Source organism: Phodopus roborovskii, unplaced genomic scaffold (genome assembly GCF_943737965.1).
Source record: "Phodopus roborovskii unplaced genomic scaffold, PHOROB, whole genome shotgun sequence".
NCBI lineage: Eukaryota > Metazoa > Chordata > Mammalia > Rodentia > Cricetidae > Phodopus > Phodopus roborovskii.
This window is the reverse complement of record NW_026126449.1, coordinates 1-72,089: the sequence shown is the minus strand read 5'-3', so window position 1 is coordinate 72,089 and position 72,089 is coordinate 1. Positions and strand designations below refer to the sequence as shown.

Here is a 72,089-nt window from a genome sequence, read left to right as displayed (position 1 = left end):
TGGACCGCTGAGAGCCTCTTCCCATGCAGAGTCTGCACCAGGGTTTTCCACGGACGGTTGCCTGCGGCGCATGGTTACCTCCAAGGAGACAGTGCAGTGGAGGTGACAGAGATGGCCCATACAGAAACGGGCTGGAGCTGCTACTACTGTGTGAGTCTGGATCAGAGACAGCAGGAAAACCCGATGCTCTTTCCAGAGGCCCAGTCTTAAAAATTACTATTTCTAAGCAGTGACTTGTGAGTTTCCTAATAGCGCAAGCAAGGGTCCTAGAACTGCATAATCAGTTCTTTGCTATGAAATGCACATGGCACTTAAAAACAATATGCCAGTAGCAATAGGCCCAGTTAACCCACAGACCTTTGCCAGGTGTGTTCCAGAGGGAGCAAACCAGCCAGCTAAGAGTCATGGAAAGAAAAGACTAACTAATGAAAAGTAATTCTGCAGAGGGCAGTGCTGGATTCTCTGGAAAGTCTATAGTTGCCACTCCTGTGGGACTCACCTGAAGAGCCAACCGGGTGTCTGAACAGTGCTCCCAGCAGAGGTAGATCATACAGAAAAATGTTTGTCTTGATGTCCTCACTTGACCTGCTGCCTGGTAGGAGCTTTTGTTCTCATCGCTGAAGTGATCATTATGTGAATTAAATAGCAAAGCTGTATTGATTCAGAACTCTGCAACTATATATAAATGCCTCCCAGCTCTTAATGGCAGAAAGAATCTGAGGTTTCCACTGAAAGCCAGATTCATAGCCACTTATCACCATGCCTGAGTAGAATCCCAGCCTTTGCCTCCTGCTGTGCTGTCCTGCAGATATTCACACTACCCTGTGATTGAGTATATGAGCAGATTAGTATACACTACCCTGTGATTGGAGTATAAAGAGTAGCCCCCAGGCATGGGCTACTTTCTGACTCTCCCCTGCAGCTGGAAGTCAGTTTGCAAGTTACTTCCAGCTACCGAATACCTCCCCTCCAGAATACACCACAGAAACCTGGGCTCTACTGTCCACGCCGTCCTTTGCCCAAAACACACGTACACACTGCTACCCAGCTCCATCCAGCCTTTTCACTTATGGCAACCTGACTGCCAGGTGCTGCTAGCATGGGCCTGGGTTAGTACATCTCTTTGCTCTCTCTCTGGGAATGCTCTGCTTTCTCCCAGCTCTGCGAGGGTCCTGCCATCACCAATACCATCTCAATGTCTTCTTTACAAAGACTTCTAAGTTCATCCCTTTTCTTCCATCACAATGGTCTTAGAAAACAGCTCACTATCTCCTGACGCCCCTCAAGCCTGACCTCTGCAGTCAGCACCTTGCTGAATTGGCTTGTAACAGGTCATCAATAATTTCCCAATTGTCAAGTCCAGTGACCTCTTCTTGGGTGTCTTCTTAGTCAGTTTTTCTGAATAAAGTGTTTAGTCTCTTCCTTATTTCCTTATCATCTTTCTCTTGGCATTTATTTTCTATATTTTATACAATATATGAAAACTAAGGAATACCACAAATAATAAAATCCCAATTGAATGATATTACTACCTCATTGTTAATGCCACACTATTTGCTTGGCAACCAGTACTCAAGGCTCCTTCCGTCTTCTTTGATGGTCTTTTCTCAACTTCCTTGGTTTGTTTCTGTTCTAGGTGCTGTACCTTCAGGACTTTATTGTCTTTCTCACTTACTTGCTGTCTTTGAGTTGACTCCATCCTATAACCCACTATCTAAACATTAATGATTCCCAAGCATTCAGTCCATAGACTTAAATCTCCTGTGGGGGAGGGGTCTCCATCTTGATGTTTCACCAGAATGCTCAGAATGCTCTAGCGAACTCATCTTTCTGCCTCAACCTGCTTTTTCTCCATTCTTTTACCCTGAAGAGTAAAGTCATTTTCCAGTTCCCCATTCATGTTTTCTCAAGTCTCTCATCCTAGCCCGTAGGTCACCAGGTTCTGTTGACTGGCTGTTGACATCTGTCACCTCTTCCCTCCCTGTTTCCATGTTCAAGCTTACTAACACTGGTTTTCTCTTGCCTGTACCCATGGCGATAGCCACCCAACTGCTCTCCAACCAGCAGATTTGGCCCCTTTAATCCATTTCTACGGTGTCAGAGATCTGACGGTGACAGCCATCCTTCTGTGTCTACCCACTGCCCTTGGAATAAAGGCCTAATAAAAGGGCCTTGTGCTGCCTTCACACTTACAGCAGCAGCCACACCAAATACCAAATACTACAGTGTTATGACATACCACTGTGCCCAGCACATACCGGATGCTCAATAGGTGTTTACTGAAAGAGTCATGAATTTTTTGCAGAACTCATAGATGAGTACTTGTGAGATGTCTGCATCTGCTCTCAGCTGATATTTTAGGAGAAAGGTTAAACTTTAAATCATTACAAAGAATTTTTTCCTCTTAAATCTTTTTTTAAGTTTTATTTACTGATTATTTATTTGTTTGTTTTTTTCAAGACAGGGTTCTCTTTGCATAGCTGTCCAAACTGCTCTGTAGACCAGATGGCCTCACATTCACAGAGATCTGCCTGCCTCTGCCTCCAATGCTGGGATTAGGTTACACCACCACCACCTCTACAAAGGGACTTAAACTCAACAGTTTAAGACTGCATAATAATGCTACCAGAATAAGGGCTCACTGCTTCTGTGGTTAAACTTCTGTGACACCATGTACCATTCATTTTGTTTAGGAACATTTCAAACCATCTGAGAACCACTTAAAGCTGTGCAGCCTTACTAGAAGCAGGGTTTTTTTTTTATGACTAAAATGTGCTCTATAAGCTAATGCTTATAAAGTAAATACACATACTGAGTGTGGCCTGATGGATGAGGCCAGGATTGACAGCACCAGTGCACTAGGTCTCTTTACACCTAGGAACAGCTTTAGTAGATATTTCTAACATCCTGGGTTTGCTCACGGTGAATTCAGAAAGTTGGTATTTTGCCAGGTGGTGATGGCACACACCTTTAATCCCAGCACTCAGGAGGGAGGCAGATCTTCTGTGAGTTTGAGGCCAGCCTGGTCTATAAAGCAAGAGAAACCTGACTCAAAAAAAAAAAAAAACAGTATTTTAACAAAGGAGTCAGCCAGAATCAGTATCTGGGTTCCCCAAGTTCAGACAACTGGACAACTCAGAACAAACCTTCCCCCTCTCTCTGGGGTCTTAGTCTCCTTGACTGTGTAGAGGGGCTGGGACCAGCTGATTCAATCCCTCTACCCCAGTCATTTGTCACTGGCTCATGGGCCACTAACTCCTCTTTGTATTTTCTTCCAGACAACCTTAACCTGCTGCTTACAGAGAGAGGATGCACAGCTCATGGAGACTCTTCACCTGGTGTGGGTCATTTCCTCCCTGGTAAGGACCACAGCTGCTGAGAAGGAGGGGCAGCTACACTCCTTTCACCCTTTCTGGGATAAACAGAGGTGAAAGAGTGTTCAGGATTTGGGGAGTAGGTATGAATGAGTCCTTGTTCCCCTCCGTTGTGGCTCTCAGAGGCCGCCGCCTCCACCACTCCCGAGCCCTCCTGCCTGGCTTGGAGGCATGACTCCCCAAGAACCGGGACTGGGATACTGAGGTGTTTCCTTGGAGGTGAGTGAACTTGTCCAAGGTTGAGGGAAGGTGGGCATAGCCAGTAAGGATGCTCTCCCACAGACGCTCCCTGACACTGTAGATCCCGTGTGGCTACCGCCACCAAGAAAAGCGAGGATAGCAACAGGGCCCTGAGGATGAGCAAGAGGAGCAGGCAGCCCCGCCAGTTTGCAGCCTTGGACCCTGGAACTGTCGAGGGCCAGCGTAGAATGGTCGGACTTCTTGGTCCATGAATTTCCCACACTGCAGCTGGGTGTCTCCTAGGTGAGGAGCAGCGGTAATCGTGGGTAGTGACAGAGGCCTCAGTGCACAGGGGGTACATTAGGGAGCAACTGGCAATGATCAAAACGCACAGCACACTTCAGCAAGGGTTCCAGGCCGCCCAGTGATGCGTGACCAGTGTCCAGAGCTGACAGAGACTACCGAAGAAGGTTTGTTTCACTGGACTCCCTAAAAATGTCAGCAGTCGAAAAGCTCTGGGAACGTTCATAAAAGCATTGTTAGGGTCAAGTAACCGCAATTCTCTGTAGTTTTCAAGACATTTTCACCTCCAAGACCTTATCTCTTCTTTCCCAGAACTCTCTACCGAGGCTTCTCACCGTCAAGGAGAGGGGAACGAGCCTGAGCCACCTTCCTGGTACGGCAGCGGGAACACCATCAGTGAGTGAGTGCCATCAGGCCCGGCAATTTCCGTTCAGTAAACTGCCGAGAGGCGTTCTGGCAGGTAGGTCCGCCCCTCACCAGCCCTGCCCTCTTAGCCCTCTTCTCTTCCTTTGCCATTGTCCGTCCGTAGTGTCCCGTGGTATAGTGTGTACTTCTTCTTCTTTGTGGGCAGGTATTCCTTGTGAACTAGGTCGAGGACCGCGACCCTACTGACTGTGTAGGGGCAGCTCCTGTCCTAGACTGTGCCCCATGTCTGGGTCCATAGTTTCCCCGAGTTTGGGAGGGATGGGTCAGGCCTCTTGTTGTTCTGCTCCTAACATACAAGTTTGGTGACTGGCAGCATCAGCCATGTGGGTCCCATAGCAGACAGCAGCCTAGCCGGCAGCAGTAGCAGGAGAGTGGAAGACAAGGTCCCACTGTCCACAGAGTATGAGAGAGTCCAGGTGGCAGACCCTCTTGGCTGTATATAGCCTCACCATTGCCAACACTTCTTATAATAAAAAGGGTATTACCATCACCTCCAAAATAGAAGATTTGACCTAGATACATATGACCCCAGACAGCTGATCTCCTTAGCTTTGGTTTCAGCCGCACCCTAACCATGCTAGTCACGAGGCAAGCGTCCCCAGTTTCACTAGCCTGTGGCAGCCCTGCCCTGGATTGGGGCTTGTGGACCTTCAGGCTCTGCACTCAGCCTAGCAAACCTGTTCTCTCCCTCTGCAGATATGGACTGGGTCACCTTCCAGAGAATGGCCATCTACATCTGGGCTGTATTGCCTCTAAGCAGTGGGGCTACTCCACCTGAAACTCTAGGATAGTGTGGGCAGAGAAGCTCAGTGCTGTATGGCATCCCCTCCCTCCTCTCCCTTGTCTGTCCTTAACCAATCTCTGGCACTGAGACCCAAGGAATGGGCATGCAGCACCCTGACTCTGTCATTAAGTTTTTATGGCACTGAAGCCACCGTCTCCCCCCAAAATAGAGTATGCAAGTCTCGCCATACTGAGAAGCCCGGCAGAGCTATGGGCATCACCTGCTACTGGACCACCTCCCTGCCCTCACATTGTAAAACTACCTGCCACCACATGCATACATATGTGCACAAGCACATACAGCCACATACATGCCTAGACATCCGCTGCCTCTCAACTCTGGTTCTTTGTTTGTTTGTTTGTTTGTTTTGTTGTTTTGTTTTTTCTGGATGAAAAAAGACCAGAATCGCTTTGTGAAACTCCTGGTGTAGGATATATTTTGTCCTTGCTCTTTCTTGGCTGGGTCATTGTTCTGACTTCCTGCATAGAAAGAAAGGCAGGTCAGTTCCCACTCCCCCCAGGAGATGTGCCAAGAGGCCCCTGCCCACATTGAAATCCTCCGTGATGAGCTCCTGTTGCTCGTAAGTGTCTGTGTGTCTCTCAGGTATGCTGTGGTGGGAGAACAGTTGGGGAAATCATCTCAAGGTTGTGTTTAACTCTCAATTCCTCGTGACAGAAAAGGAAACCAGCTTGTGGATTTCTGACTGGAAAAAGTGGAGACAGCCTCTCCCAGAATCTGTGACTCCAGGAACTTTTCAACCAGGTCATCCAGCTTTCCCACAAGCCCTTAGCAGACCAGGAAAACCAAGGTGATTTGGCCCTATTTGTTGAATGGTATAGTGTGATCCAAAGCTCTAGGGACCTGAGTGGAACAAATACACTGGCAGGAATCACACCCTCTGTGGGAGATGCTTCAACCTGGCTGCCAATAGAGGTCAGTGAGGATACAGTCTCATGGTCGAGAAGAATAGAGGCGAGGGCTTCCTCCTGCTTCCCAGCCCAACACCACCACTGACATAGAAATGTGGTGTTATACGAGAGCAGGCCAGCCAGATGGAGTGAGCTCTACAGAATCCCTAACAGTCACACAACAGAAAAGAGACACAACCAAGGCTTGGGAAGATTTGTATCTCAACCATCAAGATGTCCTAGCTCAGCGCCCCAAGAAGGAAGTCTGTCCTTCTCCCCACTCATGGGATAACGCTGCTGCTTCTCCCACACCATTCATGTCTTCCTCCACAATAGGAAGCTGGAGCTTCAGGCTGAGAGGCATGTGGTCATAGCTGCACCAAGCCTGCCTGCAGCTTGGCTCAACCCCACCACCCTGTTCTGAAGCTCTCCAAGCTGTACGTGATGTGGTTCAGCCTGGACCTCAGGTCTAGGTTCTGGGATTTCTATTTTCAACCTGATGACTTAGCAAGGCCAGTTCTGACAAGGGAGGGGTTCTTCAAGCTAAGCAGAAGCTATATTCCCACTGCTCAAAGCACTTGTTCTGGAGTGGAGATACAAAAGAAGGGGCAAGCATATCTCTGTGTTGATACCAGGTGGAGCAGGATCTGCAACCAAAGCTTGCCTAGAGCCTCTGTGATGGTCTCTTTCTGCAGGAACTGCCTGACCTAAAGCAGGGTGGTACACTGCTGGAGACAGATTATTTAGGGCTGAGATGCCACAGACAGAGATACATGTGGGTTCATTTTGAAACCCACAGCTTTTAAAATCCAGCATTTGAAGCTGGGCATGATGGTATATAAATTCCTTGGCTCCCAGCACCCGAGAGACATGTGGTCTCTAAGTGAGTTGAAGCCAGCTTGTTCTAAATAGTAAGTTACACAAGGGAGACTTGGTAACTACAATGAAAACTACTCAGTAACATTCACAGGACTGACCAGGAAGAGGCTCCATTATGTGATCTAGTCAAAAAGGAAAACAACAACAAAAACAAAGCACAAAGCTCCTAGGCTTAGAGGACTGTGTTTGTAGCAGCCAGCCCTGGGTTTTCCATTGAGAAGATTAAAGCATGTTAAATACAAGGTCTCTTGCTCACTCTCCCGGTGAGTCACCATCTGTCCCTGAGGCTGTGAGCTGCTAAACCTCACAAGACATTTTGAACAGAGATCATCTCTGGGCTTTGGAAATTGAACAGCGCTTTTCCTACCACTCCCCAGTCATGGGTACTGGGAGTCCATCATGCTCCATGGTCCTTACAGATCAAGAAGATGCTTGCTACCTGGAGCTGCAGTGTGTGTGGGGGGGTTGCTTGTTTGTTTTGAGTTTTTGACCTACAGGTGAATGCAAAAGACCACAGGCCACATCAAGATGGTTGGGTCCTAAAACTTGCAAAGCCAGCCCCACAGCTCATCCACAATAGGACCATTTGGGATTACCCTCCTATCCAGTTCAGTAGTTTCCCTGTAGGTTCCTGATGCAAAGGGCCCAAGGGACTCTACCCCAAGCAAAGGGATGGCAGTCCCAATCCATAAATGAATCCTGGAGAAACAAAACAGCCCACACAACAGCTGGCCTCTTTCCCATATGCACCTAGTGTTGTACCAAAGCAAGGGTCCATTGCTCACTAGTCTGTTGTTACAGAAGGCACCCCAACCCCAGTGTCTACAGTCTCTCTTGAGGTATTTCTGGAGCCCCATGCAGGTAAACAGAGGTGTACGTCCATCAGTGCAGGACTCAGCCCTTTTCAAGCCTTCCTATCACTGTGACTGTCTGAAATCCTGCCAAGTGCAAAAATTAATGTCTGGCTCTGATGAGGGTATGAGAAAATGTTTCAGTCTCTTCTGTCTTGGCTGCCAACAATTAAGATCAATGTTCTTCCCAAATGGGAGACTTGGGCTACACATATGCCTCTCTGAAGACTGCTTGCACCAAGCCTGGTTTTTCTCCAGCACTTCTCATCTACGTACCTCAGAATTAAACGAAGGGGCTCTGGGGCGACACAGCAGAACTGCAGGACCAGAGTCCCTGAGAGTGGTTGAGCCTGCACAACCTCTCCACGGTCAGTCCCCACCCTCCTCCTGAGGCAGTGACCCCAGGCTATCCCAGGGGATGGAGCACTGTCCTCATTCCTAGGTACCATCCAACTCAAGTGCTCTTCTCCTTCGAGGATAGCCGCAGCAGAAGCCATGAATACATTGCCTCTTTCCTACCCCCCAGCCCAGGCAATGGGCTGGCAGGGTAGACACTTGCCTTTCGCCCTAGTGCTCCCTATGGGAGGTCACCTGGACCTTGCTTAAGTGGCCAAGTCTTGGAGTACCCCATTCCTATCACCAAAATAGAGGCACAGAATTCAACCTGCCTGGGAAGAGGGCACTCACAGGGAAATGAGAATACCAAGGTCGCCCATGCCTTAGTCCAAAGCACAACAATTACTGTAGGCATCACAGCTTCTGACAGTGCAGAGAACACTCTAGCTATGAGAAGGCTCTGCCCATCCAGCCATGACTACCCAAGAGGCACAAAACTTGAACTGGCACAGGCTCTGGTATTGGTATTCCACGTCTCTTTCCAACCAGCAGAGTAAAGGTACACATGCAGTCATGCACTACATATGCATATAGAGAGACACATGCATGTAGAGTCACCAGTGAGCACAGAGCATGGAGAATAAGGCCAGGTCTTGTCTGGACCAGTCACTAAGAAACCCAATTCCATTCTGGAAGCTCATTCTGAGAGCTGAGTCATTGGAGTGTCTTTACACAAACCAAGACAGCTACCACATCACCAGGCAACATAACCTAAGGGACCACCACTGGACATGCCATTTGTTGTTGGTTGAAATGTCACTATGTGGCACATGACTATCTCTGTACTTGGCACTAAAAGGCAAACAACCTTGATGCCAGAATTTCAGAACACCCTGGCAGCATCTGTAACTACTAGCCTCTTAAGCTGCCATTTACAGTGGCATCAAATCACTACATTCTCCTTGCATTTGGGTTTAATTTGTTCACAGTATCTCCCCTGGTCCTTGCTATGGCCCAGACAATGGAGATCTCAAGTGAACATGATCAGTATATGGCCTGTTCCCACAGATCAGCCCTGGAATACAGTGAGCCGAGTGTTCCCTCCTGGTGTTGCTTGCTTTTTGCCACACTATTTTTAAGCAACCTTGAAAAGAAACAATAGATTACAAAACTCTCACTAGTCCAACACTAAAGAAAAGCTGTTCCCTCTGGGCTGCATGCACTAATAACCCGGAGCACAGAGAAGAGGGTCAGGTCTTATCTGGACCACTGAATAAAAGCCCAATTCCAGTACAGTTTGGAATGAAAAGGGCTGGCCTCTCCACATATCTGTAATCAGCAAAGGCCATCAAATTTAGCCTCCAACCATTAAGGGATATTGTGATCTGTTTCCAGCCAAACAGGCTGGGAGGGAGGACCCGAGCCCTTCCAGAATCTCTGAGGACCCAAGGCCCTCTGGTTCCTCATGTCCTTCTTATGTACTTTTCTGCTGAAGGTAACTTGACAGTAATCAGAAGGGACCGACCCCAAGCCCTTGTCTTCCTGTCTACAGCTGCATGCTCCTCCCTGAGACTCAGCCTTCACAGTACTCCGGGCAGGAGCTCCCAGAGGCTGGGCACCGCAGAAACCATAATAAAGACATTGTGATATTGTTTCTGCTGCATGTTTCCCCTGTTGTTTGGAATCATCCCATTTCTCTGTTATTTCCTATCATTGACCAATTCCAGGCCTGAGTATAAAACCAGACACCTTGTACTTTGTCTTTTGTCTGTGTGTGTGTGTGTGTGTGTGTGTGTGTGTGTGTGTGTGTGCTGCTTGTCAAAGCACTTCCAAGGGGGACCTATTGCAAGCCTAGTCTAGCACCTCCTCGTCTCTCCCACTCCTCAAAATAGACCCAGACAGGAAACCAGGACTCGCAGCTTCACTACAGAAGTTTCACCACCGGCACAACTCTTTTTTGCTTACACCCTGCTTCCATACCTCTGCCCTCTAGGCTTTTCCCATAGGGCAGGGAGTGTCTCACCTGACTTGGGGAGGTTTGGTGACATCACCAGGAGTTCCTTCTAATCTCCAGACTCTGGAAGCTGAGCATCACGGTAGCAAAAGGTATAAAAACTAGATTTTTGGCTGTAAGATTGTTTCAAAGAGCAAAGGCACTTGCTGCCTCAGGCTTAATGATCTGGAATTTGATCCCCATGGCAGATGGAGAGAACTAACTTCTCAGATTGCCTTTCTGCTTGCCTCGTGTCATGGAATGCCTGCACAACAAAATAAACAAATACGTAATAAAAAAAAATTAAAACCGCGCCTACTCTGTGAACAAGGAGGCTTCCCCTTCCCTCCATTCAGCAGTCTTAGCTGGAAGTTTAATCCCTTGTTAGAACCCTGACTTTCACCAGCTATTCATGCACAAAAAATATACAAATATGAAATAAAAATTAAAACCTTGTATCTCTGTGAACAAGGAAGCTTCCCTTCCCTCCATTCAGCAGTCCTAGCTGGAAGTTTAATCCCTTGCTAGGACCCTGACCTCACCAGCTGCCACTTGCTCCCAGGGCTTGCTGGGACTCCACCTCCAAACAAACTTTCACCTTTCCCTGCTCTGTATGTTCCCTCTGTCTCCCAAGAAAGTCATCCCCCCCCAAAGAAAAAACAGTGCTACTCAATTCTCTAAACATCAAGTTAAACCCAGTATTCTCCCCAACCCCACTTTTCCCCTGAGTTCCGGTGGATCTGACTTTATGAACCTATTTCCTCGTCTGTAAAATCTAGAGAACAGTCCCTGTCATGTCTGCCCTCTGGGCTGATAGAAGAAGCAGAATGAGGCTGGCAAGAGGAAAGGCGCTGAGTGAGCAGCTAGATTCTGGTTCCCTCTGAAGCTGTGTCATCACCCCGCCCCGCCCCCCACTCCCCTGCGGTCCCAGGCATAGCAGGAGTTACCGCCAGTGGTCTCTGTCCACAGTGCTGAAGTCAGCCAGATACAGACTGTCGGCCCTTTGTTTCCACTTTAAGTAAACATCAAATGTAGAAATTTCCAGGCTCAAAGACTGTCCTCAAATTCAGAAAAGTACCATCAAAATGGTTTTATTCAACTTATTTCAAGTTTTTTTTTTTCTCAAAACCATAATAGACCAGAGATGAATCAGCAGCTCGGGCAAAAAAAGACTTTGTGGTTTTAACTTGGTATGAGTGATCTATATGAGTTAGCTACCAAAAAAGAAAAAAAAAATTAAATAAATTAATGTAACCTAAGGTTATATGGAAAGAAGTCTAGGCAAGTGAGGGAGGCAGGCCATGTTGTTCAAGCCTTGGTATGTCCAGCACTCCTGGCACAAGCACAGACTGAAAGCCTTGAATGGCTGGAATGAAACAAGGCAGATGAGATGGAAAAAAAAAAAATGAAAGGGGCAGTGGTGGTGCACGCCTTGAATCCCAGCACACAGGAAGGCAGAAGCAGGCAGATCTCCAAGTGTCTAGCCCAGCCTGGTCTACAGAGTGAATTCCAGCACATGCTCCAAAGCTACTCAGAGAAACCCTGTCTCAAAAAAACAAAAACAAACAACAAAAACCCTGAAGGCCTGAATCCTGTAGAGGGCAGATGTGAGTGGTAGAGATGGAGAGAGTGGACGTGAGCAATGCAGATGTGAGCAGTGCAGATGGAGAAGACAGAGGTGAGCTGTGCAGATGGAGAGGACAGAGGTGAGCGGTGCAGATGGAGAGGACAGATGTGAGTGATGCAGATGGAGAGGACAGATGTGAGCAGTGCAGATGGAGAGGACAGATGTGAGTGGTGCAGATGGAGAGGACAGAGGTGAGCAGTGCAGATGGAGAGGACAGATGTGAGTGGTGCAGATGGAGAGGGCAGATGTGAGTGATGCAGATGGAGAGGACAGATGTGAGCAGTGCAGATGGAGAAGACAGAGGTGAGTGATGCAGATGGAGAAGACAGAGGTGAGTGATGCAGATGGAGAAGACAGATGTTAGTGATGCAGATGGAGAGGACAGAGGTGAGTGGTGCAGATGGAGAAGACAGATGTGAGTGGTGCAGATGGAGAGGACAGATGTGAGTGGTGCAGATGGAGAGGACAGAGGTGAGTGGTGCAGATGGAAAGGGCAGATGTGAGTGGTGCAGATGGAGAAGACAGAGGTGAGTGATGCAGATTGAGAGGACAGATGTGAGTGGTGCAGATGGAAAGGGCAGATGTGAGTGGTGCAGATGGAGAAGACAGAGGTGAGCCATGCAGATGGAGAGGACAGATGTGAGTGATGCAGATGGAGAAGACAGATGTGAGTGGTGCAGATGGAGAGGACAGATGTGGGGCAGTGCAGATGGAGAAGACAGAGGTGAGCAGTGCAGATGGAGAGGACAGAGGTGAGTGGTAGATGGAGATGACAGAGGTGAGCGATGCAGATGGAGAGGACAGAGGTGCGTGGTACAGATGGAGAGGACAGATGTGAGTGGTGCAGATGGAGAGGACAGAGGTGAGTGGTGCAGATGGAGAGGACAGAGGTGAGCGATGCAGATGGAGAAGACAGATGTGAGCAGTGCAGATGGAGAGGACAGAGGTGAGTGGTGCAGATTGAGAGGACAGAGGTGAGCGATGCAGATGGAGAGGACAGATGTGAGTGGTGCAGATTTCTGATTTTGCAGTGGAGCATATACAGCTGGAGGGATCTCAAATACAACATAGATGAAAGGTGAAACATATCACAAAAGTTTTGAGTCTGAAAGTGTGAAAACTGGTAAGGTCCTGAGTCCTCTTGACAATACCAGTCCACATTGGGGGGAAAGGGTGTCAGACACATTAAGCACCTTTCTGCACCTTCCCAGCCCTTATCCCAGCTGGTCTGAAGATAGTTCTGTATGCTCTGCAGTCACATGACTTTAAAGTTTAGGTAGCAAAACTAAATCCTTAGCTTTAGTTCACTGGTTGGCTCTTGAAAGTTTGCCTTGAGAATCTTATGCTACGCACCCTCTGCTGGCCATCACTAGAACTGCCATCTCCGTCCAAAGTGAGAAACTACATATGATGATCACTTTTCTGCTTAGTTCAAGGTGCCAGGAAGTACCAGGAAGTTAAATCACTGGTCAGTGCTCAGTCAGTGAAAAGAAACAATGAGTTCACATGTCTAGCATTAAAATTAGGGCTTAACTATATCTAGGAAATAAAAGCTGAAGCTGAGGCTGAGGCTGGATTCAAGGGATTCCTTTGGCCAAAATTATAACCAGAGTCAGTGTCTCAAGCAGATGCCAAAGCTGGAAATCTGTGTGGGACTAGCCCTATGCTCATATGTCAGCACAAAGCATGTACCAAATGAGAAGTTAACAATTTGGCCACAGTCTGCATTCAAAGCAGCATTCCTAGGTCCCAGTGAAACATCACATGATGAGTAGCCAGTCACTGACTGGAGAACTCAAACATGGATTCCACTCAGGGGACCAGTAGGGGAGATAAGAAAGAGAATAAGATGGCCTCTAGTTTCTCAGAAACTCTCTTTAAAAGTGGTCATGGGGGGCAGACTAAGGACCCTTTTCTCCTCAGAAGGTATTGAAGTCCCAGCTCCATATTAAACCCTCCTCACACATCACACTGCCAATACAAATCATAGGTTCAGCTTGGGAGGGGGTAGCCCAAGAGCCAGAGCTGTCTCTGCATAGAGCCGGCAGCCATGGGGGTAGTCTTCCTTGCCTCCAGATTCTGTTTCACTAGCAACAGGGCCTGGCATCCTCCCACACCCAGATCTTAGCAACCATGGGAGCCCTGGCAACTGCTGCCATGGTGACAAGACAGGGAACTAGGAACAGGCAGAGGGGGGGAAGCACTTCCTCTGGAGGATTTGTGATGTACAAGATCGGGCCTCCCCCTCCCATATACAGTCTGGGAGGGAACATGAGGCTCCTGCTTAAACACCTCCTCACTGGTACCTACCCCCACTCCCCTGCCTACAGGTTCCGGTTCCCTTGGGGTGAGGAAATGAGGGGGCACCTAGGGCTATGACGTCTCCATGAGGGAGGGAGGACAAGCGGGGGTGTTTGGAGCCAACATGATCACAGATGCATACATACACTGGTAGAAATGTTGTCAATAGCCACATCCCTCACTATTCGTGATGTAGTCACATGCCTATACAGCCATTTATTTAAGCATACATGTGTGCTGATACAAAATCACATATCTATAGCAAGTACAGAATCAGGCATACTACACACAAAAATAATTGGCAGATACACCCTTACAAACGGAATCCTGATTACAACAGTAAATAACTCCCAATCAGACACATGCATGTGTAGTTTCACTCACACACCCAGCTAGCCCTGAATACACAGTAAGAGTTCATTTGATTGACTGATAGTCACAGAATGAAGACCATTACATGTGTCACCTTAGTTAACCCTCAAAACAGCCCTGTGAGCTGCCGCTGTTGCTTGGCCCGTTTGCCGTGAACAAGTGAGGCACAGATGTGGCAGTGGCCCCTCAAGGTCAACAGGCTGCCTGACCCCCAGCCCTCACATTCTTACAGTCTATACTGTGCTCTGGGCGCCCTGGATAGTAGGACAGAAGGCAGCAGCAGTGATCCAGGAAGACAATGGAGTTTGGGCCCCACTTCTAAGGACACAAGCCTAGAGTCCCTGAAGCCCATGCCCACAGTTTAGCATTGGCAGAACCAGGTAAAGGCCTGTGACTAAACTCGACCTCTGTGATAGCATGGACAAGGCCGGGAGCAGCAAGAGCAGATTTGGAATTAGAAAAAAGCTTGGCTAGCCACTGACAACTGGGGCCCCTCAAATCAGGAGAAAGGATAGTGAGAGCCCGCAAATCACAGGAGCCAGTACCACTCCCAGGCCCCCTCTTCCCACACTACCCATATCCATGCCACCCTGCTCCATTCCCTCATCCCTTCCTCCCCGTCCTTCCTCCTCTGGTCTCTCTGTCCCATTTTGTTGCTCCTACAATCTCCACCCTAGCCCATCTCACCCCCTCACTTCCTCTTGCCTCCCACCCTACCTTCTGGGCCCTTTCCTGTTCCCAACCCACCTCCTTCAGCCAGATACCTGTTAGTTCCCATACTGATCACGCTATGCCCCCCCCCTTCATCACTCCTCTACCCCACTTCCCTCTCTTCACCCTAATTCCTCTTCTTACTCTAAGCTCAAATTCCTTTACATGTGGCACATCAGGAAGGGGCAGGGAGTTTAGAATATGTAGTTTTTTCTCCAAATTCCAGGCCCCTCTCCTGCCCTAATCTGGGACCTAGGTACTCCAAGCCTCAGTTCACAGTTCTATCCAGCTTGCACGGCCTCGTAGGTATCTAAATCTGTCTCTTGAAACTGGCAAAGAATGGGGCGAGAGCATTTTCTAAGGCCTTTTCTTTGTCATCAAATCTCCCAAGAACCCCCTCCCCCTCTTCACCCCCAGATTACCCCCTCCCACCCCCGCTCCCTCCAGCACAGATGGGCCTGGGAGACAGTAACGTGGGCGCCAAGCTCGGTGTCTGCTGGAGCGGCGGCTTCCGCTGGCGACCGCCTCCGCAGCCCCTCCTGCTCTGAATATCGGGGACACTGGGGCTGAGATTTAATGATTTACTGGGGGTTGGGGGCAGAGATGACAGTGTATGAGGGTGTTAAGAAAGAGGACCGTAAGAAGCTGAGGTAGGGGGTTGAAGGGAGAGCTATGAGCTGTGATATTGCAGACCACGTAAATAGGGAGAATTACGAGTAAGACAATAGAAAAAAGAGAAAGAGAAAAGAAAAATACAGAACAAGACTGAATCCTGGGGTGAGGAAAGGCTGGATTTCATGGGGCTAAGGAAAAAGGATTTACAAAAAAAGATGAAAGGTTGGTAGTAAGGGGTCTCAACTGGGCTCTGTGAACCCCCAAGTGGCTGAGAAACGGCTGCTCCCAAGCCAGCCAGCAGCCATCGTGAAAGGACTACGCAAAAAATGGAGAGGAGTTGGACGGAATCGGAAAGGTGTCACTCCTGTAGTTACCAGTTACTAGTGAAGAGTGGAGATGGCAAGGACACGTCTCAGGTCTATCCCGGTCTGTTTTGTGTAACAGTTAAGCCATGACAGGTCAACCCCAGATCAAGATACGGTAAAGCTAAACCAGGTCAGGTCAGGTTGGCTCACACTTTGATAAAAGACAGGTAAGAAGAGGGGACATTTTGGCAATGGTCCTGAGGCTACACCTCCCCCGGTGCACTATTTTCTACCTACTTGACTCTCCTAAATGAAGAAAAGAAGAATTCCTGGTGTCACCGCCAACTGGTGAGCGCAGTTTTTCCTATTAGGTTGTCTTTGAGGTTCACTTTTTTCCAGAAGGTTCTTCCTGGACTCAAGCGGCGGCCAGCATGTCTCATCTCCATTCTGGAGATTGGGCTAATGTAGTTGCCCAAAGGCTTGGGTCGAAGTCACAGGGACGAGCCAATAAAATCAAAGGGCGCCTGGAGTTGCCTCCCTCTGTCCTTTTCACCAATGACACGACGAGATGGAGAAGAGGTGTGGTTGATTGATCCTGGAGGGGCACCAATCACACCCACACCAATCACTGCCCCGAATGTGTGCGCGTGTGGCCGGGTGACAGGGGCGGAGAAAGGGGTGGCTATCACCCGGACGCTCGTTGAGAGGTGTCCAATCACAGCAGAGTCTGAGCTGAGTGACGGCAGACAGTACAATGGGAAGCGCGGAGGCGGAGCCGTGGGGGCGGCTCCCTGTCCCGCTGTCTGCGGCCGGCGGGCAGGCGACTCTCGTCCCGAGTGGAGGCGGCGGAACCGGAGCCGGGGGAGGGGGCAGCGGCTGATTGAAGGACCGCGGCGGCGTCCGCAGCTCCTCACCGGTGAGGGCGCTGAGCGAGGACTCGGGGGTCCCGGGAGTGGGGCGTCGAGAAGACAGGTCCTGGTGTGGGGGGTGGGACACCGAGGGTCCATAGCCTCCGCTTCATAGGTGCGGGGCCTGGAAGCCCGGGGTCTGCCAGGTGCTGGGTGTCTGCGACCAGGGTCGGGTTGGGTCGGGTCGGATTGGGTTGCGCCGGGCAGGCGTTTCTGAGCAGGCCAGGGCCAGCCAGCTGGGGTGACATCACCGACCCCCCTCCCCCGCGCGAACCCCCCTCTTTCCTCTCCCTGCCGCGCCTTTGTCCCGGCCAGGCTCGGCTCTGCCCCGCCCCTCCCCGCCCATCTGCGGAGGGAGGAGGTTCCCCGTCAGTGACTTCATTGAGTAGCTTCTTGGGGATTGGGTTTGGGTCCTCCCCAGAGAGGCGCAGAGGGAGCTCACAGCCTCTCGCAGGGCCCTCACTATCATACCTGTCACAGGTACACACGCTGCCACTCAGCAAGCACATACTGTCACTTCCATCCTCACTGTCACACAGACATACAGCCACTCGCATTCAGCCAGACACTGCTGTACCTGAGAGCAGGTGGCCGCTGGACCTCTCCCCTTCACTCCGCACCGGGGATCAGGTCCAGCCTCTGCACGAGACGGGCCTTGCTGGGCAAGGGCCTCTGAGAATCTGAGGAGGTGGCTTCCAGAGCTACAGCGTCCCAAGCAGGCTCCGGTGGAGCGATCAGAGGTGAGGGCTTGGCTGGGCATGTTTAAGCGCACAGTGCTCTCCTGCCCACCCCCAGCAGCACCCCCACTACAGGCTCGAGGAGCTCCCGGAGCTTCCCACACTTCTGGGGAGAAGACTTCTTAGCCAGCTTGATGTTTAAAATTCAGCTGGAACCCTTAAAACTTCGAGCTGGACGCTGAATGGGTTTTTGTACAGTTGCGTTAAGTCCCTCCGGAGCAGGGGCACTCCCTAGCCATGCCGAGTCAAATCCTCCACATCAGCCATTCCCTGCACTGTCCCCCTCCTCCCTGGCACCCCCTCATCTCATCCGTTCACTTCACCTGTATGTTTGAATGAATTGTACCCCATACCATTCATCTCCCACAAACTCTGTTTCCACAAACATCTCCAGTATTCCAGTCCTTCGGTTCTCCCTCTCAAGCCATCAGTCACCTGCTTTCCACTTCAGCCGTTTGCTTTTGTCATTTCTTACACCCCACTGTCAGTACCCTCTCTCCTCCCTGTCCTCCACAGTCCCTTTTGCTATTTATCCTCATTTCTTCTTCTCCTTTTTTTTATTTAATTCTTAGCTCTCCCTTAACACATTCCTCATTCCTCATCAAAGGCAGAGCCATGCCATGGGGCTCCTTTGTCACTCTGCCACGTGGCTTGTGGGGAGGGAGAGGGAAGGAGGGTAGAGAGGTGGGAAAGGAGGCAGGTCCTGAGAGTTCACCCTGTGTCTATGGAGGCAAGAGAATTGTGGGTGGAGAATAGCTAGGCAGGTGGGTGCCAGAGAGGAAGGTGGCAGGTGGGTAAAGAGTTAATGAAGGGACCACAACAAGGTGGGTGGGCTGGTAAGCCATGCCACTTGCCCTCTGTCCTCTGCTGGAGTTCCCTGTCGCCCCTGTTGCTGTCCTAGGGTTTCCTTCAATCCTGGGGTAAAGAAAGTGTGGGCTGAGGCAAAGATGGCAGACCACCCCATCTCCCTCTCAAACTGCTTTTAATGCCGCTTCCGAAAATGGCTGCCCTCCCCAGATGCTCTTTCTTCTCTGCCTCCCCCAACGCCAGTCTCCCCCACAGACGTGACATGCTGGTGTGGGGGAAATGGGGGAGTACCCGCCTTTATGGTGGTGCCTTCTCTTTGTCAGAAGGAGGTGACTCCCAGTACCATGAGTCAACCTAGCCACCTGCAGCAGGCTCTGTAGGGGCAGGGCTAAGGTCATTCTCTTTGCCTACCTGGGACACCAGAGCTTTTCCTAACTGTCACAGCTCTTCTGCTAGGACATCTTGTCCATCTCACTACTGTGAAGTACTCGAGCAGAAAAAAAGGCCTCAGCTGTGGCTGCCAGAACATTGCTAGAAAACTCTGGTTCTCTCTGTTTTGACAAGGGTTGGCTGCACCTCAAACAGGCCAGAGGACTGCATCTAGCCATTCCCTCAAGTCCCCTCTCTTCATATCATCCACAGATCCACTGATGAATGCAGGTTAGAGTGGAAGAATCAGAGCCCCACGCTGATGTCCTTGAACCCCACTTAGAAGGAGTAATTGGAGGAGTATAAGCCTAGCACGGATTCAGATCCTAAACCGTAGGGGCAGATAGAGGAGGGGGCTTGCAGCAAAGGTATTTAGGACATGGTGGTTAGTGTCCGCCTGTCTCCTGACACCTAGGCTTAAGAAAGCCTTATCTCCGGTGCTTTTGTTCACTACCATCGGCACTTGTAGGCAGCATAGACATGTATTCACACTTCAGTGTGTAGATACTCGGGAAACAAGCAAAGGCAACTGTTACCCTGGTTGGGGGATAGACAGTGTCCCCCCCTTGCTAATGAGGGTGTGAGAAACAGAAGTTCCCAAAGCTGTGAGTCACTCTCGTGATCTGAGTCACATGTGGAAGCTTAGCATAGTTGGGGGGGGCAGAGGGATCTGGGGTCCCCAGTGGCAGAAAAGACTCCCAATTCCCATACCCTGATTCAGCTGGTCCTGGGCTACTGCTCCCAGCTGTCCTCCAGCCCGGGCACCATGCCTGAGGTGTGGCGTAGGAGAGACTACAAAGCTCAGGTGACCTCACTCAGTGCACTGACCTTCGACAGCTTCTGTGAGAGTCTGTCAGTTCACAGTGCCATCTCATTCAGAAAGGTCTCTCAGGGGTCCTCAGGCTGGCCCAAGGGCTCGGGACTCAGCCTAGTCCCAAGAAGTGGGCCACAATCTTCATCCAGAAGCGAAGGGAATGACCGAATCCTAGCATGTCAGAACTGGAAGACATCATCTAGTCCAAAACTTTCACTTTACAGATGGGACACAGAGACCCAGAGAACAGGCATGACCTATTGAAGGTCACACAGGGAGTCATTTAAGGGCTACAGGATCAGCAGGAGGGGGCTGGGCTGTAGAGAACAGGGTACCTAAGATTGGCCCTGGGTTCTTGCAGAAACAAGGAGCCCAGCACCGGTCCAGTGGCTGTGATGGGAAAAGATTATTACAAGATTCTCGGAATCCCATCAGGGGCCAATGAGGATGAGATCAAGAAAGCCTATCGGAAAATGGCCTTGAAATACCACCCAGACAAGAACAAAGAACCCCAACGCTGAGGAGAGAAGTTTAAGGAGATTGCTGAGGCCTATGACGTGGCTGAGTGACCCTAAGAAAACGGAGCCTGTATGACCAGTATGGGGAGGAAGGTAAGACGGTGGTATGGACCCAAACCTGGACCCCTGAGTTTCTCTGGAGCCCTGGGTTCATAGCGGGGTTGAAGGAGGAAGGTTGCCTTAGAGTAGCTACTCACTCACTACCTGGTCTCAGCTCACTCTCCTCCCTATCCCTCTCTCTTCCCCCTCCCTAGTCCCCTTCTGGCCCTAGAGTTTGGAGTCTGGGCCAGAGTGCCCCCCTCCCTTTCCTTCCCAGCCTTATTAGTCCTGCCTGAAGTCTCTGCTGCTTCATTGGCTGATCTGAAAGGTTGGGGAGAGTGAGTCTGTGACTCTGTGAGGATGGCATTTACAGTCATCAGCATAAAAGTCTGGCCCTTGAACAGCCAGGGAATTAACCACTAGAGTTCTGAGTGGAGATGGCTGTTGCCACCGTCCCCCAATCCCTAGCCACTTCAGGCCAGCAGAACAGAGATTTGCCTCCCAGAGGAAGTGGCAGGGATCCAGGAGTGGAAAGGGAGATGTTGTTGGCATCATATCCTTCCCAGGGCAGTTGGTGGACATGCACAGGGCAGGCAGCAGGAAAGGCCCAAATAAAGCCTCTAAGAGCCTGGCTCCTCCCAGCACATCCCACAGGCATGATGTAGCTGCTAATTCTGGGCCTGCCCCCTCGGGGCCCCTGCCTGCCACCCGCCAGCCACAGGCACCTGTCAGGCTATATTAAGAGACATTGTCACAGCTGAGGACTCTCCTTTTCTGGGAAGACCTGCCCTTCCTCCTAACGACATCCACCATTCTTTCACACTGTCCTCCTCTTCACCTTCCCCAGCCTGTGCTCAGAATGAAATGGGCTAATGGCATGTACTGTGCCTGATTAAAAGCAGGTGCTCAAGAGCATTTCCTCCCAGCCCCTCTTCATTTTGTTGTTCATCTCTGCCATTCTCTTACCTGTACCCCTCTTCCCAGCCCCCTTTTCAGTCTCCATGCTGTGAGCTCATTCCATTTTTCCCTGATCATTCTTAGACTTGCCAGTTCTCAGAGCCCAGGCACCTGCTCTAATCCCAGGCATTCTCGCAGCTAAGGAGGGAGGATGGGAAGTGATGGGAGTAGGGAAAGAAGGGAGGCAGTGCAGGCACCATGCCGCCTGTGGTCTTTCTCAGAATTGCATTCAATGCTGAACTTAGCCTAACCTTTGTTTAGGAAAGGAGTTGAAGAAGAAACTTCCCTCCCCCCACCTCATACATGACCAAACCCAAGTGAAGGCAACACCTAGACCCAGACCCTAGGCAGCTCCTGGGTCCTGGTGTAGATCACATGCACAGTAGCCCCGGGAAGACCTCTGGGTTGGAGGGAGGGAGTAACAGCCTTGGAAAGTCAGTTCTATTTGCTGTCTACCCTGCTTTTCTTCAACAGCCAGGCAGAACAATTGTGCACAGAATCTGTATGAAGCTCGGGCTTGGCACAAGTTGTTCTCTGCTTGAAGTGGGGAGGGGTGGGGTGGTAGAACAGGAACCCCACAGTGAGAATTATCCCCTCTTGTCATCAGTTCATTCTCCTGCTTTCTCACCAAGCTTTGCCTGTCTCTCTCTCTCTCTCTCTCTCTCTCTCTCTCTCTCTCTCTCTCTCTCTCTCTCTCACACACACACACACACACACACACACACACACATCTGGGTTTTTGTTTGTTTGTTTGTTTGTTTGTTTTGAGACAGGCTGACAGGGTTTCTCTGTGTAGCTTGAGCCTGTCTGGCACTCCCTCTGTAGACCAGGCTGATCTCAAACTCACAAAGATCTGTCTGCCTCTGCCTCCCAAGTGCTGGGATTAAAAATGTTTGCCACCATTGCCAGCCCTGCCCAACTTAAATTTGCTTCATAGCTAGCTTCCTTCAACAGGAAGAAAGAACAGACCCTTAGGGGAGAGGTTAAGCATTAAGCAGCAGCTGCCACAAGACACTGAATGCCTACTACTTACTTGCCCTTTCTAATGAAACCCAAACCTGTCCATGTGGTCCCATGAAATATGAGGATAATTTAGGCCCAGGTTCCCAAGGCCAATTGAAATTGTAGATAAAAGGCCTCAAAGAGGACTAAGAATACAGCCTAATGCTAGAGCGCTTGCCCAAAGTGTACAAAGCCTTAGGTTACCAAAAGCATTAAATAAACAAATAAGTAAGTTTCAATGAGAGGGGCCTTCCCCTGGCCTGATTCCCATCTGTGAATCTATATATTTTGTATCAGTCTGTGTTAATTCCCTCCCCATATTTCCCAATATTCCATCACACACCTACCATGAAAGCACCATCCAGAAACCTGAGTCCCTTAGACAAGATCCAACTCCAGAGAGAGAATCTCTGGAGTCATCCCTTACATGGTGCCAGCCCATTGATGTGTAATAGTTGCTCCACATTGGATGGGGAATGCTGCAGGGCTGGTCCATTGTAGTCTGCGTCTGTACGCTGTGTGAATGACAGTCCCTGAAGCTGTGTAACACAGGGTCAGGGTATGGAAATAAAGTAATTTAATTTTTTTTCTAGGAAAACAGTTCCTCATTTCCATGTCAGTGAGCTTTCTTGTTTTTTGAGGCCTCTTGATTTCCTGTTGGAGCAGAGTTTGGGAAGATGAAGCAGAATGAAAGCTGTTTTCTCCTAGATTGTGTTTGCACTTTATTTAGGACAGGTCACTTACTAGCCCCTCTATGGCCAAACCCTATCTGTTTGTCTCTAGCCCCGTGTATCTTGGGAAGTAAACAGAGATTTGGGGGTCAGGTATAGCCTGTCATGTGATACGAGGCCAGCTGCCCTAGCTTTTATGAGGCATGTTTGGACTGATTAAGTGGGAATAATTATATAACAGAAGCCATCTACTAAGTCCCCTAGTCCTAGCTTTTCCACTCATTGGTTAACTAGCTTGATGGAATCTGAAGATGCAGGTTCTTTTGGGTTTGTGTTTTGAAACAAGGTCTCACTACACAGCCCAGACTAGCCTGGAACTCTCAGTCACCTTCCCAGTCTTTTGAGTATTGAGATTACAGACATGCACCACCATGCCCAGATACACATTCCTAAATATGTAGTTAATTGCGTGGATATTAATCTGTTCAAAACTTTTCTTACTCTATTAGTCTAGCCCTCTCTGTGGGAATTAAAGATTGCTTCTTTATCTAGGTCCATGAACTGACAACTTAGTGGGCAGGGGAAAGAGACTGGGAGGGGGCCATGATGGGCCACACTGCCCCTAACTTCTCCTCCCCTTTAGGCCTCAAGACCGGCGGTGGCACGGCAGGTGGTTCCAGTGGCTCCTTCACTACACCTTTCATGGGGACCCTCATGCCACCTTTGCTTCCTTCTTTGGTGGCTCCAACCCCTTCGATATCTTCTTTGCCAGCAGCCGCTCCACTCGGCCCTTCAGTGGCTTTGACCCAGATGACATGGATGTGGATGAAGATGAGGACCCATTTGGTGCCTTTGGCCGCTTTGGCTTCAATGGGCTGGAGTAGGGGTCCGAGGCGAGCCCCAGAACCACTATACCCCCGACGCAAGGTGCAGGACCCCCCTGTGGTGCACGAGCTTCGGGTGTCCCTGGAGGAGATCTACCACGGCTCTACTAAGCGCATGAAGATCACAAGACGGCGCCTCAACCCTGATGGGCGAACTGTGCGCACTGAGGACAAAATTCTGCACATCGTCATTAAGCGTGGCTGGAAGGAAGGTACCAAGATCACCTTCCCCAAAGAGGGCGATGCCACACCTGACAACATCCCAGCCGACATTGTCTTCGTGCTCAAAGACAAGCCTCATGCACACTTCCGCCGAGATGGCACCAATGTGCTCTACAGTGCACTGATCAGCCTCAAGGAGGTAGGCATGTGTGATTGTCTGTCTGTCTGATAGGAAGCATCTTCTTTCCTTTTGACCCATCCATCCACCACCCCACTCCACCCAATGACTGTGCACATCTATTTTCCTTTCTCTCCACTCTCTCTGCCTCCCTTTTCCTCACTCTCTGCCTTATTTTCCCCAGGCGCTGTGTGGCTGCACTGTGAACATTCCCACCATTGATGGCCGAGTGATCCCTTTGCCCTGCAATGATGTAATCAAGCCAGGCACCGTGAAGAGACTCCGTGGGGGAGGGTCTCCCCTTCCCCAAGGTGCCCACTCAGCGGGGAGACCTCATTGTTGAGTTCAAAGTTCGATTCCCAGACAGATTAACACCACAGACACGGCAGATTCTTACAGCACCTACCCTGCTCCTAGACTGCCCTGGCGAGTCTGGAGCCTACCACAGCAATACCCCCACACACACCCCATCTCATGTGGACCTGGCTGGGTGTCCATGGGACACTGGCACTTTTCTAAAATGCAAAAAAGCCACTGATTGTCAGGAAAATGTTCCTGTCCCCAACCCCTTTCAGAGCTGGGCCGCTTTGGGGGAATGGGAGGGAGGTGGGGGAGAGCTAGCCCAGGCCAGGGGTCAATTTTCTGTCACTAGCTTTGAATCCAGTCCCTACTCCAGTGGCTGGAGAGTGACTTGAGTGCTACTTGAAGATATAGATTCCTTGTCCACGCCTGTAAATAGCATGTCTCCTCCTCTCTCAGCCTTGCTAACACCTTCCTCTCCCTTCCCTTTGGCTTCCCTCCTGTTTCTGGAAAAAGAGGACAGAAAGGACACCCCCCCCCCCCAGGTCTTTAGTGTCCAGGGCTATCCCACAAGTATTCATGCACATGATGCACTCTGCTAAAGTGGTCTGTGTGTCCCTCTAGGAGACGAGAGGAGAGGACATAGGGAAGGGGAAGGTCCGTTACCTGTGAACAAGGCCATTCATTGAGCACGAGACACTTTTCACTTGGGGCAGGGAGGTGAACTAACACTCAGGAGCCTCCCCAACAGCTGCCCTGCCTATACCCTGCAGAGTTGTAGGGTCTGCCCCCCCCCCCCCGCAGCTGCTCTAAGGAGTGTTCAAGGGTGGAGAAAAAAGGGGCTGAAGCATTATAGTTAAGAGGTGGGGCAGGACCCTTCGCCCAGGCATCATCAGGAAGGACAAGGGCTTTGGGGTCAGGTGGCAGCTATCCCCCCCAAGAGATTCAGGGTCACAGGTTTCTCCCCACATCTCTGAACTCAGGGCCTAGCCACCCCAAACTTCCAAACCCCACTTTGTGATATGTGAAGCTACTTATTTCCTACCTTTCTTGGAGGCTGTGTCAGAAGTTTTCAGCCCCTCTCTGCCTGTGTGACCCCCACCCCTCTCCCACAGTTGTATAGAAGTCAAATAGTGAAGGAGCTGGGAGAAGACTACTTCAGCTGGTCCTGGGGTGGGGTCTTTAGGTTTTCTCACTTTGACAAGCCCCTGAATGTTTTTATAGTAGTTTTTTGTATTTTTTTGTAATGACAGTATTATGAAAAAAATAAAGTATTTTAAAAATATGGCCTCTGAGCAGGAGCAGGGCCCCTGGGGTGCAAGCAGAACACAGTGTCACTGCTAGCCTCCTTCCAGAGCCCTGATAACCCCCAGAAAAGCCAAGCAACCTCAGTATAAGCTAAAGCCAGCCCCTCCTTCCTATAAGTGCTGACTTTTGGAATTCCAGAACATATACCCCAAACAACAAAGCTAGAAGCCATATCCAAGCTATGTGCGGAGAAGAAGATACCCTTTGCTGTGAGAAACAGAGCCTGTTCTCAGAAGCTGTGTCAACATGAGCTCTAACAGACTTGCCTAAACATCCTCTTTGAATCAGAGACATTTTATTCCTTGGAAGGGATGGAGAACTTTCTGACTGATGAGAATAGTCACACTCCCAAAGACACAGTTTAGCCAGCAAGTATGCTGGAGGAATGGCTCAGCATCTAAGAGCACTTCCTGTTCTTACAGAGGAGCCAAGTTCAGTCCCCAGGACACACATCAGGCAGCTTACAGCTGTTCAGGGGAACCTTACAACCCCTGGCCTCCCTCTGGAACCTACACTCATGCACGTGTGTACACATGCATACACACATGCACACACAATTAATTAAAAATAATAAAACTATTTTTTTAAGTTTGTCCACCAAAAAAAAAAATGTAGCTAGAGAAATGCTGGAAGGGCCTGGCTGGGGATCTGGGTTTCCAGAAGGGCACTAAACATAGTTGCTCCTTGATTCACATCATTTTCTAAGGTTATCTGTCCTGGTACCTGTGTGCCTGTCCCTGTTAAACAACTCTCTCAGGGCCTAGTTAACACTGCATAAAGGCCACTGCCTTTTCTACTTGGGTCTGGGTAGGAAGGAACCCTGTGGTTACAGGAATGGCCACCTTCAAGTTAGCCAGCCACACTGCCGGAGACAGGCCCAAAACTAACAAGACCACTGTCCCAAGTACCACAAAGATGGCTGTCTTCTGTGGGTCTTGGTCCCCACAGGTGGACACTGGGCTTCTCTGGACCTTTCTGACTCACTATTCATCTTGGAGGCTCCTGTGGGAGGCTCTTCCTCCAACTCACCAAACCAGGGTATCTGGACCACAAAGATGTCTATTATGGGTAGGGTGAATCCCACTCTGCATAATCCTACTCCATTCTCTCCTGCACTAGGAATTCTAGAGTGGTCTCACACATTTGAGGCTAAATATTATCTTGTGTCTTCCCTGACACCTAAAATTTCAGGATCTGGACATCCTGGACCAGAATTCTCCTTCTGGTCCCTCTGTGAACACACAGGACCTAGAAATTTGTCCTGTCTTCATGTTTTGACTGAACTCTCTTTTTTTTTTTTTTTTTTTTTTTTTTAATTTTTTTTATAGTATTCTGTCTGTATTCTTCCAGGCCAGAAGAGGGCACCAAAGCTCATTGCAGATGGTTGTGAGCCACCATGTGGTTGCTGGGAATTGAACTCAGGACCTCTGGAAGAGCAGCCAATGCTCTTAACTGAGCCATCACTGAGCCATCACTCCAGCTCCGACTGAACACACTCTTATGGGACCCTGCAATCCTAGAAACCATGCTGAGGCAAGATAAGCTTCCACTGGAATGTGTACATACATACATACATACATACATACATACATACACACACACACGAAAAAAGAGAGAGAGGAAAAAGGAAAAGAGAGAGGAATATAGGGCAGAACTTTATGAAAGTAAAGAAACTAGGGAGTGTTTGCTGGATGGCTATTGGATTTTCTCACTTGGCCAAGTTTTTAATGTGTGTGTATGTGTGTGTGTATGTGAGAGAGAGAGAGAGAGAGAGAGAGAGGGAAATTCCGTAATGATAACTATGGCAATCATTTGTCTATTTTTTATGACAATAATGTTTTTAAGGACTGGAGAGATGGCTCACAGATTAAGAGCACCAGCTCTTCTTCCAGAGGACCTGAGTTCAATTCCCAGCAACCACATGGTAGCTCACAACCACCTATAATGAGATCTGGGTGCCTTCTTTTGGTGTGCAGGCATGCAGGCAGAACATCATTTACATAATAAATAAATCTTTGAAAACTTTTTAAAAAGAAAATACTATGTTTTTAGACTTGGCTTGCCTGAATCTTGAACCATCTTAGTCACTGGAGTCACTCAACACTCAACCATTTAGTTTCTGGATACCTCTCAGCTCACTGGCTGTCAGGACATCTGATGGTGACTTGGACCTCCTTAGATCTCCTTAGACCTCACTTTTTCTTGGCCTCTTTGGACTATGAGTGGATTTCCAAATCTCCAATATCCTTCTAAAGAGGAAACTGAAAAGCTGCCCCTCTCTGTGATGCTTCTCTTCAACCCCCTCTAGTCTTCTGCCCCTGAGCACTGCCCCTCCACAGCGGCAGTCTGTTATACAGTGCCCTCTCTCACAACTGTAGCTTCAGTTATGGGTGATCATGGGCCCTCTTCTGACCTCTCTCGGGCACTGCATGAATGTGGTGTGCAATCATACATTCAAGCAAAACACTCATGCAAATAAGAAAGTAAAGTACACACACACACACACACACACAGAGAGAGAGAGAGAGAGAGAGAGAGAGAGAGAGAGAGAGAGAGAGGAAGAATAAGGAGAATAGAAAAGTAAAATACAGAAAGAGAAAAGGGTTTTTTCTTTTTTTAAATTTAGTATTTTTTTCTTTTTCCTTATTCCTTATTTAAATTAGAATCAAGCTTGTTTTACATGTCAATCCCAGTTCTCTCTCCTTCTCCTTCTCCTCCTCCCCTGCCCCCGCCAACCCCCCATCCCATCCCCTTTCTGCTCCCCTGGGAGGGTGAGGCCTTCCATGGGGGATCTTCAAAGTCTGTCATATCACTTGGAGCAGGGCCTAGGACCTCCCCTTGTGTCTAGGCTGACAGAGTATCCCTTTATGTGGAATGGGCTCCCAAAGTCCATTCATATACTAGGGATAAATACTGATCAGCTACTGGAGAAAAGTTTTTAAGTCAACAAATCAAATCTTGGGAGTTGAAAAATACAGTATCTGTAATGAAAATTTTGATTGGAATGTTAACAGATTAGAAAGACAAAAAAATCAGTATGCTTAAAAATAGGCCAATGAAATTATTCAATTTGAAGAACAGAGAGAAAGGAAGAATAAAGAAAGAGTAAGAAAGCCTTTAAGACCTATGAAACACCACCAAGCAAAACATAAATAATAGAAGTTATAGAAACAGGAGAGAAAAGGTAAGAAATGTGCAAAGTCCTGGGTTGGATACCCTAGCACTACAAGAAAGGAGAAGAAGATGGAAAAAAAGGAAGATGAATGACTGAAAACTCTCCAAATTTAATGAGAGAACATTAATATGTATACCCAAAAGTTGAGGGATGGAGATCAATGGTGAGTGCTTGCCTGGAATGTGAAAGGCCTTGTTCAATCCCAGCACTAGAAGAGTAACCCCAGGTGGGAGGGTGAGTGGAACAATGAAAAGACCTGGGCAGATCACTTCTAACTTCAGTAAGGCTTGGAGCTGATTGTAATCAGAAGCCATACAATCAGAAAGCACTCATGATATAATCCAAGTGTTGGGAGAGAAATTCTATACCCAGAAAAACTGCCTATTAAAACGAAGGAGATAAGGTGCATTGCTGTAATCCCCACAATGATGAGACTAAGGCAAGAAGACCATAAATTTGGACTAGATAGCAAGTTTGGGGGAAACCTGGAGGAAGGTACATCTAAAGCCAGACACTAATAAAGATGGCACACACCTTTAATTCCAGCACTGAGGAGAAAAGGGCAGGTGAATATTTGGATGTTCAAAGCCAGTCTGGTCTACTTAGTGAGTTCTGGGACAGTGAGGGCTACATGGTGAGACTCTGTCTCAAACAAAACCCTGAAGGAGACCTCAAGACATCCCTAGGTAAAGACTGAGAAAATGTATCACCAGAAAATATGTTCTAAAATTCCTTAAGGTTCCTTCAGGTTGATATAAAGAAAACTAAGGGGTAACTCAGATCTACATGAAATAGAGAACTAGTAAAAAGTAATTACACAGATAAAAGTAAAAGTATATACAAATATTTGTATTTTTATTTTACCACATATGACAGCTCACAACATCTGCAACTCTAGTCCCAGGAGAACCAACACTCTCTTCACTCTCTTGGACACTACATACACGGTGCAAAACATACATGAAGTTAAAACACTCATACACATAAAATTAAATGTAAAAAAAAAAATCGAAAAAAGATTCCTGCATAAGTCAGTATTTACATTACAAAAATAATATGTTCAAAAGGGCATGTGTTTGTGCACACACACACACATGGATCCACACATGCAAAAACAGACATGCACACATGAAAATGGAATAATAAAAATTGAGATGAATAAATGTAAAAGATGATAGAACCTTTGTGCTCTGCATGGAGATAATGAGAAAGGTACTCACAGGGCAGTATCTCAGCCATCGAGGAGCCTATTTTGTGAAAAAAATTTTTTTATTTGGAAGGAGAGACCCTGAACTAAGAATGCCACTGAAGAGGTTCTTTGCTGGAAAATAACTGCTTAAAGATGTGTTTTTCTGAGTTCAATTCCAAGGCACCCAGAGCACTACAGCTATGGCATAGTGTGGCTAGACTACTTATCAAATGGAAAGCAGAATCAGCACTAAAGAAAACTAATACAAGTTTGGGGGAAAAATGCCTAGTAACAGAGACCCTGTTGGAGCAGCTGAAGTGAAATCAAAGGTTAACTGCAGAACAAGACAGGCCCACTAGGTCTCTAGAAGAGCTCTAAAAGGAAGGGACAAGCCAGAAGGCTCAGTGGGTGCTGGCTGCCAAAACTAACAACCTGAATTCAATACCTGGGGTCCTTGTGGTGGAAAGAGAGGATCAACCTCCTGCAAATTGTCCTCTTACCTCTACACATGTGCCATGCCATTTGTACCCACACACATACAAAAAAAATAAATAAATGTAATTAGATATCATTAATTTCAAAGGTAGATGAGGAAAAGTTAGTGACAATACCTGGGCAAAGGCAAAGTAGCCTTGTAACAGAGGCAGAGGTTACTGTTTTTACAGTGAATGGGGAGGGAAGCCAACAAGTTGGGCAAAATTACAAGGCTGAGGTAGAGTATGGCATGGGAAGCTGAGTCTCTGGAGGATCCCCCCATCTCTATAGCTAGTGCATCTATGTGGTTTCCACTGTGCATAATTGACAGGTTCATAAATAGGCTACTGTTAAGCAGGATCACCCAAGGAAACTGTCGATTGGTTTTCAAGAGGGTCTGGTGGAAGGATGAGGCCAAAGTCAGGAAGATTCAGGCAGAGGAACTGTGGGCCAGGGACACTACAGGAGCACAGAACTGTGGGCCAGGGACACTGCAGGAGTAGCATCTTACCTAACCTCCCCAAGCAGAGGGTCAGTTTCTACCCTTGCTTCATCAGAGCCTCCAAGCAGAGAACTTGCTACAAGCTGCCTTCACCAGCAATCTTCTCCATATGACTAAAAAGACCAGAAGTGCCTGCTACAGACAGGGGCAAAACAGGGACAGGAAGGCCTTCCAAGCCTGAGGAGTCAATCACATCTTATTGTATGTATCACTAATGTACGACCTTATTATTCTTTGTGCCAGAAATTTCTTTCAGAAATTCTCTGGTTACTTGCCTTCCACGCCTGATTTCAATCCAACCTGCACTAGGGCTCTAGACTGGCAGGGGTCACACTAGGAAAAAAGGCACAGAAGAGATTAGTGAATCCTACCCTCCATCTCCAGCCCCAGTCACCTCAAGAACAAGCAAGTCCTGAGTCTCATGAGCTATTTTCTGGTAAGCTCTCTAAGTCTTGGTCACATATACCAAAATTAATTATAGAAGCTGACTATAACAGTCTTTCTTGGGAGGCTCTGGGGTGGGTACTTGAGTGGCCAATGACAACTAATGAGCTCGATCACACAATAACACTTTATTGTAAAGTGCTTTCTTGTCCATTATCAGCATGCTGTGAGAGACACAGGCCAAGAGTATCTCAAGGAGGAATACAAGCCTCAGGGAAGCTAAATAATTTGTTCAAAATCAAGACTCAGAAAACTGGTCTGAGACATTTTGGTCTACTGTGTCACACTGCCACCTGGTGGGCATATGTCAGCAATACAGTTTTTCCATTTTTAGAGCTAAGAGGAACCAGAAAACTGGTATTCCAGATGCTTCTTTCTTCCTTTAGTTTCCTCATTGTGAAGTGTTCTGCTGACAGAAATGAGCTCTAGCAACAAAAAAAAGACTTGGAATTTGGTTAACTCTTGAGAGCTCTGAGCAGAACAAATAGACTGTTAGTGATAAATGCCTATTTAGTGTGTGTTCTTTCCTTTGCACTAATGCTGAAGGACTAGTAATGACAGAGATCATAACAGCAAGTGTTTAACCAAGGTATAGTGACTCTACTATATCGATCAAAAGGGCCAAGACCAAGATCACCAAGAAGCCTTTCAGAGGGCAATACCCAATATGTATGCCATATGTGAACAGAATTCAAAATGGCCTTCAACATAACCAAAACAGATGGTTCCATAGACAGAGAAGATTCACATGATATTCTGGCCTCACTGGAGAAAAACTCAGCTGGTAAATACCTGGATACTGTACTGTAATTAATGAAACTATAGCCCCATTGATTTTTCTCGGCATGTTTGTTGATAAGTTTAATAGCACAGATCCTGAAAATGGCATCAGAAATGCTTTAGCTTGCCTTGAATAAAGAAGTAATTGTTGAGCTGGGCAGTAGTGGTGCATATCTTTAGTCTCAGCACTTGGGAGGCAGAGGCAGGTGGGTCTCTGTGAGTTTGAGGCCAGCCTGGTCTACAGAGTGAATTTCAGGTCAGCCAGGGATACAGAGAGAAACCCTGCCTCAGAAACCAACCAAACCAAAAAAAAAAAAAAAAAAAAAAAAAAAAAAAAAAAAAAATCATAACTAAGACTCGGGCTCAGAATGGCAAATATCACATGTTCTCTTGCATGCAGATCCTAGCTTCTAACTTTCTTAGATGTATATTTATGTAAGGGTGTAAGGGTGAGTGTAGAAGATCAGGAAACTAGAAAGGGGCCAATGAGAGGAAAGAGAGACTTCAACAAAGAACAGTAGAAAGGTAACAGAACATGTAATATGAAAGTGGAAAAGGATATATGGAACAAAAGTGCAGGAGTACAAGGAGACGGCAAAGAGGAAGGGGTTGGGGTGAAAAACAACCAAAACTAAGTATTATGAAAATGCCATAAGAAAACCAATTGTGTACTAGGAGTAAAAACACACAGAAGTGGTAGTGCACACCTTTGATCCCAGCACTCGGGAGGCAGAGGCAGGCAGATCACTGTGAGTTTGAGACCAGCCTGATCTACAAAATAAGTTCCAGGGTCACCATGTCTCAAAATACAATATATACATATATATATTTACATACATACATACATACATATATATATACACACACATAAATATATATGTAGCAAACTATATACCAGTTATTGTTCTAAATACATATATTTATTTAACCTAAACCTGAGGTAACAGGCCTGGTGTAGTGAAACACACCTTTAATCCCAGCATTCAGAAAGCAGAGGTAGGCAGATCTCGATGAGTTTAAAGCCAGTTTGGTCTACAAAGTGAGTTCCAGGACAGTCAGGACTATTAAAAGAGACTCTGTCTCTCAGCACTTGGTGGGAAGAAGTAGGTGGATCTCTGAGTTTGAGGCCAGCCTGGTCTACCTAGTGAATTCCAGGATAGTTAGGGCTATGAAGAGAGACCCTGTCTCAAAACAAAAATAAACAAACAAATAAATAAGCAAAAAGAGAACAAATAAAACCCCTGAGGTATTAAGTTGTTTGACTGAGATTTCATAGACAGGAAATGAAAACTAGAGTTTGGATGGCATAGTTCAACGTTAAAATGTATGCCCAAAAGCATGCATAGCTCTGACTCTGACAATCGAGATGAGGGCAGCACTGAGATTTCACTGCATAAGATGCGTTGTCTAATAGAGGTAACATTTTGGCCCTAAGCTCCAGGAGAAGGCTCTAGGATCCATGTGGGGGTTGGGGGTTCTGTGTTCTATGATGTAGTGATGACCTCAAGAAACTGCCACTAAGCTGAAGAAAATGGAATGGCTGCTAGAAGACCTGCTTAGAGCTAAGGGAGATATTGGGCTTCTCCAAGGTCAGCTAACACATGTTCTGGCCTGCAGACATTGCAGCAGCAGCATCTGCCTCCAAAGTCCAGGGAATCTGGTGATATTATTCTTGTTCATGGTTTGGCAGATCCAAAGATGGTGGCAAATTGGGAAATGGCAACAGCTTCAGCTCTGGTGCTCTGGAGACATGATGATACAAGGCAAGGTAGGTGACCAATGACTTGGATGTGGATCCAGACAACTATTGAAATGACATGTAGGTCAAATGAAGGGCCATTGTTATTTATGGATGTGGTCCCTGATAAGTGATTTTTAAGGCACAGATTACTGACTGGGTGAGTGCTCAGTGACATGATTTGAAAGCAAGTGACTAATCACTGACCCTAGGGTACATTCGGAAATGGTGATCTCTAAATAAGAACTGGGTTTTGACATAAACAATGCATGAAGAGCAGGTTAGTGACCACTCATCAGAGCTGTGGGGCAGGTGAACCTGCAATGTAGAACAGAAACTAATGAATGTATGACACATCACACATCTCTAAGAAGCCATCATACCTAATAGTATTATGCTTATTCCCTAGGGACTACAACTTCTGCACCATTTTGCCTTCCTTGATTCTCTGTGCAAGCAAGAGTCAGAGGAGGAAGAAGAATATGGGGGAAGAGAAGGAAGAGGAATCATTATCTCTGAGCCCACTAAAACCATATTCTCCTTCCAAAGATGCTTCCACTGGAAATCAATTCACTGCAGACCCACACCAGCCATCCTGTAGTTCTGGGGGCCTCCCCAAGGCCACAGGGATACAAGAACAAGTATTCACACAACCCTCAAGCCCTTCCAGATCCTTCCCTACCTTCCAGATCCTGACCAACCTACCTGTGAGGAACAAGATAACTTCAGGGAGTTCCCTGCAGCAGAGAAAAAGCCAGCTCTTCTGGGGTCTTCCATCGCTACACAGTGAGTCCTTGGAGACTATTTTCCTGAGCTCAGAAGGCCCTTCTCCACTAAAGTTGTCTATTTGTCCTTCTGTCTTCTTCAACAAGGTTCCCTTCCTGCCTGTGTACAACTTGTTGCTTCCCCTATTATCACTTTCCAACCTACTATCCTACTCCTAAAGCCCATACTATGAGAAATCTAGAAGGAATAGTACCTGGTTCTCAACTAGTTCAATCTCCACCTTCCCCTCTTATCCCATTAGTACCCTCCAATCTTAAGCCTTTGCTTATAGATTGTAAGGGAATCATATCTGACACCGACACACACACACAGTGCTTTACACAGCAGAAAGAGGTTCCTTGTGTCTCTGAGAATCAAGCCCTACACTCACAGCCTGAGCTCCAAAAATCAGACCTTCCACATTCTTGTATTCATCTGAGGCCTGGAGGGAGACGCCAGGGGACCCCAGCCTCCAGCAACACAATCCAGACTCACCTTCTGCCTCTCTACTGTATACTTCCAATCCTCATGAAGTCCTAACTAGGTCTGAGGTCCTACAGACAACCATGAAACAACACAAGCACCCAAAAGCCTCTGAATCTGCAATGCCAACTGCAAGCCCACACCCAGCTTCCCTGACAGAATACCAGAAAGCCAACCTTATGAGAGAACTGTCTGGATTGAAAGCTCTCTGGGAAACCACAGTGCAAAATGAGAACCCTCAGATCTATGCACTTCCAATCTCGAACCCTTGCCAATTCACAGTTCCCATGACAGAACCTCAAGAAACTGACCCTCCAGGAACTCCCCCTGGATATGAAATTCAGTGGAGAATCATACAACATAAAGATAACCCCCAAGCTTTTGATCCCCCAATGCCAGCCTCCTGTCAACCACCAGGTTCTCTGTCAGAAGTAAGAAATGTTAACCCCAAAGGAGGACTTTCTGCACTGAAGGACTTCTGGGGAAACATGGGACATAAAGAGAAACCGCCTATTTCTAAGTCTCCAGTGTCAGCCCCCTGCCCTCTTCTAGATACCCTGTCAGAACACCAGAGAGAGAACCCCCTAAAGGACCTGTCTGGACACGAGCCTTTTGAAACTCCAACCTTGGACTTCAACATGTGGTTCTATGAAACCATTCCTGCATGTGTCCCATTGGGATCTGAGACTCCATTGAAAGGTAAACCTAGCACAGAAAATCTTCGTGTCTATGCAGACCTAGTTTCAGCTCCTAGCCTTCCCTCTGTCTGTCTGCCAGACTTTGCAATGTTGGGCCCCCAAAGAGTCTTTTTTAGAGTCTAAAGCTTTATGGGAGACCAAGGGGCAGAGAAAGAAGCTATGGGTGTGTGATTCCCCATGTCCTGACCATGTACCACCTATAGCCCCCTTTTTAGAACCACACAGAATCAATACTGTGGATGACTTCCCTAGATCAGAAGCTACATGGAAGGATACTGAGCATACAAGAAAATGTTTGTCTTCTGAGTCTCCATTTCTGAACCTCAACCCATCCCCAGCTCTTGTACAGCCACCCCTCAGAGTTAGCCCCATGGAGAACCCATTTACATCTAAAGTTTGGTGTGAGAACATTCAAAGAAAAAATAACTTCTTGGCCTCTGAGCGTCCCGTGCAAAACTTATCCCAACATCTATTTGGAGCCAGCTCCTCGGGAGTCCTCTCTAACCCAGCTGGAGGGTACATGAAGCAGAATGAAAACTGTTGTGTTTTTGTATCCTCAGTTTGGGAATCCAGCTCACCTCCAAACTCTATTTCAAAGTCTCACATAAGTGAGCCTAATGGAAACCCGTGCAACTGTAAGCCTATGGAGTCAGCGTCAGAGCAGAGAAAGGACTCCTGGGCCACTAAGCTACCAGCCTCCAGCTTTCTCTCTGCTCCATCACAAGAGCCACACCCTGACATTGAATTTATATGTAGAAATGTACAAAAAACAGAGGCCTCCCAGACCCCCGGTCCTCTGGTAATGAATCCTCTGCAACTACCATCCTGGCCTCCCATTCTAGCTAAAGCCCTGAAGTCTGAACCTAACCAGTGTGGTCTACAGAAGGAAGAGATGCTCTCAGAAGCCAAGGCAAAGGCTCCATCTTCCCAGGGTGGAACCGTCTCAGGGGTGTGTGACCACCCTGTGAGCCATGCCTGGCAATGGAGTAGAGAATTAAAGATCAGACTAAAGAAACTAAAGCAGAGCCCCACTTTCAAATCCCCGGGCCCACAACACTCACTTTGCAGCCCCCCAGCCCTTAACTCCCCAACTGCAGAATCTTGGGGACTCTCTTGTTTCCCACATCAGACTCATCTTCTCAGCATGCACTCCTGCTCTCCAAGTGGTGATCCCTCAAAAGTTCAAAGGACAGAACCTCAGTTTGTCCAGACCCCTCACCACCCTCACCCTTCTAGCAAAGCAGAACAAAAGTCTCAAAAAACAAGGGGATTAAAGGGAAGGTAGTAGTCCAGACACTATCCCCAGGGAATGTTCATGCAAAGGCTAATGAAAACTGCTTAGGAATGGGAAAGCCCTCAAATACAGGGGCTCTGGTCTCTAGCAAGAGACGTCGAGACAAGACTTTAGCACTACCTTCAGCCCAAAAGAAAGGGAGTCCCAGAAAATCCAAAGCAGAGAAATGTGAAGGAAGGACTAAAAGACTGGGATCATCCACTGCCACAGGGAAAAATAACCCCGCCCAGGCAAGTAGACCAACAGAGATCCCTATACACAGATTTCCTAAAAAGTCTCAGGATAGAGCTCAGCGTTATCCACACGCTGTTCTTGCTCAGCAGTTTCTCTCAAATGCTGTTGGTCCCCAGGATCAACAAAGGGCAGGCTGGGTAGCTGGTGATACACAGAAGCCTCACTATTGTAAGCACTGTGCTTGGGCCCCCAAGGAGAAGCAGCTCCCATCCTCCACACTCCAGCGTCCCCCTAACAGAGGTTTTCAAAGGTTGTTAGCTAAATTTCTAGGTGTCCGTAGACGCCTGCCAACTAAACCCAGTCAGAAAAGTATGATAGTACTGGCACCCAGTATCTCACAACCTGAACCAAACCAGGTGTGGGTACAGAAATAAAGACAAATAGAGAAATCCTAATAAAGTAGTTCAATTAGACAAATCCTATTTACGTCTTCTTTAATGTATAGGTTACTAAAGATACCAGTTCCCTATTCTTCTAGAGCCATATCCCATATTGATTAGGTTCTAGAGCAGGGTTCTCAAACTGAGGGTTTGAGCAGCCCTTTGACACGCATTGCCTAAGACTATCGGAAAAATTATTCCTAATAGTAGCAATTATGGAAATCATGATAAAGCTGCAGGGTCAGAGGAACACATCCTGGTGCTGTTTCTGAGAGACAAACACTTCATACCATTCACCTAAGTACCAATGCACCCATTCACCTAGTACCAATGATATAAACAACTGTTGTTTATATTTCACATAGTCCTTCTCTTCATTTACTTGACCTATATAGATTCTGTTGTTGTTTTGAGACAGGGTCTTGTATAGCCTGGACTGGTCTCCAATTTATTATCTTCCTCCCTCAACTTCCCAAGTTCAAGAACTCCAGGTGTATGCCACTAGGTTTAGCTTCTGTATTTCTAATCATTTCTTCTCAGCTTTACATCTCAACTCTGCTCTTTTCTCTCTCAACCCTGCTCTTCTCCTTCCTTGAATTAGCTTATTTGCCCCAAGGTCACAAAACATTTTGGAGATGTGGGAGATTTGTGATTTGTCTTTTTGTTTTTCTTTACTAGAGACTAAATCTAGGGCCTTGCAGTGCTCAGCAAGTGCCCTACCTCTTGGCTAAATCCCCAACCCATTTTCACGTTTAGTAATTGCCCATTTATAGCTTTTACCCATTTTCCAGAAGCACTCTTAGTGGTATGGTACTAGCTGAATGGATACAATAATTCAGACAAAATACATTTGCCCAAAGTCCAACACATCTCACAGCTAAAATTGAGGGACTGACAGAGATGCAACTCTTTCCTGCCTTGTCTTTTCTAGCTTCTGGGGAATGGTTATGAACCTTAGCTAACTCCCTTTCTACACTTCCAAAGCCATCAAAGGCAAGACAGGTCTCTCACATTATGTATCTTCCTAGCCTCTCTTGTTTCTCTCTTCCTTTGTGGGGGGAGGGGGAACTGGGGATTGAACCCAGGCAGGGTCTTGAACATTCAAGGAAAATGCTTTACCACCTAGCTATATCCCTAGCCCATCTTTTCCCACTTTTAAGGATCCTTGTAACTATGTGAACCTGCCTGAACAATCCTAGACATTGCCTGGTTTACCAAATCCAGGGCTTTAGCACTCTTAAGTTATAGGCCCAGGCTTCGCATTTGTCTTAAAATTCAAATGAAGGAGCCAGGCATGGTGGCACACACCTTTAACCTCAGCATGCAGGAGACAGGCAGACAGATCTTTATAAATCCCAGGCAGCCAGGGCTACACAGAGAAACCCTGTCTTGGAAAACAAACAATAAAAAAAAAAAAAATCTGATGATGAATGATGACTTTACTCCCTCTTTCATCCTTAATTCTCCTTTGTATGTACAATAACACATCCACAGGTTACATAGATTAAGGATGTAGACACCTTGCCAGGTATGATGGTGTGGCATACAAATTTACTCTAAGCAATCCAAAGGCAGTGGCAAACAGACCTATGAGACCCAGGCCAGCTAAAGCTATATAGTGAGACCCTGTCTCAAAACAAGACATAGACATCTTAGAAAGCCATCATCCTACATATAAAATGTATTAAGTCAATCAAATTCCATAATGAAACTAATAATTTTTCAAATTAACTAAAAAACATTAAGAGGGAAAAAAAGGTACTAACTCAATTTCTCATGATAACTGCAAACATTTCCTTCCAGTTTTGTTTACAATGACTCTTAATATATCAAAGTCTCACATCTTATGTAGTTTTAAGACTATTTTTCAAGACAGGGTTTCTCTGTATTGCTTTGCTGCTTGTCCTGGAACTAGCTCTGTAGACCAGGCTGGCCTTGAACTCACAGAGATCACCTGCCTCTGTCTCCTGAGTGCTGGGTACCACCAGTGCCCAGGTCAACATTCTCCCTTTTTTTTTTTTTGTTGAGGTGGACTCTCGTGTAGAACAGGCTGTACAAACTTCCTGTGCTAGGGTTACAAGCATGTACCACTCCGATACCTTTATGACCTTGACTTCTAAAGTAATTTCCGAACATTTATAGTTTGTATATTTAGGTTGGTAAACAAACATTTGAGCATGGAATTTAGTAAAAGTCTAATCCCCCCCAAATAATGCCCAATTTCACCAATCCCATACTCTAGAGTCCACTCCACTAAATAGACCATAGAGCAAAATATGGGGCATTTTCAAGCATTTCTAAACCTGATCCATAGGACCTCATTTTATGAAAAACTTACTTTTCCCTTTAACTTTTTTTTCCCCCATAAGGTCTCCCCTTCACAGACCTGCATGTTCTGGAACTCAAATTATAGACCAGGCTGACCTTATACTTACAGAGAAATGACTGCCTCTACCTCCCAAATGCTGGGATTAAAAGGGAGTACCACCACTGACCAGACTGGCCTTGAACTTGTTATCCCTTGCCTCTGCCTCCTTTAGAAAATCCTATGAGCATGCACCACCACAACCACCCTAAACCCATCATTCTTAATTCTTCCTATACTCGTCTGCTTTAATCCATCATTGAGCCCTAACACACCTATAAAATCTGTTTCAAATCCATCTCCACTATCACTTTCATAGTCCAGTCATTTCTCACAAGACTGGTTGCCCTAATCCTTTCAATATATTTTTCACTGCTATAGTTCTCTAGAAGTCAACACAATTTCAAGTGTATGTCATAAAATTGAGTAAAAGGAACAATGCTAGCCTAGTTTGCACAGGACCCTGAATTCAACCCCAGAATTGCAAAGGAAAAGAAAGCAAGTCTCCCTCCACAGCAAAAATGTCTTCTGTCTTTTTTGAGACAAGGATTGGAGACACAAGTCTCACTATGTAGCCCAGGAAGGCCTTGAATTTACAATCCTCTTGCCTCCGTTTTCCCAGGGGAGTGGGGGAAGGGGAAAAACCCTTTAAACGATATGTATGCATGGTGGCTTACAACTGTAATCCCAGCAGCTGAGATGCAGATATGAGGAAGCAGGAGGATGACTCCCAAGTCTGAGGCCAGCCTGGGCTCTATAGTGAGTTCCAAGCCAACCTCAACTACAGAATAACAACCTGAATCAGAAAAACAAAACAAACAAAGCCAGGTGGTAGGGGCACATGCCTTTAGTTCCAGCACTCTGTTTTCAGAGTTCAAGGCCAGCCTGGTCTAGTGAATGGGTTCCAGGCTACAAAAAGAAACCCTGTCTAGGAAAAAAAAAAAATTTGAGCAAAAGGACATATAGATGTAATTTGTTATACTGGCCTGGTCAAAATAGTTGTAAATGATGTTTGGCCTACTAAGGAAAGTTTGAATATGATATGTCTAAGTCTGAATATGGTATGGCTATCGGACTGGTTCTTGACATCCCCAACCCCAAGGAAATTACTAAAAAAAAGACCTTATTAACTTTTATGATAATTTTGTGAAATTAACTTTTACTCGCTGAACTACTGAGCTATATGGTTCAGCGAGTAAAACCATTTACTGCCAGACCTGGCAGCCTGAATTCAATCCCCCTAAACCCACAGTTCAAGAAACAACTCCTGCAAACTATCTTCTGACCTATATACTCAACACCCACAGACATACCCATAAAATACATACAAATACACATAAATGTAAAAGAAAATTATAAAGTAGTAAGAAGCCAGGCATGCTGGTACACACCTGTAATCTCAACATCCAGGAGCCTTAGGTAAGACATCAGTTTGAATTCAAGGCTAGCATGGAACACACAACAAAACCTTGTCTTTAAAAAGCCAAGCATAGCAGTATATGCTGCTGAGAGCCCTTATCGTTTATTACAGAAGTAGAAATTAATATTCTAGGTGTCAACCCATCAAAGTTAACTTCTGATGGAAGAAACTTGGCTTGCAAGGTTTGCAAGAAATAGACACCAGAATATCTGTTACTTCTGCCTGTAATTTTAAATGTGCTAACTGCATTCTCTCTCTAGCCTGTACAAGTATGGGTCTCATATTTACATTCCTGATCTACTGGGTACATATATCTGTGGGAAGTCAGGAGGATGAGTTTTCATTTGGCTGTATAATCTTGATTTATAGAATATATACTGGGTACCTTGTATTCTCGAAAAAGGCCCCAGAGAAAAGAAACTCTTCTCACTCAGGGATCAGTGGGAACAAAGCCACAGCTTGGCCCAGAGGCTGGAAATGGCAGGCCCCAGATTTTTCACTACATAACCCTTTCCTCTATTTACTCTTTTCAGATATGCCAGGCACTTCTTGCCACACCCTCTCTGAGACACTAGCAAGACAAAAGGTGCCCTGAAAAGTGCATGCCTGGTATTCTTGCTATTGCCAGAGATAGCTAATTGTATCTGTGTGGCTATATAACCTGGAAACCTTGTGAGATCAGGGAGATCTTTTGAAGAATAGAGAGACATGAGAAGAATATGTGTATGAGCTGATCCATTCACCCTCAGATCCCTTTAACCAGCCACCCTCTACACTTTCTGTTTAGTGTCTTGCCTGAACCCTGAAGGGGCAGAGGCTGGCACTCAGAGGTCCCTGATAACACACCTTTGATCCCAGAACTCCAGAGGCAGAGGCAGACAGATCTCTAAGTTTGAGACCAATCTGAAACTATTATTAAGTTTCAGGACCGCCAGTAGTGAATAGTGAGACCCTGTTCCCCACCACCTGCCAAAAAGAAAAAAAAAAAATTAAAAAAGTAGTATCTCAAAAAAAAAAATGTAAATGCCACATGTGGGCTAAAAGAGTAGCACATACCTATGATCTCCCAGCACTATAGAGGTAGTCAAGGAGGACCAAAAGTTCAAGATCAGCCTGGGCAATGAAATGGGATATTGCATCAATAAACTAATTACCACAAGGAAATTAACATAATTTCATGTGGGGCTATGATATAGCTTAGTGACGAGACACTTACTTAGCATACATAATTCTCAGCATTGTAAAGAAAAGTACTCTATGAAGAGACAGACATTTACCTACCTAAAGACATAGAAAGATGATTTCTGGCCACTGGAAATAAGTTTTGCTACATATGGTAGTACAGACCTGTAATCCTAGCACTTGGACAGTCAAGGCAAGAGGATCATACCAAATTGGAAGTCAGCCTCAGTTAAGACCTTGCCTCAGAATAACTTTTTGCTTTTATTTTTCTAAATTTTTATAATGCACACTACCACTTTTTAAGGGTTTCTCTGTATAACAGCCATGGAACTTGTAGACCAGGCTGGCTTCAAACTCATGGAGATCCACTGCCTCCTGTGCATTGGGACTAAAGGCATGTGCTCCCAAACCTGGCTTACTTTAACACTTCTATAAATGCTATTTAAAAAGTAAATTATAAAAGCTGTGCATTGTGGTGCACATCTCTAAGCCCAGCACTTGATCTTATTTATTTATTTTTGAGATAGGATTTCTCTGTGTACCTTTGTAGACCAGGCCGGGGCCTTGAACTCACTGAGATCCGCCTGCCTCTGCTTCCCAAGGGCTTTTAATTAAAGGTGTGTGCCACCACTGCCAGCACTTGAAAGGATAACAAAAAGGAAAACCAAAGTTGAGGCCAACTTGGTCTCAACAGACTGCCTCAAACCCCCCAAACCCTAAGAATAAATTTAAATTATATGAGCACAACAATATGTGTAAGTTAGATGATTGGGTTTTTCTTAAAGGTAAAGGGTTAAATATGATGGTGTACTCTCCTTTAATCCCAGCACTAAGGAGGTTAGAGGCAGACAGATCTCTGAGAGTTCAAGACCAATGTGATCTACAAAGAGTTCCAGGCCAGTCAGGACCACAATGTAAGACCCTGTCTCAAATAAAAAGGTGGGAGAGGAGAGGGACTGGTGAAATGGCTCAGTGGATAAAGGTGTTTATCCCCAAGACCTACAACCAGTTTGATTCCTAGGATTCCATGGATGAGAGAATTGACTCCTGAAATTTGTGTGACCTCCACTTGTACTTGTCACTCTCTCTCTCTCTCTCTAAGGGGCCAGAAAGATGACTTAGTGGTGATAGAACTGCCTACTCTCCCAGAGGACCTGTGTTTCTCAGCACCCATCTAGCAGCTCACAACTTTCTTCGGTTCCAGTTTTAGGGGATGTGACACTCCTTTCTGGCCTCTGAGGACACTAAGCACACATGCGGTTCAAATAAAACCGCAGAAAAGACACTTAGCCACATAAATTTCAAAATAAATTTACAATGCAAGAAATAAAAAATAAGGGAAGGGGGGAGTGAATTGGCTTCTTTTGTGGGGTACTGAGGATCAAACCCAAGGCCATGCATAAGCTAGGCAATTTACACCCCCAGCTCAAAAGTAAATTAATATTAAATATGGCAATATTAGTTTCAAAGCACCTTAATTTCTCACTTTTGCATAAAATGCACTTTGGGGATATGAAGTGTTTTATAGGTGATTCCCTAACCCGTCCCAAATTAACTCAGGTACCTCTCTTTGCATGCCTTACACTGCTCAAGCACACCCTGTACCGTCCATCACTCCAGTGTTATCCTCTACCCTCCATACGCTCAGAGATTCTTATTTTGGTATGGTTTCCCCCTTGTTCTCAGTCCTTAGTGCCTTTGTTGATGATACATTTCTCCACAAGTCCAAATTTCAGAGCTTAAGAGGTTAAGAGCATCCTGCTCTTATGGAGGACCCAAATTTCAGTCCCAGAGCTTCCATAGGTAGTTCACCAACAACCTGTAACTCTACCTCCAGGAAATTCAACTCTTCTGGCCTTGAGGAAGCACACAATGCATAGACCCACACATGTAACTGAGAAATAAGCTGTAGCTAACAGTAGAGTGCTTAACTAGGATGCACAAGGTTCCAGGTTCAATTCCTAACCACATCAGTTATTAACTTGGAGAGGTGATATAAGCCTTTGATGCAAGCATTCAGGAAGACAGTCCTCTGAAAGGACAGTCTAGTTTACCTAATGAATTCCCAAATAGGGCTACAGTGATATTCTGTCTCAAAAATTGTACTTGATATGAGAAGCTTGTGGCATTGTACATGCTTTGAACTTTCTAAAGGCAAATTCTGAGAGTATCTTGGACCCAAATAGATCTTAGGTTGTTAGTTATACTCTATCTCAGCCTTTGCTATATTGAGTCTCTATAGTCTATATATAAAGTCTCTATATATGTATTTTATGTTTTAAAACCATAATTACATAATTTCCTCCTTCCCTTTCCTCACTCCAAACCTTTCCATATGCCCTTTCCTGCTTTCAAATGCATGGCCTCTTTTTCTGTTGTTACATGTTTATGCCATTTTTGACCTGAAACTCATTCTTTAATCATATTCTTCTTAAAGAAGTACCCTATAGCTCAGAGAGCATTTTCAAACATTTTAGCTAAGAAAACTGATTAAAAGGTCCATCAATGGTAGTATGACAATTAAACCATCCTAATGCACCTTTCAGTAACTTATCCTGTATCCCACTGTCTTGAGGAAATTGATCCATGTCTTTGGCCATGCTTTTACAGCTTGATGGAATCCCAAGTCTTTCTCCAAGTGAGCGCCTCTCTGGGCCTTAATGAGGTAATGATATTACCAACCTACAAGGATGACACTACACAGTGCAAAGCAGGTAGTATAGACCACATAATCAGGAATACCCAAATGGCAAGAGGACTAAAAGCTAAGTCATGGGGAACTCACTCAAATCCTCACAGTATAAAAAGATCTATTTTGGGGCTGGAGAGAGACGGCTTAGATGATAAGAGCTCTGGCTGCTGTTCCAGGCTCACAGCCATCTGATGCCCTTTTCTGGTGTGCAGGCATAATAACACTGTATACATAGTACATAAATCTTACAAAAAATATATACATTAATATATATATTATATATATAAATAATATACATAATATATATATTATTGAACAAATTCAAGATGTTCAGCCAATCTTAAGCATCTTATGTTCTTGTAATTTGTTCATGTATACTTGAAATTCAGTTCACCAATTCTGCTTGGTGAACTGATAGCTATTTTCACTGTTATCACCCTCTTAGGGCAAGGTTATCATGGTACTGACTTCAGAAACAGCAATCCTAACTATGGCATATTCTTGAATGACCAAATTATACAGAGCTGGGAGGTTTAGCACGGTGGAATAAACAATTTTTGGCTGGGATGCACAAACCTCCCAAGATTTTAAGATATGTGTGTCTGTGTGCAAGTAATGAAGAAGGGGTGGTACAAGGAACTGAGTCCTCTGCAGAGTATGAGTTCTTAATGGTTGAGTCATCTCTCCTGCCCACCAACTTTTCCCCCTTTTTCTTCTTTTTTGAGATAAAATCTATACATCCCTGACTGTCCTAGAATTCACCATGTAACCAGGCTGACCTGGTTTTATTGGGTTCTTCAGGAGTGTAGTAGTTAAGAAATTTTTTTAGAAATTTCTGATTTAAGGCCTTCCCAAGTACAAAATACAGATCATTAACTAGTTCCCCTGGGAAGTAGGTATCCCGGTGTTATCCTGTCTCTGGTGGTTTTCCCTTATGGTAAGGAGATAAGGAATAAACACATCCCCATCCTTAATTATGGATTAAGGGTATGAAAAAAGGATAAATGGATTAGTGAACAAAACACAACTGAGTTTGAATCTCTAAGACCCACAAAGTCAGATGCAACAGTATGTAATCCTACTGTTTCCAAGGCAGCATGATGGGAAGGAGAGAAAAAAGAATCCCTGTCAGGCGGTGGTGGCTCACACCTTTATTCACAGCTTTTGGGAGATGGATCTCTCTGAGTTTGAGGCTAGACTCACTTGTCTACAGAGTGAGTTCCAGGACAGCCAAGGCAGAGAACCCCTGTCTTGAGGAGGGAGAAAAAAGAATCCCCCAAAACTGCCAGCCAGATGTAAGGAACAGCAAACCTAGTCTTAAAAAAAAAAAAAAAAAAAAAAAAAAAAAAAGTGGAAGGTGAAGACTGACACTCAACATTGTCCTCTAACCTATCTGCATGCAACCACTCACACAAAAGCAGGTTGGGTTTTTTTTTTTTTTTTTTTTTTTTTCTTTTCTTTTCTTTTCTTTTGGCCCCCTGAATATGTCAATAGGATGCAAACTTCAGGAAAAGAAGAGGCACAGTGGCTGGGACTCAGGCTCCATTTGACCCAACATTTATTGTCCTTGTACAACATGTCATTTTTTTTTTTTTTTATTTTTTTGGGGGGTTTAGAAACTGCTTATGATTAGTCTTCCAACAGTAACTCAAAAGCATGTAAAATAAAATCAGCCTACTTTCTATATAAACACCCAGCAAACAGGCCCCTCATCCACCCAGATTGGCTAGGGGTAAGGGAGGGCTTAGGCAATATTGAGAGTACTGATGCTTTACTGTGGTGATGGCGAGGATAGTGCCTTGGTTCACACCCCACAGGTTGCCTGCACCACCCCACACTACAACAGAAATGGTGTAGGCCCAAGGCCCACTCCTTGCTGGCAATTCACTCTTCACCTCCCAAATGAAAATCACTTTATTTTATCGCTTTTGTAATTTTTTGCAACAGAAAACCCCTGTCCAGAGTCTGACTGGAGCTGAACTGTTCAGACTGAGGAATCGAACAGGCCGTGGGTACACCCCTGGTCCCTCTTGGGCAAGCGCCCCCACCCCCAGGGAACAAGGTCCAGCCAGGCCAGCTCGCTGCATGCTGGCACATCACTTAGCCATACAGGTCATCGTCATTGTCTTCTGTGTACACACTGCCACCTGTGCCACCTCCACTGCCCTGGCTGGGGCCAGCTCCACCCTGGTTCCCTGAAGGGAATCTGTATATACAAGAAAAAAGCCAAAAGAAAGAGGATATGGATAGGGCTTTGCAAGGTTTTCACAACTGTTGCTCTAGCCTCCTTATGACTCCCACCACTCTGTCTACAAGTCCCCCAAGCACCTTAGGAACTGTCCATTGCCACCAACAACATTACCTGAAGCTGCCGAAACCTCGACTTTGCTGAAGTGTCTGGGCGAACATTTCATACTTCCGAATGTCATTATCACTGACAGAACGACGGGCAAAGCGCATGGCTTCTTCAAAGTGGTCTCTGCGGATTTCAGGCACTGGATCATCCTCTTCTACTTCCTATAAAGTTGATAGCACAGATCACTTATTCTAGTTAGGACCCAGCTTGCACTCTATCCCTCAACTCCCTACCCTCCCATTATTGTTGTAGTTTATTGACACAAAGACCCTCTCCAAAGGGTAAGGAAAGCCACTTGCTCATTTCTTATTCATTCATAAACCTCCCAACATTGGAACCACAGTAGAGACAGAATTATAAATTTCAGTTTTTACGCTCTTATACATATACTTAATTTTTCCATTTTAGGAGTGCATGGATTCCCTTCTCCACCAGGATGGAAAAGTCCAGACTCTTTAAGTTTAAAAATCCTTTTCCAGAGGGTTGGAGCTATGCCTCAACAGTTAAAAGAGAATTAGCTGCTCTTCCAGAGGACCCAAGCTCAATTCCAGCACCCACATGGCAGTTACAGAGAATCAGACACCCTCACACCGATATACATGCAGGCAAAACACCAATGAATATTAAAAAAAAAAAAAAAAACAAAAAAAAACCTGTTCTATCATACTTTCATTTCCCTCAAGGCATCAAATTTAAACTGAGTACATAGCCAACCCAAACTTTTCAACATAGGTTCACTTCCTTTTTTTGAGATAAAAGTCTCATGTAGGCTCCTTTACTTCTCATCTTCCTGTATCCACCACTGAGAGCTGGAATAGACATGTACCACACCCAGCTTAGCTGTTCAGTATTCATTTTCTTAGATACCCTGCTTAATATCATAGTCAAAGGACTCTCCTAATACCTTCTACTCTCAAACCTAGGTCATCAAGGATGGTCCCTAGAATGGCACATTTGAACAGAGTACTGACTCACCATAGCTGATGGATTTGTCTGCCTCTCTCGGTTCTCGCCTAATCTCACTCTCAATAGATTCACGAATGGCCAGTTTACAAGCACGTTGGCAAATTTCTGTCAGATCAGCTCCAGAAAAGCCATTTGTCATCTTAGCCAGGAACTCCAAATCCACATCCTAAAGGAAGCAAAAGAGCTACTTTAGCATTGTACCCTCCTCCCATGGTAGACATAGACCTTTGAGCTACTCCTGCCTCTGCCACTCCATTTTATTTTGTATTTCTTAAATTATACTAATATTCACAAATCTTTCATGTTTCCTTTAGAAAACCCACAAATCTCCAATGGTATCCTACCCAGGATAGAAAAAAGTCCCCGTGGCTAACAACTTTGCACCTACCTTGGCAACTGGGGACTTGCGCAGGTTAGCTTTCAGGATGGCGACACGGGGACTTCTCATCAGGAAGTGGGATATAGATAAGCTGATCAAGACGCCCAGGTCTTAGGATAGCAGGGTCAATAATGTCAGGCCGGTTGGTAGCTCCAATGATAAACACATTCTTTTTTGTGGACATGCCATCCATTTCTGTCAGGATCTGATTAATGACTCGGTCAGCAGCTCCACCACCATCTCCAATATTACCACCACGAGCCTTGGCAATTGAATCTAACTCATCGAAGAAGAGTACACAGGGGGCAGCTTGCCGTGCCTGGGAGAGAGAAAGAGATCAACTCAAATATTAATATCTCAGACTTCAGAAGAAAACACAGTAATCACCAAGGCCCCCACTGAGCTGCTAGTAATAAATTTAAATAGTCTTGACTCTGTAGAAATAGCCTCTTATCCTACCTTGCCCCCAAATGCACAAACAGCCAGCCTTTGATAGCTCACCTTGTCAAAAATTTCCCTGACATTGGCCTCAGATTCCCCAAACCACATGGTGAGCAGCTCAGGACCCTTAATGGAGATGAAGTTAGCCTGGCATTCATTAGCAATGGCTTTGGCCAGCAAGGTCTTCCCACAGCCAGGAGGTCCATAGAAGAGAACACCTTTGGAAGGGGTCATTCCAAATTTGAGGAATTTGTCTGGATGCTCCACAGGATACTAGAAGAAAAGCAAAGACGATTTAAGGGCAACCTCAATATTTTAAATAAAACCGTTATTAATCAGAAGCATATCATCTACTTAATGGCACATCCTATGGTCTATGATGCTAGTTTTTTAAAGATAGGCTTCTTACTACCTAAAACTGGGTAACAGTAGGCTTTTGAATTGTAGTCATAATTCTAAGTAAAATTTTGAGTCTGAGACCTAAAAGGCCAATTACTACATATTGAGGCAATGACCCACCACCCTAGAGCAAACTTGCCTACCTGAACCAGCTCCTGAAGCTCCCGCTTGACATCTTCCAAGCCTCCAATGTCCTCCCAGGTTACTTGTGGCACCTCTACCACAGTTTCCCGAAGTGCTGATGGGTTGCTTTGACTCAAGGCCCACTAAAAAGGGTGTTTGAAAAGGGGCAATGAGATTGAGGTGGATGGATGCACATACAAAATAACTATTTGTGTTTTAATTTGTGAATATGGTCCTTACCCGGAAATCATCCATAGTAACTGCCAAGGAATTCATGACCTCAGCATCAATGGTCTCATCCTCAAGATCAATAAGGTCCATTTTTTTCCGGATGGCCTGAAGAGCAGCCTCTGAACACAGGGCTGCCAAATCAGCACCTACATGGCCATGAGTCTCATTGGCTACCTGCAAAGAAAAGAAAGATCTACTGACTATCCTCAAGACCCCACTTCCTTAATATGTCAGAAACAGAATCCTCACTGCATCCCATGATTCCTATCTCTGATTCCTCCTATTTCCTTGAAGAGATATACTACAGCACACCTTTTACTGGCAGAGGTGTTAAATAACTCAAGCCTGGATTTGGGAGCTGGAAATAAGGCTGTTCCAACAATGTATGAATTACTTAAACACAGCAACAACTAAGAAACATATTTTCTGCCCTAAAATCAAAATACGCTCCATGCAGCTCTAAAACAAGGAAAGTTAGATTCTTGCTGTATAGCCCACACTGACCTCAAACTCAAAATCCTCCTGCCTCACCCTCCCCAAATTCTGGAATTACTAATATGAACTCTTATCTTAGGCCATGTTTGTAGTCCCTTGCAACTTCCTAAAAACAGAGCTATCCAAGGTTTTGGCCAGCCATCACCACTCCACCTGTTCCAAGTCCACATCGTCTGCCAGTTTCATGTTCTTGTGGATCTGAAGAATTTCCAAGCGTCCTGTAGCATCAGGGGATTCCAATATCTACCTCTCTGTCAAAGCGACCTGTAATGTAAAACAGGAACAATTTCTGGTCCACAGAGAAGTCACTCCAGAACTCTTATTTAGAGTTAATATTAATGCCTCATAACCTGGAAATTCTTCAGGTTTAGGCAAACCAAAATAGGTAGTTACTCTAGAGTAATAGTTTTCAACTTGTGGGTCACAACCCCTTTGGGGGTCAAAGGGCCCTTTCACGGGGGTCCCATTACCAGACATTTACATTATGATTAATAACAGCAGTGAAATACAGTTATGGAATTAGCAAAAAGTAATCTTATGGTTGGGGGGGGGGGGGGGGAATCACCACAACATGAGGAACTAACTATATTAAAGGGTGGCAGCATTAGGAAGGTTGAGAACCACTGTTCTGGAGGGAATACAGAATGGAAAAAACCTTAGGCCCTGACACAGCAAAGTACTTAAAAGAAATTCTGAATATGAGCCAGGTGATGGTGGCCCATGCCTTTAATAATCCCAACACTGAGATGGAAGAGGCAGGCAGATCTCTGAGTTCAAGGCTAGCCTAATCCACAAAGTGAGTTCCAGCCACGGTTGTTACAGAGAAACTTTTGTCACCCTGTCACCCCCCCAAGCAATGTAGATAACAGAGGTAAGACAAGGAAACCAAGCCAGCAGAACTATAATATACCATCGAGTAAGAATGAATTAAGGTTGCTAATCCTAGCACTCAGGCAGGTGATCTGAGTTATAGACCAGCCTGATCTGCAGCGGGTTCCAAGACAGCAAGGGCTACACAGAGGGTTTCAAGACAGAAACCCTCTCTCTAAAAAACCAACCAAACAAAAAGAACAAGTTGGAAAGAGTTTGAGGCTTTTACCAAATCGCCGTAGGGCCGGGTCAATGCTATTGGGTCTATTGGTTGCTGCCATAACTATCACATGTGCTCTCTGCTTTAGGCCATCCATAAGGGTCAACAACTGAGACACAATACGACGCTCCACTTCCCCATGAGTCTGTGAAAACAGCATGTCTGGTTAGAAGCTATGGCAGGACCTTTCAAGTCCCCACCATCCCCTTGATTAAGTTCCTACTTTCTCTCTTTTGGGTGCAATGGCATCAAGCTCATCAATGAAGATGATAGCAGGAGCATTCTTTTCAGCTTCCTCAAAGGCTTTACTGAAGGTTGCTCTCGGATTCACCAGCCAATTTGCTCATGATCTCAGGACCTGAAAAGATATAGAACAATGACAGGGCCAATGAGATGGCTTATCCAGTCAATGTATTTGTTACAAAAGCCTGATAACCAGAGTTTAATCCTGGACCCCACATGGTGGAACTATACCCTCAAGTTGTCCTCTGACTTCCATGTGTACACGATCACACATACACAATAAATTAATTTTCCCCCTAGCCCCAATATAGGTTCTAAGTAAGAATGCAGTAATTTTTGTCTCTCATAGCATTCTCCACCCATTATCAAGCCAGATACCAGACCAGAAAGAAGTCAATGGACTCTGCATACGTCCCATAGCAGTTTCAACTGTGAAGATAGCAAAGATGATTTACTAAAAGGCTTAATTATCACTGGATCCAAGATCTAAATATCATTCTGAAGATAGACAAATGATCTTTCAGCCCATATTCCCCAAAGACTTTCAGATAAGAATATAGATTTTTATCCAGGTGGTAGTGGCACACATCTTTAACCCCAGCACTTGGGGAGGCAGAGACAGAGGCAGGTGGATTTGAGTTCCAGGACTACATAGTGAAACTCTGCCTCCAAAACAAAACAGAAAGTTTTATCATTACACCTTGTTTCCCTAAATGTCTTTAGGTTATGCACAATCTTTCTCAAGGAAAGAAAAGACAGAGAACAGGAGGCAGAGGCCAGCAGTTTTCTGTGAGTTCAAGGGCCAATCTGGTCTACAAAGCAAATTAGAGGGTCACACAGTGAAACCATGTCTCTACCCCCCCAAAACATACTCATTCATCAGCTAAACACTGGAATCCAGATGCAGAGAGGGAGGACAAGACCAGGCTACAGAAACCCAGAGACAGCTGACCTGAACAAGGAGCTAATGAACCCCCAGACTGAGAGCTGGGAATCCAGCATTGGGCTGACTCAGAACCCCTGAAGATAGGGTCTCACTTAGAAGGCCTGGGTAGTCTCAGGGACCTCTGACAGTGGAACCAGGATTTATCCCTGGCACACAAAAGGACTTTGAAAGCACATTCCCCATGGATGGATACTCCCAAACCTAGAGGCAGGAGGGAGGGCCTAGTCCTTACTCCAAATGACTTGACAGATTTTGTTGACCCCTCTTGGAAGGGATCACCCTCCCTGTGGAGGGAGGGATGGGAGAGTGGTCGGGGCCATGGGAGGGAGGGGGAGAGAAGGAGAGAGGGACAGGGAACTGGGATAGATATGTAAAATAAGAAAACAAGAAAAGACAGAAAGACAAATATGGTGACAACACACTTGTAAACTCAGCACTGGAGAGACAGGATTCCTGGGGCTGGCTGGTTAGTCAACCTAATACACTCAAACAGTTCCAGGCCATTAAGGCTTTTGAAAAAGTGGACTGCATCTGAAGAACATGAGCTTATCCTCTGAATCCAACCCAACACATATGCATGCATACTCCTACACATGAATGAAAAACACACACACACACACACACACACACACACACACACACAAACTAAAAGCTGGGCTGGACAGATGGCTCAGCAGTTAAAAGCACTGGCTACTTTGCTGGAGGTCCCAGTTCAATCCCCAACACCTATATGGTGATTCAGTCAGCTTTAACTCCAGTTCTAGAGGACCTGATGTTCTCTTCTGGACTCCTCAGGCACTGCACACACATAGTATACAGATATAAATGCAGACAAAATACAGAACAAACTTGCTAAAACAATTTTTAAAAAATATGCTGAAGGTTATGGGTGCTAATGGATACACCTGTGAGCTGCCCAACTCATAAATGGGCCTAGTCAGATACAGGATAGCTCAAGTTTCTTACCATTTATCAGGAAAAAAAAGGCTCCAGTTTCATTTGCCACAGCTCGGGCAATCAGGGTTTTCCCTGTCCCAGGAGGTCCATATAGCAAGATTCCCCGAGGAGGCTGAGGACAATAGAAAGTGGTTAAGGTCAGGAACTTACCCTCCCCTAACTCCATCCATCATAAACTAGCTTGACTAGGGCTCTAATGAGGGTTAAGAACCATGGCATTTAAGAGCACTGGCTGCTCTTCCATAGGACTCTAGTTGTGACTGACAACCACCTATAATTCCAGTTCCAGTAGACCTGATGCTTTCTTTTGGCCTCTCCAAACACTGAAAGCTCATGCTACACATAAATTAATAATAAAAAAGAACAAGCAAGCTTTTGAGACATGTTTATAATCACAGCTGAGAAAAATAAGGTGGAAAGATTACATGCTTGAGGCCAGACCTGGTTACAATGGGAGACCAAACAAAAACAAACAAACAAACAAACAAAAAAAGCCAGGTCTGGTGGCACACATCTTTAATCCCAGCACTAAGGCAGAGGCAGGTAGATCTTGAGACTAACCTTGTCTACACAGTGAGTTCCAAAATAGCCAGAGACTACATAAAAAAACTTTCTCAAGCCCCCAACCCCCTGCCCAAAACAAACAGCCAATCAAAAACCACAAAGAATGAGTCCTTGGAAGTAAACACTGACTAGATAATCATACACATTTCTGTTACTGGCAGGAAAAGTGATACCAGCAAGCTGGTAACATTTATAAATTCAACTTACACAGGAGTTTAACAAGTTATGACAAGGGTCAGTCAATTTGGCAAACCAGGCTATTTAATAAAGCAAGGTCTGCTTTTCACTGTTAGTGGCTTTCAGAGGTGCTTACAACCTTCTAGGACAAAGGTTCTCAATCTGTGGGTCAGGACCATCAGCAAACATGTATTTCTCAAATTTTCGTCATTACTACTTCATAACTGTAATTTTGCTACTGAGGTATCTCAGTTCATAAGACCATCAGAAAATGTTTTCCAATGGTCATGACTCACAGGTTGAGAACTGTTATTCTGATTTACTCTCAGGTTAAAATGTCTTGGGGGGGGGGAGATATCCTCGAACCCACTCTCTGTAGACCAGGCTGGCCTGGAACTCTTAAGAAATCCATCTGCCTCTGTCTCCCAAGTGCTGGGATTAAAGGCATACACCACCACCATCCAGCCCAAATATTTTTTTTTTATAATTAATAATCAACTACAATTTTTCCAATTAATAATCAACTACAATTTTTCCTCTTTGAAATTGTCTGCAGCCTTATCCACAGAACACTGCTTTCAAGACAAAACCATTGGTATGCTTACTAGGCATATTAGTCATTTCATCTTTGGTGCATTCCATTATATAGAAAAGGTCAAAAAACTATTCTAGATAGATGGTTTTTAAAATGTTTAACCCAGGAACCTAATGTTCAATAAAGTTTCTTCTTTTATTGAGTAATGAACTACAAAGATTGGCAAACTTACTATGAAGATTTTAATATGACCCATAAAATAAGAACTGTTAGGTATATTTGTATATGTTTATGTACCTGTACATATACATATGTATGTACACACACACACAATATGCTACCCATTTTGTTCTTGACAATGGCTCTAATGAATTTATAGCCTTCTAAAAAAAATGCAAAGAATATTATTATTGCCTCTTTAAACCATTTCCGGAATCAGTCACGAATTAGACACTGGGGTGTTATTATGCACCATCCTAGATCTAGATCCCCTATAGAGCTCAGGATGCTCACCTTCACACCAATTGCCTTAAAGAGTGCAGGATGTCTCAGTGGCAGTTCCACCATCTCCTTTATTTGAGCTAGCTGCTTCCTGCAGCCACCAATGTCATCATAGCCTACTTCATTCAAAGATTCTTCCTCATCCTGAGAACAAAGAAAACAGGAATATCATTGTCAGCAAAAATACAATTTCTCTAAATCCTCCCACTATTTAGTATAGGGAAAATATGTTATGTGATTAGATTCTCTTCCACAGTGATCTCATCTTAAACCAGGGTATGACACATGTCTGTAATCTCAGCACTTGAAAGGAAGAGACAAAAGACCAAACTGAGGCCAGCTCAGGCTACAAAGTGAGTTCAAGACAGCCTATATAGCAATACCCTGTGTGTGCGTGAGAGTATGTGTGTGTGTGTGGGGGGGGTGGAGGAATGACACAAAAAAACAAAAAAGAAAAAAAACCACTCCAAACCTCTCTGTCCTTAATCTTATTGATAAGAGATCCTAAAAAGACTAAAGCTGACCTATATAGATTGGCCCCATTTTGAATGTCATGAGGGTGGTTTATAAGGCACCTACCCTGAGGAGCTACAGACAGTTAATAGTGGCAGACAGAATCATATTCCTTAGTGGTATAGTCACTGGTAAGCTGTAGCTGTTCAATAACTCCCTCCCCCCTACCATTGATAAACTTTAAATAAATTTAGTGGGCCACCAAAGAAAAAAGAAAAACAGACACGAAGATTTTGAAAGAAAAAGGGATCAGTGGAATTGGGCACATGCCTTTAATCTCTCTCAGCTTGGGATGCAGAGGCAAGTATATCTTTGAATTCCACGTCAGCCCAAGCAAAATAGTGAGACCCTGTCTTAAAAGCAAACAAACTGGACAGTGGTAGAGCACACCTTTAATACCAGCACTAGGGAGGCAGACCTAGTCTACAAAGTGTGTTCAAGAACAGCCAGGACTGTTAGATAGAAAATACAAAAACCAAACAAACAAACAAGGGGGAGTGTAGCAAAGAGGGATGATATGATCAAATATGGCCATGTGGGTGGTGAATTGAATGTAGTACCTCTAGAAGAGCAACCTTCACTCTTCATCAAGCTATCTCTCCAGCCCATTTATATTTTTTGAGATAGGATCTCACTTCACAGACCATTCATGCTGAACTCACTTAAGCAATCCTCCCATTTCCACCTCATAAAATTAGGATTATTGGCATGTACACTCAATGCTATCCTTTAGACTTTATCTCAAATCCATGGCACTGGTTCTTTCAATAAATTTTTAGGTGGTGTTCCACTTCCATAAGGCCACCTAATCTACAAAAAGCACTCAGCTTAACAACCAACTCCAATGCCACTTGAGTGGTTTAAAAAAAAAAAAAAAAAAAAAAAAAAAAAGGAGATGGGGATTTATTTCAGTGGCAGAGTACCTGCCTGTAGTGATAGATCTGCCTCCACACCTGTAGCAGTGACCATGCCTTTTGGTATGGTCACAGGCGTGGACATAATGGGATGGGGGAGAGCTTAGAGCTGGAAGCCCTTTCTGGTTAAGGAGAGCATAGGAGAGGAAGGTCTGTCTCCTCAGAGCAGGAATACCACTGCACTTATTAATTGCTTTCAGGTAAGTTATTTACTAATAAGCTCCACTTCAATTTACTGGTCTGGTAAATCCATATATCCATGACTTTACTTGCCTCACATACACAAGACCCTGGATTCAATTCCCCAGCACCACAAACAAAAAACTAGGAACTGTGATCAGGGTAACTCACCTCTCTCTTAATTGGCTCTCCTTCACAGTGGATCACTGTGTCTGGAGCAACAATACAGTAAGGGCTGGGATCTGTCTCTACTACTTTGAACTCCACAGCACGCATCCCACCCCGGGACAAGGAAAATATCTCCTACAATACAAAGCAATACAAGTGAAATTAGAGGTGTTAAGTACAAGACCAAGAGAAAATTCTTCACTAGACCCCATGATCTAAAATACAAAGCTCATTCGTAGGTATTACTTATACCCTCCTTCCCTATAATAGGCAATAGTAAAACTCTAATCTGTATTACATTCCTCTGCTACTCAAGGTTAGTATACAGACATAGTATGGCAAAAGCTCTTTTTAATTGTTAAAGTATAGACAGCCTAAGCTTTCACTATAACCAACAGTGGTAGAGCTGTACACTTTCAACTTGACAGCCAGCAAAAACAGATCATCCTTCAGAGATATATGACAACTACTTAATATCCTGGAGCACAGGAGGTAAGAAGATATACAAACTAAGTACCTGTGCAGGATACATATATTCATACATATAAAATAACATGGATTTTTTTCCCAAATTTTATTCAAGTAACAACCAGTCTTAAACTCAGTTTCTCTCACCTTTGCGGATGGGGCGATAAGCTTCCAGGAAATACGGCTTAAGGTATACCTCAAAAAGATTGCCAGTGATGCCTTCCACCGTGTCATCAATGGGTAGCACGTGGATACGTTTGCCATACTTTACATCAGGGCATGGCTGGATGCTGAGGATGACAAGCAGACTCCACATTACCAACCACACTGCAGCCCCAAGCACTGGGTGTCCGAAAGGGCCTGGCACAGACAGCTGATGGCAAGCGAAAGAGAAAATGCAGGGATGGCCTTAGGTGAAGAGAAGAAGGAAAGCAAGGTGGGAGAGGAAGCAAAGGAACAGCCAAGCAGAACTAAGACAAGTCACATCCACAATGAGGAAACAGAAGTCCACTCACCACTAAGCCAAAATTAAGGATATCTGGAAGCCCCACATACACACAGCTCTACCACTGGAGTCTTCAATATGGAGCATTCAAGGATAATTCTGTCTAATTAATACTGACCATCTCCTATCTCTCCCAAGTGCTGAGATTACTACTGGGAATATGGGTATGTGCCATCATGTCTGGCCTTCTAGCTAATATCGATATCCCACTTTTACAAGGAAGAGGGGGAAAGGCAAGGTTTTGACAAGTTAAAACTTTTAATGTCAGTGAAAGAATAATCTCAATTACAAGATCAAAACACCTTGAGAAAGTTGACTAAGCAGTCTCAAAAAGGTACTTAAATAGACTTCAGAAACTTGATTGGTCCTGGCCAGGTAACTGGAGACTGTGGAAGCCTTGTGCCTACCTGTGTAGAACAACCAGAATCAGTCATACTAGAGCAATCCTAGGTCTAGCTCTCCCAGATATATGCTTTTCTTCCCCAGGTTGACTTTTTTTTTTTTTTTTGCTTTCCTTTTTGGAGACAGGGTCTCACTATATAGACCATGCTAGCCTGAATTCATAGACCCACCTGTCTCCCAAGGGCTGGAGTTAAAGGCATACACCACCAAGCCTAGCCTAGGTTTACTTTTTTTTTTTTAAAGTACTGTTACAAGACCCCTTCCACTTATTTCAAAATAGACCTATCACAAGCCATTAATCAGTGACAGCAGTAGGGTAGTTTACTAGATAAACATCTTCATACAGTGTCTCCAATCCAGGTATAAGTAGAGGAATCATACCTCCCTGGTAGAGGGGGAACAGAAGCATCAAGAAAGCCATGGAAATGACGATTTGTCCTAAGGACCATGCAGGGGTGGATTTTGAAGTCTAGAAAAGCCATGCAACCTAGAGACAACCTTGGAAATGTGAGTCTTCCCATGACCAGGTAGATTCCTACAAAGCAGCTACCAAGGACTCCATCCTGGTTGTGATGGGAGGGGGGGAATTGTGTCTACAATGCAGGCTGTAGTATCTGGCCTCCCATTCCCTAAAAGGTCAAGAATCCATTCCCCAACCCCCCCACACACACACCTGATGACATCCCCTAGGCGGACACGGAGGTTATTCCGAACAACTCTATTCATCCGAATCTTCTCATCAGAACATGTATCATCAGAAAGTACAATACACACAGCTTCCCGTCTCTTCTTTCCTTTTAGCAACACTGTGTCACCTCGGAACAACTGCAGTTCATCCATCTTGGGCTAAGAAAAAAATCATGATTAAAAGACTGGGTCACTGACCTTTTGGTAGGCAAAAGCCAGAATTCCCTATAAACCCCACTTTATCTGTCACTGCAAGAAAAATGACAAAAGAAAGCTGAGGAAATCTATCTACTTTTAAGTGTAGTAAAGACTGTACTGTACACCCTACTTACCTGGGACAAGGACACCACGCTGTTATCTTCATTGATAGCTTCATCAACAATTAACCGATTGGGACGGTTCTTTTGTTTAAGAATGGCTGTTGACAAATCATCTCCTTTTGAACTAGAAGAAAAAAAATGAAGTTGGGCCTAACAGATACTTAGCCCCACCAATCTCTAAGATTCACTTAGGCAAAAAAGAATGGATAGATGAAGCTTAAAAGCTAATAAAAGAAATCCAGTTAAGCTCACAAGGAACATAGTCAGCATTTATCTCATTCCCATTCCAGTATTTTAGTATTTTGAATGCTGTTGTTCCATTCTGCTAGGCCCCAAGGGATCCTATCCCAAAGTCAGGAAACTGGCCAAAGAATATTAAAAGACATAACAGAAGTAAATGCTCAGCAGCAATCAGAGAAAAAATTAGTCAGACTCTTAGGCTATATAGAACAGGGGCTTTTACAGCCAAACCTATTATTAGGTATAAATTCCAACTCTGGCAATGCTTAGTTGTGATTGCAATCAAGTTAGTTAACCTCTCTGGATTCATGTAAAATGAAGACTACAACCTACTACCTCAAGGTTCATTCTTTTAAGTGAGATTAAAAAACATAAATGCTTTCATAATGCCTGGCACATGGTCACCATGATTAACTGCAGAGTTTTGAAAGAGTTCTCTTACTGCTTGTCTCCCAAAGGAATGAAGCTAAGTAGAGAAGATTTAGGAAGGCCATATTCCACCACCAATCAAGCCTCAGTACAACAAAACACAACTTTTAGCACTACCCTCCTCAAAAAATAAACCTGATGAACCCAAGAACATTTCCTAGTACCACAGGAACACGAAGCACAAAAACCTATTACAAAAAGTAGAACAGGACAAAAAATATATCTAGAACCTCTAGAAAGGGGATCCAACTCTAAAGGAGTTTCCTGGCATTTCTGTAAAAGCACATGACTTTTGTCAATCCAAAAACAAAAATCAAGAAATTTTGAAAGAAGGGAAAATTCAAATCCTCACTTAAATTAAGAAACTAAATTCAGCCAGGCGTTGGTGTCAAATGCCTTTAATCCCAGCACTCGGGAGGCAGAGGCAGGCAGAATCTCTGTGAATTTGAGGCCAGCCTGGTAAACAGCTAGTTCCAAGTTCCAGGGCAGGCTCCAAAGCAATATAGAGAAAGCCTGTCTCGAAAAACGAAATGAAAACAAAACAAAATGAAAACAACAACAACAAAAACCACCTAAATTCCTGCTAGCCGGTAGCACTCCAAGGGAGGGACACCTCTGAGTTCAAGGCCAGTCATCTACAGAGTGAGTTCCAGGGACAGAAAGACCCTGTCTTGAAGAGGGGTGGAGGTGGGGAGGAAACTAAGTTCCTTTTAAAGCTTATTACCTGTATTAATTATACATGATGAGTTTCATTGTCATTTTCATGCATGCATGTATTTTTATATCAGCCCCCACTGCCCCTTTTGTCCCTCTCCCACTGATCCCCTTCTTCCTAATAGCTGTTCTTTCATGATTCTGTTTTGTATACATGATATAATTAGTTTAATTAAGAGTTTAAATGATGTGGGTGGGTTTATTTACAGGAGCAACCTACCAGTAGCTATACTACTTTAGGAAATGTGTCCTGTCCCTTTACCCATGCAAACCATTAGCTGCCAGTAACTCCTGAAGGACTAGTGGGATCTCATGGGCCCCTCCCGAGCAACTGATTTTCTATTAATTTCCTAGATGCTAGCATTATTCCCTGGACAGTGATACTAATTCCTTTCTTTCTACATTTATGTTTATCTGCCTGACTGTATATATGTTATGATAGTTGCTTTGCCTTCCTACCATGTGTGTTCAATGGATTGAACTTAGGCTGTTGGTTTGGTAGTATGTGCCTTTACCTACTAAGCCATTACACTGGTACTAAATGCCACATAACTAGCTCATTTCTAACCTTTACTTAATGGACTCAGTGGACTCCCCCTTTGAAAATTTATCTCTGGCCAGGAAGAGTTACACAGCCTTTAATAGATATCCATGCATTTGATGCCCAATTTTGCATACAGAGTTCCAGACCAGGGCTATATAGTGAAACATTATCTCTTTAAAACCAAACACTTTTCTTCCAAGGTTTGAGAAACATGAGTATTAGCCCCCTCCCACCCAAAGAAGAGGTCAACAATGGAAAAAAAGTAAATGAAGGGGAGAAACAACCATTTCTGCAACAAATTAATAATAAAAGGCAGGTATAGCACTTCATGCCTGTACCTCAGTAATTGCCAGGAGACTCTAGACCAGCCTAAGCAGCATAGCAAGATTATTTCAATAACAGTAGTAATCATAAATGAGTATCTACAAAGCATCACATTGTTCTAGAAACTGAGATGAGACAGCAAAATCTAACAAAAAAAGCACTGTCAATGGAAATAGCTTACCTTCACTTATAGACTATTTTTGTTGGCTTTTTTTGTTATTTAATAAAGGGTCTTGTTATATATAGCCCTGTCTAGCTATGTAAACCAAGCTGACCTTCAACTTGCAGTGATCCTGTCTTTGCCTCTTGACTGAAAGCAGGCATATGCATCACCACACTCAGCTATGTTACATCTTTAATATGGATAAACTAGTTTCCCAGAGTAGTTTCCTTAACTCCAACTTGCCTCCTCAACTCAAAGGGTATGCCACTTTGGCCACAATGCTGCTGAGGTTCCCAAAATAAAAGTGTAAATCCACCATATCTATCAAAATGCCCCCCCCCCAGAGGCTGTTCATCTTATTTTATTTACAAGACTGAATTGATGATAATACTTCAAGTTATCATTTTGTTTTAATCTCAAAACTGCATTTTAGAAGTGGGGCATGGTGGCGAACACCTTTAATCCCAACACTTAGCATTGGCCAGCCTAGTCTCCAAAGTACCAGGACAGCCAGGATGTCATACAGAGACCCTATCTGGACCTGTATAGAAAAAAGAAAGAAAGAGAGAAAGGAAGGAAGGAAAGGAAAGGAAAAAAAGAAAGGAAGAAAGAAATAAAACTGCATTTCATGACATGAGTCCAGACCATGGCTCTAGAGATGAGTGGTATAGCTCTTAAAGACCTGTACTTCAACTACCCATGGAGATTAGAGCTGGTAACCTCTAACAAAGCTGAGAGCAAATGCAGCTCTAAATGTTTATTCTCCCATCGTGTGCATGATTCAGGTCCTTTCCAGAACATAAAGACTACACAAGGGAACTTGGAAGAAGTTCAGGGAAGAACCTAAAGGTAGAAAGCACCTATGATGCCAGTGGGGCATGCCTTCCTATAAATCCCATTACTTTGGGGATAGGGGACAGAAAGACCAGGAATTCAAAAACAGCCTTGACTGCATGGTGTGTTTGAGGCAAATCTGGTCTACACTAGGCAATGGTGGAGCATGGACAGTAATCCCAGCACTTGGGAGGCAGATGCAGGTGGATCTCTGAGTTCGAAGCCAGCCTGGTCTACAGAGTGAGTTCCAGAACCACCAGGGATACACAGAGAAACCCTGTCTCTAAAAACAAACAAAATTTTTAATTAAGAAAAATAAAACAAAGGTAAAATATCACAAAATATTTTAAAAGTATATTTTATTGTTTTTTTTTTTTTTTTGAGGTAAGGTCTAAGTAGCCCAGGAAATCCAAGGCTTGCCTAGAACTTTCAGCCTTTCAAGTGCTGGGATTAAAGGCATGCACCACCCCACCCACCCTGGTTATTTAAACATTAGTCCTTTTAACTAAGTAAATGAGTGAATACCTCATCTCAAGGAAATGAAACTTAAAAACACCCAGCTGCCTCAAAAAAAAAAAAAAAAAAAAAAAAGAAAGAAAAAGAAAGAAATCGAGATTTGTATAAAATAGTTTCCTAGGCTTGCTGGTTTTTGTTTTCTGTATAGGAAGCTCTAGTTTCTAAACTGAACAGGACGAAGTGACCAGGTTTCATTTGATGCTTTCCTAAAAGATCAAGTTGGGGCTCTAAAATCCTAAGGCCCAGACAATCTCTGATCGTAGCTGCTTGGGGAAGGTGTGTGTGTGTGTGTGTGTGTGTGGGGGGGGGGTGTGTGTGTGTGTGTGTGTGTGGTGTGTGTGTGTGTGTGTGTGTGTGTGTGTGTGTTTAAGAGTTATTTAAGAGTTAAGCCAACTCTAACCTGCAGTCTGTGAAAGCCAAAATACAGAAAGCAAAACAAACTCAGATTCTAACTTCAGCACCTTAAAAAATAGAAAAATACCTTTCCAGCCACCCTCAAACACTCCAAAATAATAATAATAAAAATAATAGGTAAAGCTTCCTGGTATTTACAACAGGCCTAACATGGTGAAAAAAAAATTGCCATTTGAGAAAAGCACGACCTAACAGGCCCTCACTACCTAGGGTGCAAAAGACGCCAACCTCGGGCAAGGCCCACCCCCTCCACCAAGGCCGACCTGGCTTCCCCCAGGTTGCTCGGCCCGGCCTTCCCCAGAGGCTCAGGGCTCCTGGAGGCCTTCACGTGGCTCAAAGTCCACGCCCACTGGGCCCAGTCTGGGCCTCCGGCTTGCAGTGTTTTTCTCTTCGCGGGCTTAGGGTCTTCCGCGTGCGGTCAGTGGAGTGGGCGAAGGGCTTCCCAGCTCCAAAGGGCTCCGCGCCGGCAGCGTGGACCCTAAGGCCTAAGTAGGCCGGGGCCGCCGTGCCGAGGGAGCTAGCCAGGCCGGCCGAGGCCTGCATGACACAGCACCATCTTGCCCAGGTCAGACCCGGGCACAGCGCGGGCCCGACCTAGGGGGGGCGCGCGGGTGCACAGTCCGGCCCGAGGCCCTCACTCGCCCCTTTCCTCTCCTTCCGTCCCTCTCCTCCCGGCCTAGCCTCTCAGACGCGGCCCGACCGGGCCTACCCAGCGCGGCGAGTCCCACGGTGCGCGCTTCCGCAGCCGGAGGGCGTGCGCGCGCATACACTTACTCGGCTCCAGAGGCCATGGCGCGCGCCTGTCCCGGTCGGCGGCTGTGGCGGCCTGAGGGTAACGGCTACGAGAATGACAGGAGACCGGCGAGGCCCGGGCTTGGCTCACTCAGGCGGTGGATCAACAGCGGTGACAAACCCTCAGGCAGCTTCCCTCTCGCTTCCTCCCAGCGGCACCGGGGCGGCAGACGGGCGGGAGACGCTAGCTCCTGATCCGCGAGGGGGGCAGCGGCAGCGACTAATCAAACGACGGCTGCAAACGCTTCACTGAGACTGAGCCGAGAAGAGCCGAATCATCGGAAGGAAAGCTGCTCTCATCCCAGCCAATCAGCGCCTGCCTTGGGACTCGTGCCCGCCTCTCCGTGCCTCTCCCCAGCAACCCGCGGTCCACGACCAATCAGAAAATTCGTCTGTGGCCCGGCCCCGCCTCAAGGCTGCAACACGCCTAGTAACGCCACGTCAATTGGCCGCAGCACTACGCTTCCTCGACGGATTGGGATTCTTGACCAATCAGCAAAAGTAAAAGGCCAGATTGTCTGGTAAAAGCAGAGCCTTTAATCCCTCCGAGGAGGCCTCTCCTACTTGGCTCCAGCTGATTGGCTCCTTAGTTTATAAGCTGCTGGAAGAACCTAACACAATGGCTTGAACCCTTATTAGTTTAGTCCGCTAGTAAGGGTAACCCACATAGTTCATTTCTCGCCAATCCTGGGGATCCTGAACTCCACCACAATAACCCTTCGTACTCCTTTAAAACACTGGCTCCAATGAAGGGCGTGGTGGATGGGCTAGGTCTGTAACCCTAGCAGTTGGGAAGCAGAGGCAGGAGGATTATTAGTTGGAGATCAACTCAGGATTCAGGACCTTTTCTGAAAAACAAAACCGGGTTGGGCATAATGGCGCAAATCTATAATTCTGGCGTCAAAACAGTATCTCAAAAATAAATTTTAAAAGCAGTGTGGTGGCACATGCTTTTAATTTCAACACTTAGAAGGCAGAGGCAGGCTGATCTCTAAATTTTAAATCAGGCTGTTCTCAAAGCGTTGCAGCCAGCCAGGGCTACATAGTGAGACCCCGTCTCAAAACGAAGTAAATAAAATTTAAAAAAAAAAAAATGACTAGGTATGGTGGTGTTCATTCTAGATGCCAGGACTCCACAGGCTAAAAGCGGGAGGGTTGAGTTTGAAGCCAGCAAATGCTGCACAGCTAGACTAGGTCTAACAAAAAAATACTAACTCTAGTCACCCTTTCCCTGGACCCTAGTTCTGAGTCACCAGCACCCCTGCTCTTAATATTACCGCCCTATTGACATTGCACTCTACTAACTAATCCCTTATGTTTTACAATTTCTCAGGGTTTGGGAATACATATTTGCCACAGTGTATAAATATTATCTGTAGAGGGAGAACACTCAGGCTCAAGGAGGTCAAGAACATCTGCAGAACACACAGCAAATTCAGTGTGTAAGCAAATTCAGGCTGTAACTTAAGGTCCTTGGGTCCCAAAAAACAATTAATTGGCTCTCATTGAAATCATTAGACTACTAGCTCCAAGTGGCATCCTGATTCAATTCACCCTTCACCTCCTACCCACACAGATTGATATGGGACAGTTTGTTTCTAGAGATGGAGCTACTCTAAGAAACACCTCTCTTTTTTATTTTTGTTTTTATTTTATTATTATTATTTTGAGACAGAGCCTCTCTGCATAGCCCTGGCTGTCCAGGAACTCACTATATAGACCAGGTTGGCTACAAACTCCACCTGCCTCTGCCACCTGCGTGCTGGGATTAAAGCTGTGTACCACTCTTCCTGTCAAGAGGCCTGTCAAGAACATTCTCCGGACTAACTTTGTCACCTAGCAGATTCTTGAGCTATTAGCTATGCTTCCAAATAACAGAGCTAGAGATGGCTCAGTGGTGAAGAGAGTGCAATTGCTCTTGAAGAGAACACAGGCTGGATACCCAGCACCCATGTCAGATGGTTCACAATCTCCTGTAATAATACTTGAGGGACCCAACGCCTGGCTTCCACTGGCACCCACACACATATGGATGGCATACACACACATGATTAAAAATAAGTAAATAAAGTTTTAATAGTAATTTTAAAGGACTATGTCACTGCTTCCTCAGAAGGATAAATGTAGGCTTTTCCTCAACTCACCCCGAGCTCTTAAGATAGATGGTGGGGCCTGGGGTGAGGGATAGGGACTGTAGACTTATATGTGAGAATTTGGAGTTCAGTCCCCAGAATCCAACCTTCCAAAAGGAAGGTGGGAGGGAAGAGGAGACCTAGGAGGCAGGGAAGGTCTGGAAGATGGATGTTGAACAAACAGCATTGTAAATAACCAACACCAACTAGTCTGCCATGAGCTTTCCCATTCAACCCTGTGTAGTAAGCAGATAAGAGATAAATATGAGATTTTACTATATATATATATATATGAATATATATATATATATATATATATATATACATACATATACACACACAAAGAAAAGAAAAAGAAAAAAAAGTGTCATAACCAAAATCAATGATTTGTCCATGGAACCATTTTAGAACTAGACTGGCAGTAAGTAGGCCAAGATTCACAAGACCACCAACCTCATCAGTGGAGGAGTTACTTAGGAACAATCAGCTCCAGCCATATTATCCAGAGGACAAGCAGAAAAAAACCCTCCCCCATGGAGATGGTCCATAGGGGCCCAGCTCAAGCTCCTGGAAACAAGGAAGCTACAGGTCATTCATGAGACTTCTAGCAGAGATGTTCCAAATTCCTTGAGGAAAGCTTCACAGTTAGGGGGATGGATCCAGCTCAAACAGGTTTCTAAGTACAGTGGAAGAGACCTGAAAAAGAATGGCAATGCCTAAGCGTGGAAAGATAGACATAGGGTTTGACATCCTTCCGTATGTCCCTCATCACCCCCACTACAGGATTCCAATTGTCCCCAGCCCCATGCCAGGAAGACTAAACCTTACCAGATGGTTTCTCCCTGTTGCAGTTGATTTTGGGTCCCTCCAGAAAGCAGTGGCCTCATTCCTCCGTTCCAATCTTTTCAGAGTCTGAAGCAGGTAAAAGGAACCATCTCTGTTGCCTATAACCCCACCCCAAAGTACAAAGACTTAGAATCTGATAAAGCTTTAGACCTAGAAAGAGGACGAGATCTTGTCTATACACACACATAAAAACCAAAACTAAATTATTCCATAACCATGCCTAGTACAAAGTGTTCAACTAGCCCTGTTCCGGCAAAACCATCCCCACATAGTCGCATTTTTGTCTGAAGACAACAGGGAGACCAGGGAACTCTTAGGAGCCTTGCATACATGTTTGCTTGCATATGTACACATGTGGGTACCTCCTAGGTATATACAACATACCCTATTCAATCTTCCTATCTGGGAATATCATCCCTACACTTCTGTCCAAATACCACCCTTCTGTACAAAGCCAACGTCATGCGAATGTGACATACCCGGGGCATATCTGCACACTAAGGAGAAAGTCACTTAAGGCTTTGGTATCCTGGCCACTGGCTACCCATTCCAGCCCACGACTAAGCAGAGCAGCTACTTGAAGGTGTTTAGTGCCACATCAGGCTGACACTTCTGCTCACAGTTGGAGCCTGCCCCTAGAAATCACCACCAAAGTCAGCAAGCACCTTCCCCCCACCAGACACAGTCACCAAACACCCAAGTCCCCATCCTCCTCCGCTTCCCCAATTTTTTTTTTTTTTTTTTTTTTTTTTGACAAAGTCTCACCACATAGTCAGAACTTACTATATAAACCAGGATGGCCTCAAAATCAGAGATCTACCTGTTGGGAGTGCTAGAATTAAAGGTATGTGCTACCATACCCCAGAATGTCCCCTGAAGTATCCCAGTCTGGTGGATTGAGGTGCAATGAAAAGGAACCCACACACCACTTTCAGAGTTAAGAAAAAAATTGGACAATCTAAATTAGAGGCAGGAATGGTGGCAAACATCTATATTACTAGTAATTGGGAGTAGAGGCAGGAGGAACTAGAATCTAAGGTTATCCTTGACTAAAATAGTCAGCTTAAGGTCAGCCTGGTCTATATGAGAACATGTTTTATAAAAATAAAGAAAGCAAAAGAGAAATTTCTTTTTAAAAATAAATCACAGACGGGTGGTAGGACACACCTTTAATTCCAGCACTCAGGAGGCAGAGACAGGTAGATCTCTGCCAGTCTGGTCTACTGAGCAAGTTCCAGGACATCCTCCAAAAGCTACAGAAAAACCTTGTCTCAAAACACCAAAATAAAATAAAAATTAAATCACCTTGTTCTTTGTCCTCAGGCAGGCCCGAAAGAGCAGCTCAAGACACCTGACATGGGATATAAGTGGCAGGAATAAAAAGTTGGCTCAGAAACTACGGTAACTACTAAGAATAAAGTCCGCCAACCAAGGTCTCGATCAGAAAGCCATTCTCCCACACCTCCCCAGTGCTCTGTCTTCCTGACTCACTGGCAAACTCTACTGAGTGCTTTTCTAGCCTTTAGTTGTGACCAAGCCTGGCCCTGAAGCAGGTGGGTGGCAGAGACCCAGATTGGGCAGTATGGCAGTTCTTTGGTTCTTTTTCTGACATTTTCCCACAAGGACATCTTAGGAAGAAGAGATGAGGTTCGGCTGAGCAGCTCCTCGCATACAGTCAAAGCATCTGGGGCCCGGCCTGCCCGGATCAGCGCTGCTGCGGCCTCCAGACACAACTCTGGTATACAAGGCCCTGGAGAAGAGGTGGGTGGGGGAGGACTGTGGTGGAGAAAAGGGGGGCAGTGTCTGAAGTGGCATGAGCCACCATCCCTGAGCTTACCACCAGGCTCCAGTACCACAAAGAGAGAATTGGTCCCCCAGGAAGACCAATGAAGGCAGGGGAGGTCCCAAACCACCCACTCAACTACAGAGAACCTTAAGACACACCTACCCTTGGTTCTGAGCCACCCAGCAACATAGCTAGCAGGTCCAAGTAATGTTCCGCAGCATCTTCTGCCCTGGAAAGTCAGTCAGCCCCTTGAGTTTCACTTCACCAAACGACCCCGTCCCCCCATAAAGGTCTAGTGGAGAATACTCTCTTGGCTAATGGAGGGATGCCCTTGGCCCTGAAGTGTAAAGCAGGGAGCAGGTTTAGGAGCGCCAACCATGGCTCACTATGGATCTATCCATTTTCAGGATGGATGGGTGAGGACACTTCAGCATTTCAAATAGAAGACGTTACTATCAGGATGATGACTTCTCCATTAAGGTCCCACTTTAAAGGCAGGAAGCTAAATGCTTCAATCACAGGAATAAGCAATCACACAAGAGAAAAAATGGGTTCTGGGAATGTGGTTGAGGATGATAAAAAGTGCTTTGTTATGCAAACACGATAAATTTAGAGCTCCAATACTCTTGTAAAAAAAAAAACAGTACAGCCAGGTGATGGTGGTGCATGCCTTTAATCCTAGCACTCAGGAGGCAGAGGCAGGAGAATTGCCGTGAGTTTGACGCCAACCTGATCTACAGACTCCAGGACAGGCTCCAAAGCTACACAGGGAGACACTGTCTTGAGAAACAAAATAAAACCAAAACAAACAAAAACAAAGCAGTACAGCAATACATTTTGTTTGTTTGTTTCGGAGGCAGGGTTTCTCTGTAAAACCTATTGTCCTGGAACTCACTCTGTAAACCAGGCTGGCCTTGAACCCAAAATTTCACTTGACTCTGCCTCCCAAGTGTTGAGATTAAAGGCATGCACTGCCACCACCAGACTACAATACATCATTTTTAATCGCAGCATTGGGGGTGAGAGAGGAGTAAGGGATAGGCAAATCACACGGCTTCACGGCCAGCCAGTCTAGCCAAAACTAGTGAGCTCCAGGTTCACTGAGAGATCCTGTCTCAAAAATTACAGCAGATAACAAAGAAGAAGATACCTAACATCGATCTCTAGCTTTCACACACCCCAAAATAGCCAAGTGGGAATCTCCCAACCCTGCCACACAGGTATACCACACATTCAAAAAAAAATAAAATTTTAAGAGAATCACATGCCCAGCAAAAGAGAGGAAGAGGGGTTCAGCGTGGAGACTCACCTCCCTGTCTGTAGACACCGACTTGTTAGGGCAGGCGCTTGGCCGGCTCTGTGTGCCACAATGCAGAGGAGAGTGGGTCAGGTTGTGGAAGAGCAATTCTCAATATGAAGTTTGAGCGTTGAACTATGAGTGGCACTCAAGGCCTAAAAAGAACAGAAAATATTTAAGTCTTTGAGAACCATACATCTGGTACTTGTTTGTTTTTGGGGTTTTTTATTTGTTTGTTTGGTTGGTTGGTTGGTTGGTTTTTTCGGACAGCGTTTCTCTGTGGAGCTTTGAACCTGCCCTGGAACTAGCTCTGTAGACCAGGCTAGCCTCAAACTCACAGAGATTCCCCCTGTCTCTGCCTCCCCTGTGTGCTGGAATTCAAAGGCGTGTGCCACCACTGCCAGACTGTGTGCTTCTGTCTTAGACAAGTCACCCCAACACAAGCACATGAGCAGTCCTCCACAAGGTGTCCCTACCTTGGAAGCTCCTCACCTCAACCAGCAACTCTAAACTCTCCAGCTCTGCTGCAGTGTCTCCTAGTTGCCGATATATTCTAGAAGCCTCCAGAAGCGGAAGGGCACAGGTTGCACCCACCTTCAAGGCTGCAGTCAAGTAGAGCAATGCTCTCTGTGGATTTCCCTGTATGAATAGAAAGATGCAGGCCTCAGCTACCCTCAAAGGCATGATGCCGATGCTATGGCTTCCCCATGCCTAAGGCTTTATCTTTACCATCTTACGGAAACAGGTCCCCAGTGCTGTGTACACCTGGACTAACACAGATGGTGGACACGCCTGAGGCTGCTTCATGCAGCCTGTTCAGTGCTCGGGGTAGGCTCCCCTGTGATTAGCTCCTGCAGACCTGGGGGGCAATTATGGTATAAAAGATTAGGAAGCTTGTAAGGCAGGAAGCATGATGGGAAACAAGAACCTAGAGGAACTCCATGGAGATACAGAGAGCATAAGCCTAGAGGGACCCCTTAGGGAAAGAAGGGATGCTAGACCTT

The 72,089-nt window shown here is 45.5% G+C and overlaps 1 protein-coding gene and 3 pseudogenes across 1 annotated transcript; 2 read left to right on the top strand and 2 right to left on the bottom strand.

Moving 5' to 3' along the window:
- Positions 1-17,517: 17,517 nt before the first annotated feature.
- LOC127225552 (dnaJ homolog subfamily B member 5-like) lies at positions 17,518-24,784 on the top strand (annotated as a pseudogene).
- Positions 24,785-33,581: 8,797 nt separating this feature from the next.
- LOC127225548 (uncharacterized protein C9orf131 homolog) lies at positions 33,582-35,286 on the top strand (annotated as a pseudogene).
- Positions 35,287-47,390: 12,104 nt separating this feature from the next.
- On the bottom strand, positions 47,391-65,303 carry LOC127225551 (transitional endoplasmic reticulum ATPase-like). Its single transcript, XM_051189057.1, is given in 22 exon segments — positions 47,391-47,700; positions 47,857-48,011; positions 48,826-48,855; positions 48,857-48,982; positions 49,205-49,252; positions 49,254-49,514; positions 49,697-49,909; positions 50,179-50,301; positions 50,399-50,563; positions 51,038-51,115; positions 51,117-51,148; positions 51,984-52,119; positions 52,198-52,281; positions 52,283-52,332; positions 54,130-54,232; positions 55,910-56,041; positions 57,676-57,789; positions 57,791-57,807; positions 58,288-58,430; positions 59,721-59,893; positions 60,067-60,178; positions 65,007-65,303. Coding segments are annotated over 22 exon segments (2,418 nt in total). The 5' UTR covers positions 65,024-65,303; the 3' UTR covers positions 47,391-47,594.
- Positions 65,304-67,502: 2,199 nt separating this feature from the next.
- Positions 67,503-71,923, bottom strand: LOC127225550 (Fanconi anemia group G protein homolog; annotated as a pseudogene).
- Positions 71,924-72,089: the final 166 nt, after the last annotated feature.